This window comes from Hakea prostrata, chromosome 5, assembly GCF_041222555.1.
Source record: "Hakea prostrata isolate BN-2017 chromosome 5, UWA_Hpros_2, whole genome shotgun sequence".
Lineage (NCBI taxonomy): Eukaryota > Viridiplantae > Streptophyta > Magnoliopsida > Proteales > Proteaceae > Hakea > Hakea prostrata.
In genome coordinates, this window is record NC_142604.1 from 16,740,351 (window position 1) to 16,812,439 (window position 72,089).

General features: G+C 36.7%; 2 protein-coding genes, 1 long non-coding RNA gene and 1 other non-coding gene across 5 annotated transcripts; 1 reads left to right on the forward strand and 3 right to left on the reverse strand.

Annotated features, from left to right (window-relative positions):
• Positions 1–5,080: 5,080 nt before the first annotated feature.
• On the reverse strand, positions 5,081–18,809 carry LOC149015481 (uncharacterized). 2 transcript variants are annotated; one of them, XM_089155420.1, is made up of 5 exons: positions 16,912–18,809; positions 16,422–16,615; positions 12,068–12,291; positions 6,323–7,681; positions 5,081–6,168 (listed from the first exon to the last, which is right to left on the reverse strand). In XM_089155420.1, exons 1-4 carry the CDS (start codon positions 18,230–18,232, stop codon positions 6,952–6,954), a joined length of 2,469 nt encoding a protein of 822 aa, XP_089011546.1. In that variant the 5' UTR covers positions 18,233–18,809; the 3' UTR covers positions 5,081–6,168; positions 6,323–6,951. The 2 variants fall into 2 exon arrangements, with proteins under 2 accessions (XP_089011546.1, XP_089011545.1); XM_089155419.1 differs by having other exon boundaries at positions 5,081–6,223.
• A 16,811-nt stretch (positions 18,810–35,620) lies between these two features.
• Positions 35,621–35,692, forward strand: TRNAE-UUC (transfer RNA glutamic acid (anticodon UUC)). Its single transcript has one exon. It is a non-coding gene; the product is annotated as a tRNA-Glu (tRNA).
• Positions 35,693–49,173: 13,481 nt separating this feature from the next.
• Positions 49,174–53,859, reverse strand: LOC149015483 (uncharacterized). Its single transcript, XR_016173324.1, has 5 exons — positions 53,327–53,859; positions 53,147–53,220; positions 49,982–50,707; positions 49,726–49,881; positions 49,174–49,628 (listed from the first exon to the last, which is right to left on the reverse strand). It is a non-coding gene; the product is annotated as an uncharacterized LOC149015483 (long non-coding RNA).
• An 11,193-nt stretch (positions 53,860–65,052) lies between these two features.
• On the reverse strand, positions 65,053–66,545 carry LOC149015484 (uncharacterized). Its single transcript, XM_089157091.1, has one exon. The coding sequence runs from the start codon at positions 66,535–66,537 to the stop codon at positions 65,635–65,637; it is 903 nt and encodes a 300-aa protein (XP_089013217.1). The 5' UTR covers positions 66,538–66,545; the 3' UTR covers positions 65,053–65,634.
• Positions 66,546–72,089: the final 5,544 nt, after the last annotated feature.

The following is a 72,089-nucleotide window of genomic DNA, read 5'->3' on the forward strand; positions in this document are numbered from 1 at the left end:
AATAAAGAAATGAAAGTCTCTCCTCAAGAATTTTGTTTTACATAATATGAACGATTTGAATTTTCCAATTAGATGAAAGGTCACGTCACAATGCCGAATTGAATGACTGTGAAAACCTACCATAGCTTGACAGTTATACACATTTGACAAAAACTAAAAGAGCCATAATCGCCTTTTTTTAGAAGAAAAAAACAATAAAATCCTTGCACCAATGTGGGGTTAATGAAAATGGGTGAGGTGGCGTCTAGTTGTATGGTTTTTTTTTTTTATTAGATATGGTTGGACAACAAAATTTAATGGATTTATTTTCTTAATGAATGACTTTTATTGTTCATTAGAAAACAACTAAACTCATTAAGGTTGTCATCAATCAACTGAAAATATTAATTTTTATTTGACTTAATTAATTTATGAAGTCTCATTATTTTCAACCTCGGCTTAGGTTTTTTTTTTTTTTTTTTTCCTCTGTTGTTTTGGTAAAATCTTGGCTTAGTTAGGACCATGGTACATTATGTCAACAATATATTGTCATTATCGATGGAGAGTGACGTGAAAAGTATAACCAACATGAGATTCCATCAAGTTGACGATATATCGCTAATGTTGAAATTTTTGGCAACTTTTCACTTTATTTTTTGTCATTTTCTCTATCTTCTCTAAACCCAGAGTTTCTCTCTCCACCTAGGCATGTGAAGCATGAGCCATGCTAAACAGAATGACTCTATATCCTTGCTTACAATGTTCTTTTGCAGTAGCATTGTATCTTGTAATTGTATAATGAATTATAGAATTTAATACTTCTTTTCACTAGTTTTTTTTTCTATAAACTTCTTTTCATTAATTGTATATTTGTGTTCTCTTTGCATGTTTACATTGATTTATATGAAATTTTCAGACTTTCAGTTTCGCCTGCATACAACCAGGCATGTGCCAATCAAAAACAATAGTTTAGGTAATGTTTTAGGCTAAAATAACATTCTTAGTATGTTTGTTAGCCTCAAATTAGGCTACTCAACAAAATTCAAACAAAAATGACCTTAAATACCCCCGAAACCAAGAATCGATTTTTCACTGACCAAAAATCGGCAAAATGTCTGCCATGTCAATGGTATTGACAGCCACCGATACATTGAAATTAGGTGACATTTTGAACATTAGTTTGGACCAAGGAACGATATCTCGCCGGGATTCGCCGGTTCGCCGGGTCGCCGATGTCGTAGCTGCTGTTGCTACTCTTTCTCTCTTTCTTTGTTCTTCTTCTTCTCCTTCAACGATCTGATCGCCGTTGGCCTGCTACTACTCTTTCTCTCTTTCTTTCTTCTTCTTCTTCTCCTTCAACGATCCGGTCGCCGCTGCTACTACGGTTACACACACAGAGATTCTAACAGATCGTTTTGAATGAACTTTTTTTTTTTTTCCTCTCTCTCTCTCTTTCTTTCTCTCTTTCTTTCTTCTTCTCCTTCAACGATCTGATGATGTCGCCAAGCTGCTGCTACTAGTGTCTTCTATCTCTTTCACGATCAAAAAAAAAAAAAAGATTTGAAGTTTCGCCTCCAGCGAAGTTTTAGAATTTTGCCAGAAAATTGTAGTTTTGCCGAAAAATCGCCAATTTTCCGGTGAAAATTTGAAATATCGATATCGTTGGCTTTTATATTTCGTTAGTGGGCGAATTTTGGCGATATTTCGCCGAAAAATAGTTCCTTGGTTTGGACTGCTCTTAGAGTAGGCTTTTCAAAATTTTTACTTGCTTTGAGCAATTCACCCAATCAAAATCAGATTCCATATCTATTATATGCATGTAAAAGGAAAGAGTTAAGATGAATAATTTTGTAATTCTGAAGTTACTTGAAATCGACTAGTAGAAGTGATCCATTCTGATTACCCAAAAAAAAAAAAAAGAAGTGATCCATTCTGGAGAAAAGTTCTTGAGTGCAACCCTTCTTCCAAATACGCTAGACAGTGGGGAGGCCTCCTTTGACTGAAACTTCCAATAAGTTCTTCAGTGCATTGGGCTATTGAAGTGGTTCTCTCCCACATCAACCCCTTGATACTTTATTTTCTTTTTCTCAATTCAGATATGTTAACTATGAGCCAAATTTTCTTTCGAATGATTTTTTGCTTTGGGTGAATGAGACTCAAAATGTTGACACATAATGTTCCATAAGCAAATGAATACTAAAAAAGGTAACTGTACATGACAACAAACTACTTAAACAATTACATATTAGTGATGAAACATATTTGTATTTATGCATCCAAATAAAAGATTGGTATTCTAACAAAAATTAATAAAAATGAAGATCTTTTGTCAACTCTGTAGAAAATTTAAACATTCAAAAAATGATAAAATCATGTTGTACAAGTGGACAATTAACATGAATTGTTTAATCATGTCCTCAGTTTCTCATTATTATTATTCATCACAAACTTGGTATAATATATTATTGAACTTTTTAAATATTATTATACAAAATAATAATATTTTGGATAAATATCACTTATCTCCCCTCTTAGTTAGACAAATAGCACTTACACCCCTTCTTACTTGGATAATATCACTTACCTCCCCTCTTAATTAGCAAATATATCAAATACCTCATTTCTGTTAACTTTCTCGATTAGTTTTTACTTTTACCGTTGACTAAAATCCCAAACTACCCTTGACTAAAAATTATTTTTTAGTTTAAATCCTAAATTATCGTAATCACCCTAGCAGTTAAAATACTAAATTCCTACAATTAAAATAATTATTAAAAAACCAATTAACCATAGTTAGAATTCAAATTATCTTTAATTATTAAAAACCCTAACATACCTTTTTAATAATTTAGTATTGAAATTGCATTTTGACATCAAGCAGTTTCTTGTTTTTTTAGTTATTTGATAAAATAAAAAAATAAAAAAAAAAGATAGGGTATGTTGGGATTTTAATAATTAAAGATAATTTGGATTTTAAGTATGGTATTTTGATTTTTAATAATTATTTTAATTGAGGATAATTTAATATTTTAGCTGCTAGGGTAATTAAGGTAATTTAGGGTTTAAATTAAAAAAATATTTTTAGTCAAAGGTATTTTTTGGGTTTTAGAAAAAACATTTAACGGTAAAAATTAAATGTAACTAAGAAAGTTAACAGAGGGGAGGTGTTTGATATATTTGTTAGATAAGAGGGGAGGTAAGTGATACTATTCAAGTAAGAAGGGGTTTAAGTGCTATTTGTCCAGCTAAAAGAAATGATAAGTGATATTTATCCTAATATTTTCACACATATGATGTGAGACTGAAATTCACTATTGTACAAAGAAATATGATAAAAATTATAATATTATATGGGTGTAAAATATGGAACATTTTGGGAACACATGTATTTCAGATTAATCAACCCTAAATTGAATGTCGACACTCTTTAAAAGTGATATTAAAGTACTAATCATTTATCACATGTACAATGTATTGTAACACTTGAACCCTCTTTATAATCCTGTTCTAGCTTACATTGTGTTATCATTAAATATTTTTAATCTATTCCAAGAGGTTGACTTAATTGGAAATGACAGAAACTTCGTGATTAAGATTTCTTGTGTTTTGAGTCTCCATAGAGTTTAATCACATAACTAATCGAGGCATCTTGATTATTAAAAAGATATTATAAAAAAATTCATTAATTATTATTACAAGAAATTAGTAATGAATGTACACACTTATCCATACCTACTACATAGGACAATGGCTCATGTGAGAATCTATTCCTTCCTGATCTCTTCATCAGCCAATTATAACACAATTAAAAAACAAATAAAATAAAACCAGTCATGACAACTGGCCATAGAAGAGCCCTTCATTCAATTTTAGAATTTTTAATCATTTGATCCATTATATGTTTGACATATTCATTATAATCTAAGACAATTTCAGGCAAAAAAAATTTCTTCCATGTTATTTCTAGGATAAGGGGAGGATGTGCACGAGTGATGACAACCTCCTAAGTCCAAGAAGATCATGGATTTGAACCTCCGCCCCTACCTCATCTTTTCTTTTCTCCCACCACTACACCTCAGGCTTGTGGACCCTAAATCACTATGACTGGTTGATAATGGCTCAAAAAACAAATTTATAAGTTAAGATAGGAAGATTGAGTTTATCACGACTCCTCTTACATTCCTTCGTATACATTTAAGAAGGAGGTCTACCTAGCCTATCATGACAATACGTAGAGGTAGATTATTCTCCTAAAAGTGTGATAAAAAAGTGTAAAGAAAGTAGAATCCTCTACCCCTGACTCAGGGAGAACCTCACTCCTATCTGCCCATATCTCATCAACCAATGTCACACCATACTACACCCAATATACTAGTGTGAGATGAGTTGCGGTGGTTATCTGTATATGTAGTTCTGCTTTTGAATGAGGTTATATTTACCTGAGTTTGGATCCTCTATCTACATAGAGAGGAAAATTTTCAGCCCACATGATTGATTCTTAACTCATGTCCAATCTCAAAATAAAATCTTTTATTTAATTATTTTTTGAGGAAAAAAAAGTTATTGGATTGAAATTCAACATGTATCAAGAATCCAAACATAGGTTGGAAATTTTCCTCTCAATGTGAGTTGGAAGATCCGGACTCATATTACCTCCTAGTTCCACTATCATATAATTAACAGAGAACCCACCTTATCGATTCTTATTGCGTATGTTTGCTGGAATAAAGGTGGGGTGGGAAAATTCTTGAAAAGAGTGTAGATTTCTTACTTTTCCTTTAAATCTCAAAATGGTAGATTGTTTGGTTGCTTGGGTTGTGAAAGTGAGAGATTTGTTTGCTGATGTGGCAGCCCAATTTTCCCATCCCAAACCATTTTAAAACCCCACATATTTGGTATGATTTTGTGGGAAAGTTGGGAAAAGTAAAAAGTAGAACCCACCAATATCACTTTTCCACAAAACCCTTTTCTTTCCTTTCCTTTCTTTCCTTCTCCCTCACCCCACTCACATGGGGCCCACATGTTTTTTTTCCCATCCTTTTTTCTCACCCCACATTTACAAACAAACGTAGCCTCAAAGGTTTCAACAGATTGTATGGCAGAAAAGATGGGAAAATACTGTTATACAGTATCATCGGAGAAGAAACGATCACAATGATGGAAGCTGGGGGAGCGGATGCTTTCAATGAGATTGGGCAACAGATTTGAGGCGATGGGGTTCTCATTTTATGTTATTTTTTCTCACAAGGTAGTGATTGAAGTGTAAGCATAAAGCTGTGACCCAGTTGCTCATCGCATAATTGAATCAAATTCCATAGGGACGTTCTGTCAACTGGGGAAGGTTTTTGGCCACATCAATAACTTTCAATTGAGAAAAGAACACCATCCGGTTCTATGAGCAGAGTCTGTTACACAAAATATTACCAAATTTATGATAAAATCAACACTTTGGACAAGATTGTTCATTTTTTCTTTTTATCTTCTTTGTGGACAAGACTGTTCATTAAAATCCTAGGAAAAATATCATCAAAAGAATTATTAAAAGTTGGTCCCGAGGACAAGATATTTTCACCGCATGAAAAATGTGCTAAAACAATCATTTGGTGGGAATTTATTAATTTTTGCATGGATGAGAAGGATAAGTTTCCAGATGTGTGATTCACATGGATTTACCTCAGTTGAAAAGGTAGAAAGCTATATGGACAATCAAGAAAGGGATTCAGATTCAAACGCCATAGCAGAGATAGAAGACAAGCTCAATATAAGACCTTCATTTTTGCATACATGGCTTTTAAACTGAGAAATTTTCTCCAAAAAGTTAGTGATAGCCTCATCATAAACATCTCTAGTTCGACAATATTTACTGTACAGTTTTAAACAAAGGGAGCAGCGCCCAAAACCAAGATGCAACCATGAGACAAGATTTGCCAGCAGGGCACACATACTTGGGTCAGACCAACTGTCCCAGAAGCATGAAATCCTAGGGCTAGTTTAAAGACAATAGAAGATTTACAAAAATCCTATACATAATGTTGAGAGTAATAATACCAGATTACAGGATTTGATGTCCGCGATATCAGCTTCATTGCTTGCGATCAATGTGTCTCTTTTCGCGTTTGTCACTGGCACATCAAGCATCAATTATGGCAACTGCAGAAGCCACAAGTTATTCTGTCATTCCGCCAAGAGCTGAAATGCAAAGCCATTGATATGTTCCAATTAGCAAGTCAAAATTGTGTTCATCCTGCATCCAATCGATGGGGTTCATTTATGAAATCCAATACAGCAAGGAGATTATAATAATGAACAGGTAAATTAGTTTCTTCTAAACTCTCAAAAATACCTGTTAACTGAATTGCGTTGTAAACTTCCGCGCAAAAGTAAGCATTGGCATCAAAACCGCACGTATGCATAGTGACACTCCCACTCCCGTTACCTAAACAAGTCAGTGAGCAGCAAACACCATATAGTGCAAAGCCCCTTAAATTTTCTGATCATCTCCATAACCTTCACTGCTGTAAGATCTTCCAGTGGCCATCTTATAATACAAAGCTAACTCGTTTCTGATCTTTCCTGTATCCTTCCCGGCTGTAAGAGCTTCAGGCAACCACCATATAGATCACAGTTGATACATTTCTGACTTTTTACATAACCTCATGGCTGCAAGATCTTTTTCCCCAAAAATCAATATGTATTTCCTCCCAGAAAATTCCTTGAAGAATCTTTTGAAGTTCAGCAAATGACAACTCTGTCTCCTTACCAGAAACACAGAACCACCTGGCACTAAACAGGCGATGCCTCAGATTTGATGGAAATGATCCAAGGATGAAGTGTGAAAGGACACCCATCAATAGTAATGGTACATCAGAAGCCTACTCCAGCCTTTTCAAAAAGTGTAACATATTTCCGACGTACTTCACGAAGGATTACTTGAGGAACCAGGAAATCTAATATCATTGTAGAGGGTGATTTCTACGGAACCTTAGCATTTTCTCGTGCAAGCCTATCTTCTTCAATGCGTACATGAAGCTCTTCATAGGTTTGCACACAACTGGCTGTGAACCTCTCCAGAGCATCAAAGATCTGCTTCAGACCAGACTGCAAACTACCAATATTATTCAGGTCTCTCTGATGCAAAAGCTGCTCAGGCACGAGCGCACCACTGCCCTGCCCAGAAACCATAACAATTTTCTTATCTAGTGCCTGAATTGCCTTCTGCAAATTCAGTTCATCCCTTTCCAAGCCCTTCGATTTTTTTTCCACATCACCAGCAGTCACAGGCTGAAATATACCTAATTTATGTCGCAACCCCACTGCAAAAGCCACCATTGCATCAACCACCTCCTTCTCTGAGATTCTCTCCATGGCCTGTGACCATTGGTTACAAATCACAAAGACAGGGGGTGCACCAATCCTACCAGGAGAAAAGGGAGGTCTCCCGTCTGGTGTTTCTTCTGGTTCTTCATAAATACATTTCAGAAGCCAAGTATTTAAGGCTGTAATATAGCCCTTTTGGGTGCCAATCCAATTGCAGAAATTAGAAATCCAATCAAGGACTTCATGTTGAAGCTGCATTGCAGTTTCAAGATGATCAGCACCAAACAGTCTGCTAGATATAATGGCATCTAAGTTTTTCACTTCTGTAATAGCTTGGCATTGATTCCGGTGGCATTCAAGCATAAGTTTCCACATCTCAAATAACCTGAAACAAATAAAGGATTATGGATTAATTACTTTCCAAACACTAAATGAATAAAAATCAACTGAGAAGGAAATCAGAGAAACATAGATGGATGCAATCATAACCATCATTGAAGCCCCTTCCTAAAACAGTGACTGCTCTTGCCATACACATATGTATAGTCTTTATCACGAATAAAAAAGACATGGTACTGAGAGTTCTTATTCTTCTTCCTTTTTTTTTTTTTTTTTTTTGGGGGGGGGGGGGGGTTGGTGTGGGCCCGCCTTTGCAAGGCAACATGCCGCGGCCAACGGGAAAGGGGGGAAAAAGGGGGGGGGGGGCTATTTTAATAAACTTCCACAAGGTTATGGCTGTAAGAATAAACCAAAAAAAAAATCTATCTATAAATCAAAAGGAACATTACACAGATATCCCTATATGCGTATTTAGAGCTTCAAACCTTTTAATTGCCCCATTACTCTTGTAAGTTAAAGTCAAAGGTCCAAAATGAAGGCATTACAATTATCATCAATTTCACTATCACAAATTGCCATTGTCTAGCACATTTTCAAAAACACATGTGAAAGGAACAGTCTGGTGTCATAAAAAGGGGAAAAAGAGCACCTCTTTCTCCTTCCTCATGTTAGTACTAGGTCCCTGGTTTTCTACATTACTTCATGGCATCATACCTCTTCTGATCAGTCCCATTCTTCATTCTCTGTTTTGGCAGTTCCTTAATGCTTTCCCTTGTGATCCGTAGCAAACTATGCTGCTGTCTCAATTCTATAGAACCTTAGTGACTTACGAAAATAAACTAGGATTTCTTTCATGACTCTGCAGATTTGTTTCAGTATCTACATAACCATGGAAAAGGAATCTACATAAAAGTTATCAGGCAGATGAAGGATATCACATGCAGCACTAATTCTGTCCATATACCTAAGTGGCACCTGGTAACTGCTTAGAGTGCTATCTTTCTCAAGGGTTTTGGACAGATCAAGAATCCCTAGAACTGCAAATCTGTCAGATAAAATTTAGCAATTTTTATGGCTGGAGGGACTTTCACCCAGAGTTTGGTGTCCATCAGAAACCTGTCGACTGAAATCTCCCAAATTCTGGGGTTCTGATTTCAAAGTCTAACTAACTTGGCTGATGGTTGCTATTCTGTGGTTAGATTATTAAGATACTGGGAGGGCTTGTATCCATTTTTGCTGCTATATCTGACTTGACTCAAGATCCATTGAAAAAGCACGCTTTGAATTCTGTTGAACTATTGTTTCTGGCTAGAGTGGTCCACTATTGGTGCAATTGTCACCGGTTAGTACCATATATTTATAACCACTATTGCACTGCTGTGTTTGCACTCCATTTTGGTGTCTTATTGGTGATTTCTTGATTGTTATCTTTTCATTTATAAAGCATGTTGTTCAAAACTTCAGGTGGACTCTCAACATCTATATCATCTACCAAGCTCAGTGGTGTCTCAAACTATCAGATTTGGGCGCAGCAATAAATATACTTCAATGCCAATCATAAGATGGACCATTTAATTCATGAAGCTCAACCTCAGACTTCAAGGACTACAACATAATATAAAATTTCACCAAATTATTTTTTTCAAAACGCGGTGGGGTAAACATAATGTGAGACTAATATACCTGAAAATGGCCATTCCAATAACATATAAACCAATACATGTATTCATAGTTTTAAACTTCCAATACCTTGCTTCTTCAGTTTTGCAGTCCTCTAGTTTTATGCTTGATCTTTGATGACTTGATCTGGCTTAGTGTTGTTTTTTGATGACTCGATATGACTTAGTGTTGATTCTTTATGTATTGACATGGCTTAATGTTAACTTTTTATAAGATAAGCTATAGAACTGATGTATTTTAAAAGTACCAGAATGCAACTAAGACCCCTAGGTGTGCTGTATTGCGCTCAGGAAGAACCTCAAATGTCTTAAATCACCTAGTGCTTTGACAACTGCGCTGTCTGCTAATAAATAATACTGCAAATAAAGTTACTTCTAAAAAAGTTCTACAAGGTGTCATCTTACACTACCAATCTTGCATCTGCATCTAGAGGTAGTTTATCCCTCCATAATGTATTCTATAAATTCAGTACGTCTATTTCCACCTCTACAGTTGCTCACTTAGGCATGGGTGCATTTCTTGATTCCTCTTCTTCTACTCCATAGGTCATTAACTTGGTGACACCTCCAATATAACATGGTAATTCACATGCATTCTTCTATATTTCCTCACCCTTCCAGAGACATACTTGCTGATGGCTCCAGCACTCAAGAGCCTGCATCCGATGTACTTATTTTAGGTGGGGGGGGGGGAAAGGCATTTCTTAATCTCCTTTTCCCTTCTCTTCAACCCTGACAGCCCATCGAGTACCCAAACCCAGGTTTTCCAAGAGCCACAGTTTATCCTATTCAGCCATCAGTTATGGATCAAACTTCATATACATACTACCCTCCCATACCCTGACCGTCAATCCCAACCCCTACTGATTGCCCTCATTCTAAACCCTATAACCAGCAAGTTCATCTAAAAACTTGAGTTCTCTAAGCCCCAAAAATTAAAAAGCTGAATATTGCCTACAACACTCATTTTAAGATTCCAGGCCCTACCAAACTCTAGGGACAACACCTAAACCTACCAGCTAAGTTCAATACTAATTACAGCCCCATCCCATTAGTAAAAGTCACCCTTCCGCATCTCAAGAATTATGCACCATTTTGTCCCATCTCAGCTCATTGATAAAAGAAACCCTTTTGTGTCTTATCTTTAGTGGTGCTGTAGTTAAACCCGTTACCCCCCATTAACCCAACCCATCTAAATACTAACCTATCTATCTAAGAAACAACAGAGATCATATCATTTGCACCCCATACACCCTACCCAAAATCCCAGGAAATCCTAATTTTCACTATATTTGACCTTCACCTCCAGTAGGGCTACATCAGGACAAGTTGGACACACTGGAATAAGATTGAATTGCGCTGCACATTGGATTTGTGAGGAACGGTTGGGTTGATAGGACTACAGCCTGAGGAAGGTTGTATGCCTTTTCTTCTTCCTGTTTATGTTCTGTCGTTCTTGATTTTTGTTTCTGATTTGATTATCTATCGATCTATTATCTGTCTCTCAGTTGTTTGACCTGAGTTTTTGGTACTATACCAGTGTCAAATCATACCTGAGAATTGTCAACTAAACCTGCCAGATACTTTCTTTATCTGTCGGTTTCAGAACATACCCTTTAGTTTGATAAGAGAATAGTCTGAGCCATGTTTCAGGTTTGTTTCATTGGTTTGATCTGAACAATTTGAGTTTCTCTATTTCATGGATCTCAGATTCAGAATCATAGTTTCCCAACTCACTTTAAATCTAACTGTTGTGTCAATCACATATAATGAAGGATTCTTACTCCACCTAGTTGTGAGTTGTGATTAATACCTAGAACCTAACCCCTATCTGAGATGTAGAGATTTCTGTTAATTATTGAATAACTATTTGAAAAGGGCAGGCCTTGGGGCAGTGGTTGGTGGACCACTGTTGTGGCCTTAGTCAAGGCATTGAAACAGCCCCTTCGCAAAAATTCTCAGGATAATGCTGTGTAGGAAACAACACACCCCCCCCCCCCCAAAAAAAAAAAAAAAAAAAAAAGGCCTTTGGCACCGGGTTCACCTTCTATTGAATTAACTGTCTGAGGTGGGTTTGCCAGGGATCCTACCTTGGAGGCTTTTATAGTTCATCCTACTTAGACTCCATCCAACTCACAAATCAGTGGTTCTCCAGTCTGCAAACCAATCCCGCCTAGTCTTTTACCCTAACTGACCCAAAATCTTCAAGAAAGGAATCTCACCATGGTGCAAATTCTATGTCAAGCAGCAACTCAACTGTCATTCAAGATCAGTGGGCATATTGCCAAGTTCACACCTCTGACACAAATACCCCTACTTTTAGCCCAATCAAACATCAAATTCATGTGAAGCTTAGAAAATTGGCAAGTTCATTGAAGAAAGAAAGAGTAGCTGGGGATGGTTCAAAATAGTGTTTTCATAAAGTTGAGTTATTAGTTCCAAATAGTGTTGTCATATAGTTGATTTAGGCATCCAATGATGAATCTCCTGCTAGTGTGCAACAGAGGATACTCCAAAAGGAACCAATGTTATTTATGCCATGTTCACCTAATCCCAATGATTAAGATTTCTATCACAGAAACTATCACACAAATTCCCCGAATGCCTAATTAACTGATCAACAAAAAATAGGGCCAATAGGACTAATAAAGGATCTTTACCATAACGTTACCTGGAAGTTAAAAAAATAAAGAAATAAGTAAAAGATATGAAAATATAAGTGTGGCTAGTTATGGCACCACGAATTCACATACCCATGAATTAATTCATTAAGTTGAGGCCACAACTCTTCATCCCTCAACGTAGCTATCTTAATTGATGTCCTATCAACAAATTGGATTGCCATCCTTATTTTGGTAGATAAGTTCCTGACCAGAGTTTGAACGGCGACAACTTTGTGAGCCTCAGCGCCTTTCTCGTCCAATCTCAGCAATCGCTTCCGCTTTCTGTCATGCTCTACCCGCATCTTTTCCTCAGCCTGTAAAAGCCAAAACAATAAAAAAATAAAAAGTGCATTAAATCATTTGACACTCCTTAGAAAATGCAATCTGGTACAGCAGGGAGATGAAAGTTGCATTCCTCCCCCCACCTCCCCCTCTCTCTTTGTTTTTATGAAAAAGAAAAATTACACATAATACGTGTGTGTGTGTGGGTGTTGATGTTGTAAGATCACTATTACTGAGGGCCATTATATAAAATATCATTTCAGAAGGCTAGACTGAATCCTAACCGACCAAATAATGCAGTATCAGACTGGTTCAAACCCTAAAAGAACTGGTCCAATGGGTTTTGTATTCTATTTCAGCTTTGACTCAGTCTTTTACTTGTTCTATTAGTCCTACATTAGATTAGAGTGAGTTAGACTGCAGTTAGGATTTTGTTTTGTAATTTGATTTTCAACTAGGGTTTGTATTCTATTTCCTTTAATTAGAATGTATTAGGATACAATTTTTATATAGAATAGATTGAAGAGTTTTGCTTGCTTTTGAGAAAATTCCTTTCCCCGTTACACTTCCCCTCCCTATTCCTCTAATTCTCCCTCCATTACACCCCACAATTGCAGCCCTATACCAGGCCTGCATCATCAGGATTCTGCAAAAATGGTGTATTTTTTTTTATGAGTTTTGCTTTGCCATCTTGGGGTGTAAAATGCCAAAAGTACAACAATTTTTTTAGTCCAAAAATTCGACATAGCATCTCATTCCAAGAATCTTGGCAAGATTTTTAAGTATGCTGAGGGCATGAAGATGGGTGAAAACACTACTGTTACTTGAAGATACTCAACAATGAAATACTCCATATACATTTAATATCCTCTTCAGTTTCTAGATTTTGGCAAGATTCTAATAGTCTCTGACTACTCCGGAAGGAATAAAATATCTATAGGATTCATAGTACAGTCCAACTGTTCCTATTACGTGGTCTTTAACAATGTTCAAACGGTTTATGAAATAGATTAAACAATGGTGGAGGATCCCCACACCCCCCTTTATCACGCTAGAGAAACCCTTGTCCCAACCAATATAATGAGCATTGGACATGATTGACATAATTCTTCTATTATATGACTCAAATAAAATGATACATGACATAAGAATATGTAGCACAGAGGTGTACAGAATAATTACAATTTTCTACACCCACTTGGAACTAATAATCATGGGAGAAAAGGGTATCATATTCATCATAAAAGTGAATTATTTCATAAGAAACTATTTAAGGTAATCTAATGTAACCGACTTTGCAAGTCAGTTTGACTTTCAACGCTCCCCCTCAAACCCAACTTGTCATACCAAGTTCTGCTATCAATTTCTTGAATACATTAGACTTAAGTGGCTCTATGAAAACATCTAGCACTTGATCTCCAGTTTTGCAATAGACAGGCTTCACATTTTGTCCTTCATATGTTATCAAATAAAGTCATACTTCATATCAATGTGTTTGCTTCTACTATAGGCTACTAGATTCTTTGCAAGAGAGAGAGTGGCTTGTAGTCAATGCATATGGCAGCTGGACCTTCACAAGGATGATGCATTTCTTGCATTATATTCCTCAACCATATTACTTGACACGTGCATGATGCAGTTGCAATGTACTCAGCTTCGCATGTTAAGAGAGCCACTATTGACTACTTCTTTGAAGACCATGATGTTGCTGCAGAGCCAATGTGTAATAGGTACCCAGAAGTACTTTACTTGTATCCAAGTCTCCCCCATAATCACTCTCTATGTAGCCAACTAGTCTTGACTTGGATTCTTTGCTGCCATAAAGTGAAACTGCTTTGGTTGTTCCATATATCTGCTAATGACACCAATTGTTTATAATGTCTAATCTTGTGAAAGTTAAGTACCTTTAAACTTCCAACAAGGCTTCTGTAATAGATTGGATTGACGGGCTCTTCCTCCAAATCACGCCTTAGCTTCACACTTGCATCTGCCGGTTTTTGTATTGGCTTGCAATGATCCATCTTGAACTTACTTAAGCATTTAATCTACACACATCTTTTGTGAGATGAAACTCCCTTCTTCTGCTTGAGTAACCTCCATTCCAAGAAAATATGACATTCACCAATATTTGTCATTTCAAATTCTCGAGTCATGGCTTTTTTAAAGACTTTGAACATATTTGGATAATTTCCCATGAAAATCATATGGTCCACAAAGAGACAAATTCACATGAAACCTTCATCTCAATTTATCTTCGTATAAAAGGTATGCTCATATGGATTCTCTATAAACAAGACTCGTTGACTACATAGACAGTGATTATAGGGGAGACTTGGATACAAGGAAAAGTAAATCTGGCTACGTATTTCATATTGGCTTTGCAGCAATAACATGGTCTTCAAAGAAGCAGCCAACAATGGATCTCTCTATAAGCTGAGAACATTGCAACTACATCATGCACGTGTCAGATTATATTATTGAGGAATACAACGCAAAAAATGCATCATCTCCAAGAAGATCCAACAACAAAATACATTGAAAAGAAATCTGATATCTCTCTTGCAAGAATTCAGTAGCCCACAACAGAAGCAAACACATGGATACAACTATCACTTCATTCAACAACATGTGAAGGACAGGAATGTAAAGCTTGTCTACTGCCAAATTGAAGAACAAGTAGCAAATATATTTACAAGCCGCTAAAGTCTAAAGTATTCAATAAATTAAGAGCAGAACTCAGCATAACAAGTTGAGTTCGAGGGGGAGTGTTGAAAGTCAAACCAACTTGCAAAGTCGGTTACATTAATCGATTTCTAAAAATGAGGTGGTAGAGTTGAGAAATTTTACAGAAAAAAAACTCTTTAGGCGGTCATTATTAGTCCGTAATCTAGAAATTAAAAAAGAAAATAACAAAAAGAGAGAAGAAGATGGTTATATTAACCGACTGTTTCTTCAAAAGAGGCGGTAGAAATCCCTTATATACAGGTATGGGCGTTGCTGTTTTAAAGAGAAGAAGTGAGCGGAAAAAAAAGGAAAGAGAAGTGAGAGAAAAATGGAGGATGAGAGAAAAAGAGCAAGAGGAAGAGAATCATTTGGTTGAGGTGTTTTATAGCTTTGTTTGTAAAAGCTCTTTTTTTTTTTTTATTTGAAGATTACATTGGATTCTTATTGATGCTTTACTCACCACCCTGGTGTGCCAATAGGAGGGGGGTGTACAATGATACCTCTCAGAGGAGCAGAGAGGCTGAGTCTCCTAAAGAGGACAAAAGCAGGGACCACCCTATAGGAACCGCAAAGAGGATGATACAGGCAAAGAAAATACTCAGAAAATAGGCATGCCTAGATCAACATAAAGGAAACATAAAAAATAAAGATAAAACTATCAACTTTACAAGTGCAGAAGCTAAGAATCAATCTGTAATTTGTATCACAACACTTTTTATAAATAGAATACAACAACCCAAGAGCTACAAAAAAGAATAAATAGCTAAAGAAAAGCTAGGATCTCCCTATTGTACCATAATACTCAGAATAACTCACATGAACGGATGACTCATAGTTTGCTAATATCATTTATATTAAGCCACATAAACTAACAGCAGACCTATTATAAATCAAGAACAGAGGAGATTCTCAGAAAACAGAATTAAAGTAGCATTTTATATTGTCCCATACAGGTAACACAAGAAATACATGCATACAAGAGCAAAATATAGACTGTTCCTTCATTTATTTGAGCACAAAAATAACCAAATATCACTACCAAAATAGAAGAAAGTAACTGTAAGCCCATCACTTGAGAACCTCCTCAAAGGCCACAATCACACTGACGGTAATTATACATGAACCCAAAAGTTGCTTAGCAAAGATCACTCTTATATTTCTTAACAGATACTGGGTATTTCTAAGTTATTCAGGCCCTGAGGTCTTCTCATACAGCTTGTAAATAAAATAATCATTTTTGACCCAAAAAGAGAGTAAATAAGATAACCACAGAAAAGGAAGAAATAGGTCAACAAACAGAACTAGGCGTAATTTACTGATGTTTGTCCAAACTGTAAACCTTCCCAACCAATTCAAAAGAACTGGCATAAATCCAATTACAAAATAACAGGATGTTAACAAATTCAATAGTACTGATCAAGGAATAGCAAAATCATACCTTGACCTCATCGTAGAGTTTCTTTTCCCACATATACAGCTTCTGCAAAGTGGCCGACAGACTTGCCGACCGACCCTCGAGGTCCGCGTAAGCAGAACTACTCTTCTCGGTGGACGACGATGCCTCAGAACGTTTAGAAGTGGAAAGCTGCGACGATAGAGAAGGCGTAACCGCGTGCAACATCTTGGAGGAAACTGTGTAAAAAAGAGAACGATATCAATAGATGCAGCAGATTTACCAGAATCCGACTGCTATTAAAAACAAGAAGGTCAAAACAGAAAACTATTGGTAGCCATCACAAAGAATGTTCTTGATGATCCACATACCAGAGTGTGAAACCTAAAACTAGGAACCAAAGTATAAAAATTCCAACACGCAGATTAGGTGATCCATGAAACATGCCCGATAATTCGTGATAAAAGAAAGAAAGAGGAAATCTAAAATTTTTTGATGAGAACAAGAATTAGGAAACAGAAATAAGATCTCTTACCTTGATAAACCCCTTTTTTCTTTCGATAAGGTAGTCTTCCGGCCTCGAGCATCCTGGACACCTCACTGCCGGCATCTGCAGCTCTCTCAAACTGAATCTTAATTTCAAGCACAACCTCTGACGCTCCCCCAAGGAGAACCCGAGCCTTAAAAGCAGCCATATTTACCTGATCATCAGCGCCTTCTTCCTTAGAAATCACATTCTTTTCTACCGGAGCAACATCAAATTCCACCCCCTCCACAGAGACACTGGGTTTCGTTTGGTAAAGCGATGCTTGCTCATCATCATTTCCGTGCTCAACCTCATCATCTTCAACCTTCTTATAGTAATTCCCACTTTCATCATCATCGGCAAACTTCTCGACGCTATGGACTTCCTTGACAACTTCGTGCTTTAAGTCCTCCTCCTCCAAATCAGGGATCCCTTCTTCTTCCCTCACATCTATGGAGTTGCGGCTGGGAGTGTATAGAGGTTTATAACTCTCCAAAGTTTCGAAAGGGTTCAAGAAATCCCAAGGCGAGTTACTCGGCGGTGAAGGCGGTGGCGGAGGGGGTTTGGAAGACGTTGACGATGACGGTCGTGCAGCCATGTGCGGCGGAGTAGAAGAAGAACCACCGTAAGACATAGGCTGAGAACCGAAGAAACTGCCATAGCTAGGGTAAGGTTGGTAAGGGTAGGAAGGGTAAGAAGCGGAGTCTTGGCCAGGGTAGGAGTGAGAATAGTAAGAAGAAGAGGCATCAACACGTACGACGTCTGGACTCATGGGTCGCTGTTCGTAAGACACGGAGGGAGTGGGACGATTCCTCATATAGTTCATGTTCATGAACCCACCAGGGAACGAATCCATCGGAACCTGATTAAACTGATAACTTGGTTGGAACTCATGAGGTTGATGTAGAGGAGAAGAATGACCAGAATGGTGATGGAGAGATCCAGAATCATCATCATCGTCATCGTCACCATGTTCTATATCTTCAGAATCAGAATGAAATTGAATATGACCTGAATTAGAGTTTGAATCCCGAGTTACAACAGCTGCTGGAGGGGGGAAGCTAGTAGACTCTGCCGCAAAGGTGATATTTTCACCTTTTCTCTGAGTGGGTAGAGGAAGAACAGGGGAAGGGGGAAAACCAGACTTGTCAAGACCTTCATCGAAGATTCGCTGAAAGGTGATACCAATCACTTTCAGAGAGTGGATGTAAGCGACATGGGAATCGGCGAAGGCGTAACGCCGCCGGATTGCCAGCTCCAGATAATCACACCGTTCACGGCAAAGCTTTACGGCCTCCAAGTCATCAATCTTCGAGCTAGCGCAACCCATCTCCGAAGAAATTGAAAAATCACAGCCAAAACAAATAAATAACCCAAGAAGGAAGAGTTAGGTGAGGAAGCTTTAATTACAGTGAAAGGAACCTAGGAGGAATCAAAGATGTGATAGAGGAACAGAAGAGAGAGATTAAACAAGCAAAGAGAAAGATAAATCTTTGCCAGCGCTGAGTATGTCGTCTGGTTATAGAGATGTAGCAGAGAAAAGAGAAAGACGGAGTAAGATGAACTCGCAACGGCGGTGGCAGCGGAGGTTGCTCCGTCGTTTTTAACATTTCTGGTCTGAGCTTAGAGAATGAGAAAATGATTTAGATTGGATTAATAACTCCATTACCATTGCTATTACAGTTGCTACCTGCTATTGCTCTGCTAGGTTGGAGATTCGAAAGATTCGAAAGCATGCGAATTTGATTCCAAAAGGGAAAAAGAGTTAGGAGTTTCGGTAAGCTTTTAGTTGAGAACTGCGAGATGAGAAGAAGAGAAAGAGAAGTAAAGCAGTTCAGTTTCTATTCGGGGAAGCGAAGTTACTTTGGTAACGGAAGTTCCGTTTTTGGTTTTCATTTTTATTTTTTATTTGTTTCAGTTTTTGACGGCTATTCTCATTTTCGCCGCTTCTTGGATTTTGCCCCTATGGTTCTGACTTCTGAGACAGAACACCATCGGCGATAGCGATACGATGATAACGATAACGATAACGTGAGGTTCCAAGATCCTTCTCCAAGTCTCTTCTCCCATGCAGTCAGGTAGGTACAAAGACAAAGGGGTTTCTCCGTTGCGTGTCAATGTCAATTAGTGCATGCTCGTGAATGCCAGCTAGGGTTCGACAGTTTTCAACGTAGAGGTAGTAAGACCAAGAAAGTCATGAATTCGAACAGTCATACATTTTTTTATTTGGTATTTTGTGTCCATGGGTCTTAGTCTTTGTGACTGGTTATCAGTTCTATTTCTCGATGGGGGCAGGGAAGGGGTATAACTCAGCGGTAGAGTGTCACCTTGACGTGGTGGAAGTCATCAGTTTGAACCTGATTATCCCTAAACCCAATGTAAGTTTTTCTATTTTGACTTGCTCCCCCGCCGTGATCGAATGAGGATGGATAAGAGGCTCGTGGGATTGACGTGGGGGGGCAGGGATGGCTATATTTCTGGGAGCGAACTCCAAGCGAATATGAAGCGCATGGATACAAGTTATGCCTTGGAATGAAAGACAATTCCGAATCCGCTTTGTCTACGAACAAGGAAGCTCCTCCACTTGCATAAATGGGGTCGCTGAGAATAAACACGTAGATAAAAAGAAAAACTACTCCAATGAAGAGTCTATGGAATTCGTTTGAAGAATCTTTTCTCCCACTTTGAATGAAGACCCGGCGAGAATACCAGAAACTCCGTGGAATTCCTACCCTTGCCTTACATGGGGTGTCCATTGGTCAAGCTTGATGAATCATAATCAAGTCTAACTAGAGTTAACAAGGTCATGTTAGATCAAGTTTTTCCAAATCTTAATTTTCACCTTGAAAGTTTGTCTTAGGCCTAGTTTTGACCATAAATATGACTAACTTAAAAACCTTGATCCAGATCTTAACCCTACAAGGCCAAGCTTAACCATGACCTTCCTTGATAAGCCTTGATTAGGTCAGGCTAAGCCAAATTGGCCTTGACTGACCTTGGCTTTGCTACACTCTAAAGGCAAGGCCTTGGACCTGGCCTAGCCCTAATCATCTTTTTGGTAACCAAACATATAATGCAATTCCAGTTACTCAAATCATGATTAGGATGCCATATTAGGCCTAGTTTTTTAGTGGTGGTGCAACATGAAACACCAAATATGGCCTGACCTTGACCTTGACCTTGACCTTCTTTGGGTTAGAGTATTTTGGCATGATTTGCCTTTAGGGTCAACATTAGAGCCCAAACTTGTATTTGAACTCAGGGTGGATTCACACCATCAAGGCCAAATTTGTACCCATAAATCTGACAGTAGTTAAAGTTGGTGTTGTGATCGTTCATTCTATGTAATTAAGTGACACTTTGTTCGACTCAAGCTGTAAATAAATAATATAATTCTATCTTGAGTGAAGAGAAACTTGATTTTAACTAAGCTTAAATCCTATATAGCTTTTAGGGAAAATTATCCAATTCATTTCCTTGTAAATATATGACATGTGTCCCCACATCACATCAAATGGTTGATATCCATCTATAAGTTACATCAAAGAGTTGTGATTAAATTTAAAAAAAAATGATATGACTTTTAAATGACTTTTAAATGGACATTAACCTTTTAATGTAATGTTATGATCCATGTCACATATTTACAAGGAAATAGACCATCCATTTCCTTGCCAGAAATGGACCATTCATTTTCTTATTAGAAATGGACATGATATTAGTCCTTGTTTTTAGTGGTATCATTTCTAATTTTCAAAATCATGAAGAGTGGCTACCATTTGGTAACTTTGTTCACATCTAGATTCTATATTCCTTTCTAATACTTTAAATTATAATTTTCTTTTTGTACCCCAAAAAAAATTGTAATGTCTTTTTTTATTTATCTCGAGTGCTATTGTATATGCTATTGGAGTTGGTGAGAAATCCACTATTTATCTAGTGCAATATTTCATATAATCTTTTCTTAACTTTCATTCGAAATTAAATATTGATAAAACTACATAGGCAAGATGAAATGTGCTAGATTAGGCACATGATGGGTTAGGACCGACCATAGGGGTGAGACTTTTACTCTTCTTCAGAGTGAGGCATTCACATGCTGCTCTTCTATATTTGTACATAAGCGACATTATCTTTTTGTCTACTAGAAAAGGGGGGGGACATTATCTTTTTGAATGTCATTTCTTTTTAATTTAATTCCTATCTAGGGGTGGAAGGAGAGTCTGAATCCTTTATCCAGAATAGTAGCCGATTGTCCCTTCAGAAGAATATTCACCTATGAACACTAACATTGTGAATCAGAGATGAGTCTTCTTCTTAAATATATGGCCAAGAGGTGTGAAAAAAAAAAACACAATGAAGATTGAAGCTACTAACTCAGATTGTCACATCCCTCCAGCCAGTACTCTATCTGGAATACGCGAATGTGTGATCCACAACCTCAAAGATCAAGTTTAGGAACGATCATATCCATTTAGGATAATAACATATTCAAAAGCAATAACAAATCATTGTATTCAAATAATTTAATAATAAAATAAAAAAAGGATCCCAGAAGGATCACAAAAGAATATCAAAGTACGGATTACAAGAAACCAATCAAAAGATAATTGTAGAGTATAGCGGAAATATACCCTACAAACAAATGCGGAAGGTAGATCGAAATCTAGGCAAAGTCTAAAGCTATTACAATCAAAATAAAAGTCTAGAAGAATAAGAGTAAACTAGTCAAAATCTTTTGTCGGCTCTCCTTCTTCTTCGATCCTCGCCTTTTTCACCTTAGGGTTGTGCTCTTGTAACTTTGTTTCAACTTCAAACTCACGATCCCATCGGCGAATAAGACGATGCCGGCTATCATCAATAAGAGCCATCAATGTAATCCAAACCTGTGTACTGGTCACACCACTGGTTATGACCTTCTCCAATGAATTCCGTAGTTGAACCATGTAAGGAAGGGTCTTCCGTACCGAAGCACGGGTTCTCTTCCGTTCCTGCAAAAGTATCTAAAAACAAGTCTCCCGAAGGGTAAAGCTCAAAAAACTTAGCAAGTAGTTCAATCACAACAAGCATCTTCACACAATCCATAGCAATCATAAATGCAATGATATGAGACAACGAATGTAAGCATGCTTCTAACTATATATACATGTTTGGTCTCTATTGGCATACACATTTTAAGTCATAGCACCATACTCCTCTAGGTAGGTCTCAAATCACTCTCCCTCAACCTTCCCGGTATCTTGGGTTCTCCGTTGGTAATTGGGTCAAGCATCCTTCCTGGACATTCCATAGCTGGAGTTTAGATCACCACTCTCTCATATCACCATTGGTCTAAGTATTGGCGTGTGTTCAGGGTGAATCTTAGCCCAATACAAGTCATTTATTGAGTCATATCTACTTAGGGTTAGATACATCAATTCCTCGCTTCCCGCGATCCTTTCCGGTATCCTTCCCCCTAGAGTCACCGTCTCCTTCCCGGTTACGTAAACTCTTAACCCTATTGGTCATCCACAAATAGTAAACGGGAAGCTCTCATATCCTCTCACGGGTTGGTTACTGGTCCTGAGCGCCCATGAGCCCCAAGTCTACTACTGCAACCCTCCCAATAAATGGCTCCTATAATGTGATTCATGTCCTATCATGGGTTGGTTACCGGTCTTGAGCGCCCACAAGTCCCCATTGCTGCCATGGGTCACTCAATCTCAATTCCCCTTCCGATAGGGTCAAATATGATAGGGGTTTTCCTAGCCAAACACTTCTAGACATGCCCTAGGTATGTCAACCAGTAGTCAAGGAAAGCACCAAAGGGCACCATAGGAAAGCATCTCATTCCACCTCTATTGATATCCAAAGACATAAACGCCAAAAGGGCATTCCCCATTCCACAACTACAACCTAGGCATTTCCATCATAGCATGATTCCACACATATCACATCATAGTCCAAATCACATTCACATCATTCAATAATCAATTTTAATATACGTAAATCACAATATGAACATTCTATTGTAATTACAGAAGTAATACAATATAAAGAAAGTAAAACAACGGTAGCTAAAATCATGCATTCAAATCATATCACAACAAGGCATCTAAGTATGCATATTGTGAGTGAACATACTCACTTTGAATTCCGAATCTATAACATTCAAGTGAGAGATCAGAGAATAAATTCAAAATCACCTAAAGAAGCTTAAACAAACATGTATAGACCATAAGAAGCAAATCCAAAAGATCGGAGTCGAAACGGAGACAAAACAGGGAATTTTGCTGTTAGGAACTTGCTTGGTCGATGGTCCTTGGTCTATGGTATAGACCAAGAGGATAGACCAAGTAGACAATGTACGGACATAATCTCCAATTTTTCATCAAAAACTCGCCAAAACACATCGGAACACTCCGAAATTAACAGAAAAAATCTAAAACAATATACGAAGACTATCTATGAAGGTCTAAACATCTAACAAGGTCAGTGGAAAAATCGGTGATATGTTTTACCTTGACTATAAGGGACTTTTTCTTTCTCTTTTTTGTTGTGGGTTTAATCACTTGTAGTTTTAGGGGCCTTCTACATTAAATGTTTACAGTTTATACAACAGCTTTGGAACGTAATTGGTTGATGTGTATAGACCTCTTGTCTGTAATCAACAATCAATTATATCTACTAATCCTTTTAAAAAAAATCAATCATAGATGCTCTTTTATTTTAAGAATTGAAAACTATAAATGGACAACTCTGAGAAGTAAAAGGCATCTATAATTGATTTTTCTTTCTTCTTTTCAAGTAGTAGATGCAATTAATTGCAAATACAGGGATCTATATGTACTTTGCCCTAAATTCATGGAAAACATCTAGAGAGTGTTCAGGAAAAGATAGTCCAATAGAGACACAATAATACAAGTATAATACTCGTCCCCATTTCAACTTTGGACTTTACAAAAATTCTATACAACATTGGTCCTAAATCTTAATATTTTAGTTTGATCTTGATCTTAGTTATGACCCTATAGGGTTAGGTCAAGCAAGGTCATATTAGAAAGTTAGTCTTGATTGATCATGACTCTTACATTAGAGTAACCCTAATCATAAAACAATAGAATGATGCATAATTTCATATTATTCTACAAAAAAAAATACCCCTACAAAATGGAAGGATTAGGTCGGACCAGTTCAAATCAAACACTTGACCCTAACCTGACTTTGACTCTAATCTAAGAATTCCATGACCTAATCCTAACCCATCATGTTGTAAATGTTTATTTACATGCATTAAAAATTTATCGATGTTCTAAGTATTTGGTTCCCATGTTCATATATAGGTGGTCTTAGTCTTAGATTTCATCACTATAACAAATATGGCATATAATCGTGGAGAGAATATTCTTGCAGTTAGAGGGAATATGTCATTGGTGTTCTATTAATTACACTTTTGCAATCACATCTATAAAAGTATTTGTTCATACGATTTTTACATATTGCAGCCATAAATGTTTTATATTACTTCACATGGAAAAACTATAGTTGGAAGGACTTTTAGCTACGTTTAAAATAATGATAATTAGTTATCTATAACTATAAGAGACTTTATTTTTTTTTTGGTAGTGGGTTTAATCACTAGTAGTTTTAGGGACTTCTACATTAAATTGATTGATGTGTGACCCCCCTTGGTGGCTTTTAATATTTTTGATGCATGTGGATTAGGAAAATTAAAATATATTAATACTTTGAAATATTCTTTAATAAGGTAGGTTAGGGCAAACATCTCATCAAACCACAATTTAATTAACATGAACCAAACATTTGGTTAGACTAATTTAGAGTCTGCATAGTAGAGTCACATGCTTTTATTTTTTGGGGTAAATATGTAAGGGTTCTAGGCTCTAAGTTGAGTCTTTGTCAATGCACACTTGAGGTTGTAGACCCATGTGAAACTATTTATCTGAGGCTTGGTCTAAGCCTAAACAAGGTTCACATACTTCTTAATTTTTTTCTATCACTAGAAAAACCTACCACTTGAAACCCTGAGCTGAATGTCTATGCATTCATATATCATTCTATATTAAAAATCTCTCCTCCTTGGGGATAGTTGTTACTTGTTAGCATTATAGAGCCTAGCCCTAAAAAAAATTTGCATTTGTATATCATTCTCAATGTTGGTTTTCATAATTTCATTTTTGGACAGAGAAAGAAGGCAAAAGATTGTTGTTTAATTGTGCAGTGCTTGCACTAATGTGGAGCTAGGAAGGGCATATCATATATGCGTGACTATCAACATAAATGTAATTTTTTTTAATGCATGTGCAATGGTACTCTTGCATATTATAGTGTTTGATGACAGAAATCACCTCATTGGGTAGTGTTTTGCCTCCCAACATTTGTGTGAAATCCCACCTAACCCTAACATTGACACCCTGTTTGTTTTGAATAAAGAAGTGAAGTGATTGGTGTTTGACCTTGAAGTTAGACGTTGAGTTCAGTGTTGATAGCTTTGGAGGTCCTAAGAAGTCATGTTAGACCTTTTCCTAAGTTGGTTGAAGGTCCAAGTGTTGGTTTTGACCTTGGAGATCCAAAATTCAGCAAGCTGGAAAGGGGGACCCTTTGGTCGATCCTCCCTTGATCGATACCATCGATCAAACACCATCTACCAAAGCAACTCCAGAAAACAGAATTGTCTTGGAAATTTTGGATTTTGGATTTTGGCCCCTATATATTACAATCTCGATCTAAACTTGATTATTTTGCCTCTCAACTGTTGGAGAATGTGGGAAGAACCCTAGAGACTCCTCCTCAAGCAAGGAAGATTCCTAAGCATTCAACCAAGGATTCCCTCTTTGATTACTCTTCTTCAAGGTTAGTGTTCAATCTCTTTCTTCTCTAATCTCATCTCTCTATTGTTTTTTTTTGTTGTTTTGATTATGAGGAATATATTACACTATTGTAATGACCCAACCTCTAATCTCCTTTGTTTTAGAGTGAATCCCCATGCACTCTATGTTTTCCCTTGAAACCATATGGTGATTCTCTATGTATTTGATTTAGTTTTGTTAACATGATCTACTCTTACTGTAGTTTTCTATTCTAATATGTGTTAGACCTCTCCCTTACTTGTATTCTATGCATGATCTACTGTTTTCTATCATTTTGAATGAGTCCCCTTTCCATCTAGCTTTCCGTGATGATCCGCGGTTTTAACCTAATAAGGGTTTTATTAGAATTCTATTTATAGTACCGTTGACCAACGATATGAAAAATGGATTGAGAACGAAAATTTTTAAATGTCGTGGGAAATCGCCGGATTTTCAGGCTAATTAGCAAAAATTCGTTGAAATCTCGCTGGATATCTGTCTTTTCCTTCAAATTTCTGAGTTGAATCAAATGTTTAGTTGAAGGAGAAGAAGAAGAAGAAGAAGAAGAAGAAGAAAGAAAGAAAGAAAGAGAAAGAAACAAAAGAGAACCAGTAGAAGTGGCAGTGCTAAAACAGCACCACCAACTACACTACCAGTCTACCACCACATATACCACCACCACACATGCATGCAACGCACGTAGAGACACAGAGAGAGAAAGAGAGTTGGATCAGATCAGGTTCGAACTTCGAATCTTCGAATTTGTCAATGATTTCCGGCGAACTTTCGGCGAGATTTTGCCATTTCGCCTGGTTAGCCAGGTAGCGAACGGGCGAACTCTGCTGAAAGTTCGCACCTTGCTTATAGTACTGATAAAATTATATATTTTTAAAAGAAGCTAAAAGTCCCTTGGAACTATAATTTTTCCATGTGGAGTAATAGAAAACATTTATGGCTACAATATGTAAGAATCGTATGAACAAATACTTTTGTAGATGTGGTTGCAAACGTGCAATTAATAGAACCCCAATAACATATTCCCTCTAACTGCAAGAATATTCCCTCCACGATTATGTGTCGTATTTGTTATAGTGACGTAACCTAAGTCTAAGACCACTTGTATATGAACATGGGAATCAAATAGAACATGTAGAATTTTGAATGCATATTAATAAACATATACAACATGATGGGTTAGGATTAAGTCATGGTATTCTATATTAGATTCAAAGTCAGGCCAGGGTTAATTGTTTGACTTGAGCTGGTAAGACCTAATCCTTCCATTTTGTAGGGGTATTTTTTGTAAAATAATATGAACTTATGCATCATTTTATTGTTTTATGATTAGGGTTACTCTAATGTTAAGAGTCATGATCAGTCAAGACTAACTTTTTAATATGACCTTGCTTGACCTAACCCTATAGGGTCATAACTAAGATCAAGATCATACTAGAATATTAAGATTTAGGACCAAGGTTGTATAGAATTTTTGTGAAGTCCAAAGTAGAAATGGTGATGAGTATTATACTTGTATTATTGTGTCTCTATTGACTATTCTTTTCATTGAACACTCTCTAAGGGCTTGTTTGATTACTTGAGTCTGGAAATTTCAAAAATCTAGAGATTTCAAATTTATGGAATTATAGTTCATAAAATTAACTATTTGGTTAGCCTAAATCTTTAGAATGAAATATGTAGATTCATCTTAAAAATACATATATTGAGCCATAGTTCAAATGTTTAGTGTTTTTATAGTAGGAGTGAAATCTCTGGATTTCACTTCATACTCATAAATCTACAGATTCACGTTTTTAGTGTAAAAATGTGAATCACTAAAAACGTGAATCCCTAGATTTCACAAATTCAGGATTCACACAACCAAACAGTTATAAATCTCCCATTTGTGAATCCAGAAATTTCTTTGAAATCACTAGATTTATATAATCAAACAGGCCCTAAATGTTTTCCATGAATTTATGATAAATTACAAATAGGCCTCTTGTGTTTGCAATCAATTGCACCTACTACTTAAAAAAAAATCAATTACAAATTCCCTTTATTATTTCTTAGAACTATCTATTTATAACTTTCAATTCTTAAAAATAAAAGGGCATCTGTGATTGATTTGTTTAAAGTAGTAACATATATAATTGATTGCAAACAAGAGCTCTATATATAATTTATCCATGAATTTAAATAAAATTTTCATCTTTTACAAGTCTTCTTGTGTCCATACATAGTAGCATTGCAGATTTAGAAAGGAGAGCTTGTCTTTTTTTTCTAATAAAGAAACCAAGTCGATCAAAGTCAGGTTGAGCTGCACTAAATCAGGAGAGCTTGTCACGGCATGATTCAGAGATTGTCATTTTGAAAACCTGAGAAGAACAAGTCTCAAATATTTTAAGGGTCACAATCACTCCAGTGCAGACAGTCATGTCACTGCCATATAACGTTAAGCTACAATTGCTTCAGTGAAGTTGTCTTGCTTCTTCTTCTTCTCCTCCTCCTCCTTGTCTGCATTGAAATATATTCTTCCTTGGTCTACACGATACTTCCTTCACTGTAATCAATAATGGAGTTGCTGATCTTGACTTAAACTAGTTTCTTTGTCACAGTGAAGGGTTTCTTTTGTTTTATATCTTACGAAATGAAGAAATTATGTCATCATGGAAATGAAAGATGTTGACCTTTGTATGAGAATTATATTACATTCGATTAATCTTAGAATAATTAATTAACTTGAATGACGTAATGTAACATGTTCTTACTCTTACTCTTGTCTTCAAGATTGGGTCCTCTCTTCTCAAATGGGCCCTTCGAATAAGTATTCAATAAATCATATAATTCAAGCATGTAGAATATTTTAATTTAAAGAGTTAATTCAATTAGGATTCTTGAAGGAGAATATTAAACGTGATTAAATTCTATAACTTATTGAATACTTATTGGGAGATTCCCTCTAAAAAGATGAGCCAAATATCTAAATTGCTAGTGTATGTTCTTAGATTTTTTTTAGGAGATTTTTAGTGATAAATTTCTCGAGATATGTTAGGGCCTGTTTGATTATAATGCTAGATTTATACCCATTTGTTTGTCAAAATTCCTAGATTCATGAAATCTCAGAGTTCACGTTTTTAGTCTAAAAAGGTGAATCTGTAGATTTATGGGTAAGGGGTGAAATCAGAGATTTCAAAAAGCTATACAATGACATCACAAAAATCACGCGATCAAATAGTTTTTAGGATGAATCCATAGATTTCATCCACAACCAAACACTAATTTTATAAATTATGATTCCATAGATTTGAAGTCATAGATTTGAAATCTCTAGATATTTGAAATCTCCAGACTCATGTAACCAAACAGGCCCTAAAGTCATGAAATCTAGAGATTCATCTTTTTATACTAAAAACTTGAATATGTAGATTTATGGGTATTTACTATAAAAGCATTAAACATTTACGTATTCACAAAAATCACGTTGACCAAATAGTTTTTTATGATGAATCCATAGATTTCATTTCACAACCAAACAATTAATTTTATGAATTTTTACTTCGTATATTTGAAATATATAGATTTGAAATCTCTAGATATTCGAAATTTCCAGATTCATGTAACCAAACAGACCCTTAAATGTTGTGGGTGTAAATTAGTCTAGGACTCGAATATATCTTGTGGGAACATGTTATAAGCTTAAAATTTTAACCAAGTTAAAGTGGCCCTAAATTAGTTTGGGTTGGATCAAACTAGATTGAGTATTTGTCCTGGTTTATCCTAATCAGACCCTACAACCTTGTATGATATTTTTGGTAAACTTTACTGATAATACAAAGTTATAGATTACTTTATTATTTTTATGATTAAAATCAAGGTCAAGATTTAAGACCAAGCTTTGGTATTTAATTTGTGAGACCTATCTTAACTTTTCATATAGGATCTAACTTCAACTTTTTCATATGGTATCAAAATCGAGGTCAAACTAAGATATTTAAATTTTTTTTATTTGAGGTTCATTCGACCAGCTTGCGCGCACCACGATTACATCATCAGTGGAGCTTTATAGCCCTGAGGGGATTCGAACTTTGACCTCCTCTGTAGAGGTATTGGTCTTCTGCCAACTGAACCACCCCTCGGGGTTGAAGCCTTGTCCATTTATTTCAACTCTAGTAGATTATACAAGATCGTTCCATTGATTACATGATTTTCTCCTCAGCTACATTTTTCTTTTCTTCAGTGAAACATCATATGTAATTGATATTTAGAGAGCCAAAGCACCATATCATGGATTTTTTTTTCTTCCTATTATTATCAAACCAATCACGAAGATTAGGGGTTCATAAACCCAGAAGATAGAAAGATAGAAAGAGGCTATGGAAAATGTAATGTGATAAAAATTCGAATCCAAAATTAACCCCATTAGATTTTACTGTCTTTACACCATACGAAGTATAGTGAAACTGTAAAAAAAAATAACCTCCAACACCAAAGTCAAAAGAGAGATCAAAGCTGGCAAGAAAGTAAAATGAAAGATCAAATCAAATTTCCCATCAAGGCTGCTAATTAAGAAAGTTAAGATCAACTGTCTAATCGCCTAAAATAATTGCTTTGGCCACAAATAACAATAATGTATGGGTACCTCTCAAAGAGACTAATTACAGATGAGACAATCATCTCCGGATTGGCTCATGTACCACTCACTACCCCTATCTCTTATCTAACACTTATATAATTTTACTTGTCTATCAGATATAATTATTCTCTCAATTTATATATATATATTTTTCTATTGAAAGAGATGAGCATGAATCATGAATCTCGATCATCTCTCAAAAAATGCTTTCTGGGTAATGGTGAGGGTGACCAAAATGACTTTTCTGGGATGCTGAGTGCAATTCCAACTCAACCAATCTTGTCCTATCATCCTTCTTTTAAGAAACACATTTGTTTAATTAGCCTTTATGGGTTCAAAGCTTTTTCCCACTTTTCTTTCTCACCTTTATTTCTGGTTTGAAATTCTGGTGTTTCCATTAACTAAGACTATAGATCTCCATTGTCAGAACTGAGTTGAAGAACATGGCAGTTGCAGGAGATGAGCATCCACTGATGTTCCCTGTTAGCGTTTTGTGATATTTGTTATGGCACAATGGGTTCCACGCACTTGGAATAAGATCTGATCATTCCTTTCTGATGAAAGCATAAATCATGTTCAATGTCATTATGTCAACTCACTTGATTCGACCCTTCAGCGAAATTAAAAACAAAAGAAAATCTGCTGAGATTCAGTGAGTTCCATTTTAACACATTAGGGGCTGCGTCAGGGACGGATTGAGTCAACTTTTTAAAACTCAATTTCAAATCCTAAATATTCTTAGTTTACTTAATTTCACTTTGACTCTGATCTAAGGCTTAAAATTCTTATGTTTGATCCTTAATCATAAACGAACAACCTAATCCAGATCTACTCTAATTGTGTAAGATTTATTTGAGAATAATTTAGATCTAGATTAGAAACAGAATCTTGATTAGGGTAAAACTTGGATTAAGGTTAAGGTTAAACTTAAACCCAAAATCATGATAGACATTAGGGCAAAAAATTAGAGATCACTCGTTGAGGGTGGGATCAAATATTAGTTCTAACCCGTCCTCGATTTTGATTCAAAGCTATAATATTTTAGTCTCGACACACCCTTAGGATCAAAATCATGAGCTGGTGCATTCTTCAGGCTTAGGATTGCTCGAGATCACTAAGGCAAAATTTGTGAGTCCAAATCTTCTACCTTGAGATTGTGTTTCTTTACACATCTTCATCATAAATTTAAAGTCTGTTTGGTTGCATGAGTCTAGAGATTTAATATCTAGATATTTCAAATCTATGTAATCATAGTTTATGAAATTAACTGATGGTTAACCTGAATCTGTGGAATAAAATCTGTTTGGTCAACATGATTTTTGCACAAATATTTAGCACTTTTATAGTAAGGGTGAAATCCAGACTCCATACAATTGTTATGGCCATTATGGTTCAGACCAATGAACCATAGCAAACCGTTTGGACCAAGTATAGGGTTCGAATCTAGCTTAAGTTGATTCACCTGGTACTTCTCATATTTGGAACTTTCGGAAGAGATACTAGCTGAAAAGCTATTGAGATGACCATGTAGTGACACACAATTGTCCTCAAGCGGCTTCCCGACAAAAGTAGCGTAGATAAAAGATTCGGCGTATCCTTATTCAAACATCAATCACAACATTTAATTTAGTATTGAATGCAGTAAGGATCATTAAATGCTCATGGGTGGTGAGGAAGCTTCACATTCATCCAACGTCTACCTTGAGTATTTCATCTACATTTTTTGTCCCCCCAACTGTGGATTGGTGTCACATCATGATTAACCTGATGCTTACCTCTTGACTCACTCACAAGATCTCTAGCTATTGTGAAGATCACATGGTTTAGCTTGCTATGCAAGTCTCTCCAAGAAGTCACCTCCACCCTTCATCTCATCAGATGACCATCATAGAGCTATGGAGCGTATACTATCAGTTTAGGTATGGACCAGCTATATAAACCATCAGTATGCATGAACAACGAAATTACTTGAATACTCCAATCATTACTCTCCTGAAGAATATTTTCTTCTTCACCTCCTTGAGCATTTATTCCTCAAGGGGAGTTTCTGATCATTTTACCTAAACAGATTTAATCATTGGAGGTGGCTTCCCATCCTCAGAAGCGGCACACTCTCACCATTGTTTTGTTCTCATGAACTAGACCTGGATTAGGAGCAAACCAGGAGGTTTCAAGCATATTTCCATTCACAACACTCATTAATCTATAGATTCACGTTTTTAGTGTAAAAAGATGAATCTCTTAATTTCTTGAACCCAAAATTTTTTACAACCAAACGAATATAAATTTCTTATTCATGAAAACCAAACATGCCTATAAAAAAAGACCTATCTATAGTTATTAATTTATAATTTATTTTATTACTATTTAAGGGATAAATTTCTCTCCAATGTGTGAAAAGAACAAAAATAACACAATCCTCTTTTCATATGGGTGGAGGCTCCCAAGTCATATTTTGGATCCCATAAGAAGAGTAAAAATGATATTACCCAAGATGATAAAAATGGATGAGTAAATTGATGACTCTATGATCTAGACCTAACCCAATGCATGAAAGAGCTAGATCCGCACATCTCTGTCTCACTTTTTCAATGGTTGCTTTCTTTTTCCTAGAAAATGAATAGTAGTTTTCCTGTTGGTTTGACCTGATTCGATGAAACCTACAAAGGTATGTAAAACCTAACCCTAGAAAGAGAGCATGCATGCATCATAGCCTCCTTGATCAAATAATATACGGGTTTGGAAAAGCAAAACCTGATCTGCAAAGGTGGCACATATATACGACCGTTGATAATATGACAAGCTGCATGAAATATGTATGGATCACACGTACAGTTTCCAATAGAATTACATTTGTCATTTCGAAGCAGACAAACCCTAAAAATACAAACCTCTTTAATGAGAATCATATCATCCAAAGAGATATTATTGTTTTGTCCACCGCCTCTGATACCAATAATATATATATGCTGGCACTGGCACGCAAAATAATCCTTTCATTCTGGTGGGTAGGTTTGCATGGATGTGAGAACTCTCTGGTGTAGCTGCTACGGATTCCAGAGACTGTGAATGCTCACATGATACCTTAACTACATAGCGATCGATCCATCCAGAACAAACTTAACTTTGATTGATGTTGCAGGAATTTTGTTGGCTTCTTTCTATTCCACCTTCTTTGTCTCATCCCTTCATTTAATCTTTGTTTTGTCCATTTCTAAGGAAACTATACCTATGGTAATACTAGAGCTACGTGTTTCTTGACTTCTGTTCCGTGGAAGCAGAGAATTCTGCAATCTTTATCACTTTATCGTGGTGGAAGTGTTTGTGTTGGTCAGTCTTTGTTCTCATCAATCTTTTCAATTTTAGTGTTGCCCATTAAATGTGCAGTAATAATATTGTCAACAGTCGAGATTGAAATTTCAATCGAGATTTTGATTACGACTGTTCGTCTCGCTTTTAACTACTTACGAGACAGACAATTGATATCAAAAGTGGGTCAAAATGTTTATCTCAACTGTTGTAGGAGTTGCACATTTAATATGTAATATTTAAGTTTGCTCCATTAATCTTTGAATTCCTTAAACATGTCTTTGAAAATGATTTATACCACCGGGGGTGGTGGTCTAGTGGTCTCAAGTTCACTTCTAAGTGGTTTGGTAAACTTCGTGTCCTAGGTTTGAATCCCCTCTGCTCCTCTGTTTCTTGCATTGGATAGTTGTGTGCTCTTTGGCCTGGACTGAGTCATACCGGCTTCTGTGGACTATACTAGGCCTCTGGTGGGGCTCCGCTGACAGGGCTAGTGCTTGCGCTGGTAGTACATAGGGCTAATACTTGTATAGGTCACACTCGATATTGCGTAGCGGGGGGCGTTAGGTCACCGCTGCTGCATTCACTCTTTTGATTACCAAAAAAAAAAAGAGAGAAAAGGATTTATTGCAAGACCCGTCTCTTTATAGTGCAATTAAAGTAGTCCAAATCTATGTTGAGTTTGAATAGGGTTATGTGATTGAGAAATCTTAATCTTGAGATTAGGTTTGGATAGAGAGTTTCCAACCATATTGGTTGGGTCAAGGTTTGAGATCTCACACGATTTCTTGATACTTCTCGAGGGGTTGTATGATAATGTTTATGTTCCGTTTTTTTTTTTTGCAAAATTTTTGCAATTTTTTTTTTATTGTTTTTTAAGTACTGAAATCATATATAATTAGATAGGAAAAGAACATTCATGCAAACCCAAAAATTATAGGTATATGATTTGAACTGTTTTCATATAAAAAAAATACACACAAAAAAAGAAGAAAAAAAAACAATGAGATTATCATTCAACCCCTAAATCAAAGTAAAATCAATGAAAAGTGTGAAATTCCATTTCTAACACAATCATGATTTGTGAAAAGGGCCCATCATCATTGATTCATTGTTGTTGGATTTTCTTTCTAATTCTCTCTCTCTCTTAAAAGTGAGTAATGGAATCATCAATTCCCAGAAGTCACTATTGGTACAGTTTTTTGCTTTTTATTGGTGGTAGCAGTGTTCTTTGGTGGATTCCATCAATGAAACTCTTCTCACGAGAGAATGTTAGGTAAAATCACATGGTTAAGGTTACTATAAAAAGAAGGAAAATATCATAAGAGAATGTTAATTTGTCTTGGAAGTCAAACCGGTGGCTTCTCAAAGAGGAATCTTTATAGTTTATTTTAACATTTACGCGTATGTGTATAGTGTTTGTGGATGTGGTTCTAACATATTAAGTCTAAAGAGATTATCGGTTTAAACTTAATTTTCTACCAATACCTTTCTCTTTTCTTCTAGGGCCTATGAATTTTGCATCACTATGACCAATTGATGATTATAAAAAAAAAAAAATGTGATATATATATATTTTTTGGTTGCCAACTCTGTTTTCCACGGCTTTGCCTTGACTAATCCGGTGTTCGACCTGAGTCACACACCTGGCTATGGTGGGTGAGTCTCCCAGCGGAGATTTTTTGCATCCACATATAGAAACCTTGCTTAAGCGGACCAAGCTACTTACCACTTGAACTAACCCCGTTGGTAAAAAATGTGATATTTACTTTGACTATAATAGAGAATGTATTTGTTATCACCAAGCTTTATGAGTTTTATACTATTTATTTTTGAATGCATCTGTGAAAAGAATATTTATTATCATATTATTGTTGGAAAGTGTAATTATAGATAAAATGCAAAAACTAAGAGTATTTATTCATCCAATTCCATTGTCGTCCAGTGGTTAGGATATCTGGCTTTCACCCAGGAGACCCGGGTTCAATTCCCGGCAATGGAAATTTTTTTAGAGCAAACACTACGATGAGATCTCTCACTCAAAATCGTAATCGAAAATCCCAAATTAAGAAGAAGAGTTTTTCCAATATGATGAACATAAAAAGATGGAGATCTCTCATTCAAAATCCTAATAAAAAATTTCAATCTCTCAATGATGTGGCACCTTATCTAAACCTTCATCTCCACCTTTCAGTTGATGCTTGGATTAGATGCAATGACATGGTCTTATCTTGGTTACTTAATGTTATTTCTCTTCAGTGGCTTTTATTGATACGGCCTATGATCTTTGGAATGATTTGGCAGATCGTTTTACTGAAAGGAATGCCACCCGCATATATCACTTGAAACGGACCATTCGTAACCACATTCAAGGTCAGTCTTCCGTTTCCGTTTACTTTAATAAATTGAAAGCTCTTGGGGATGAGTTGGCTTCACTTTCTATTATCCTGCAGTGCTCTTGTGGGGCCTTAAAGGAATTGACAACATTACAGCAAGCAGAGAAGGTATTTCAATTCTTAATGGGCCTTAATGATAGCTATTCGATTATTAGCGGTCAGATTTTGGCCATAGAACCTCTTCCAAATATCAATAAAGTGTTTTCTACGGTTCTTCAAGAAGAGCGACAACGCGAATTGCGGATTATTCATTCTGTTCCTACTCATCCTGATGCCGCTGCCCTTGCCGCTACTCGCAATAATTCTAGCCGTGCGAGTCGTTCTTCTGGCACTCATTGATCAAGACCTAAGTGTGATCATTGTGGACGTGAAGGGCACTTGAAGGCTCGTTGTTATAAACTTCACGGTTTTCCTCCTAAAGTGCCAGATTCAGGTTCCTCTTCATCCAGTGTTGCAACTTCTACAGTGGCTCCTAGCTCTAGCCCATCTCTCACAGCTGAGCAGTACCAATAGTTTATGCAATTTGTCAATTCTGGAAGCCCTCAACTTTCTGCTAATCTATCTGGTGATTCTATTTGTTGTTCTTCAATTTCTTCATCTCATTGGATCATTGATATAGGTGCCACCAATCATATAACCAACTCTTTGCATCTTTTAAATAATGTTTTACCTTATGCTCATTCTAGACCTATTCGTCTACCCAATGGTACATCTGTCCCAGTGACTCACAAAGGGACTACTCACTTATCTTCTTCTCTTCACATTCATGATGTGCTTTATGTTCCTGATTTTCATTATAATTTATTGTCTATCAGTCAACTCACCAAATCTCTGCATTGTACTGTTATTTTCTTTCCTGATTTTTGTGTTTTTCAGGACCTCACCACGAAACGGGTGATTGGGATTGGTGAAAAGCATGATGGTCTCTACTTTTATCGTGCTCATGGTCATTTTGCTTCCTTTGTTTCCCACACTTCACATAGTTTTGACATGTGGCATCCGTCTCATTTTCCTCACAATTTTTTTATCTCAAAGTGTTTCTGATGTTACCATTTCACCTCGACATTGTGATATTTGTCCTCTTGCTAAACAGTCACGTTTACCTTTTCCAGTTCATGTTGAACGGAGCAATTGTCCTTTTTCTCTTTTACATTGTGACATATGGGGTGATTTTTCTATTGCTTCATTTTCTGGTGCTCATTACTTTCTTACCATTGTTGATGATTATTCTCGATGTACTTGGGTTTTTCTTATGCGTCACAAGTCTGAAACTCAATATCTTCTTAAAAATTTCAATGCCATGGTAAAAACACAATTTAATTGCATTGTCAAGAAATTTCGTAGTGATAATGGTCTTGAGTTTCTCTCTCTCTCTTCTTACTTTAATGAGTTGGGCATAATTCATGAACGTAGTTGTGTTGCTACTCTTCAACAAAATGGAGTTGCTGAACGTAAACATCGACATATCCTTGAGGTTGCTCGAGCTTTACGTTTTCAAGCACATCTACCTTTAACTTTTTGGGGGGAATGTGTTCAAACTGCAGTTTATCTCATTAATAGTCTCCCTACCCCCCTGTTAAAGGGGAAAACCCCAAATGAGCTGGTGACTGGTGTTTCACCTAAGTATTCTCATCTTCGTGTTTTTGGTTGTTTATGTTATGCCAAGAATTTAACTCCTCATCAATCTAAGTTTTCTCCATGTGCTATTCCAGGCATTTTTGTTGGGTATCCATATGGGCAAAAGGCATATCGTATTTATAACCCTGTCACTCATAAGATATTCACTAGTAGGGATGTTATATTTCATGAGACGATATTTCCATACCAGCATGCTTCCTTTCCTCAATCCATTCCTTCTCCCCACACCTCTTCTCCACCTGTCCTTCCTTGTCTTGCAATTGATGATCCAGTATCCCCTCCTCCTCCTACCCCACCCCCCTCTTTACTAGAATCACACTCTGATGATCCTAGCGTCCCTCTTCGTCGTAGTACTCGTCCTACTCGCCCTCCTCCTCACCTCCATGACTATCAATGCAATGTTGCTTCTCTTCCTTCTTGCCCTTATCCTCTCAATAATTACCTTTCATATTCGGCTTTTTCCCCTACTCACCGTGCTTTCCTTTCTAGTATTTCTAATGATTCTGAACCTCGTTCCTTTGTTGAGGCTTCCCACAATCCCAAATGGTGTGCTGCAATGGCTGATGAGATTAAGGCTCTTGAGCTAAACCATACTTGGAGCTTGCAACCTCTTCCCCCTGGCAAGGTCGCTATCCAGTGTAAATGGGTATACAAAATTAAATATCGAGCTGATGGTTGTATTGAACGCTACAAAGCTCGCTTGGTTGCCAAAGGCTTTACTCAAATTGAAGGTGTTGACTACCAAGAAACATTTTCCCCTGTTGCGAAATTAGTCACTATGCGATGCCTCCTTGCTATTGCTTCAATTAAAGGTTGGCCTCTTTATCAAATGGATGTTAACAATGCTTTTCTTCAGGGTGATCTAGATGAGGAAGTTTACATGTCTTTGCCACCTGGTTTTTCCCGAAAGGGGGAGAATAATCTGGTTTGTCGTCTTCACAAGTCCATATATGGTTTAAAACAAGCTTCTCGCAATTGGTTCTCCAAGTTCACTTCTGCTCTACAACTTGCTAGATTCAAACAATCATTAGCTGATTATTCTTTGTTTGTATCTTCCAGTGGGTCTAGCATCACTATTGTTTTGGTTTATGTGGATGATATAATTATTACTGGCAATGATCAAGTTGCCATCAATGCTTTGAAATTGTTTCTTCATAGTCGCTTTCATATCAAAGACTTGGGCAGTCTCAAATTCTTTCTTGGCATTGAGGTTGCTCGGTCAACTAAAGGTATCTTCCTTTCTCAAAGGAAATATACATTGGAGATGCTTAATGATGCAGGTCTACTTGGATCCAAACCCATCAATTGTCCTATGGAGCTAAACTTAAAATTGAACAGTGAAGATGGCGAACTTCTTGCTACTCCAACAGAATATAGAAGACTTGTTGGAAGATTGATTGATCTCACAGTCACTAGACCTGATATTGTCTATGCTGTGCAAGTTCTCAGTCAATTTATGGAGAAACCTAGAAAACCTCACTTGGATGCTGCATTTCGGATTTTACACTATTTAAAATCTTGTTCAAGGAAAGGCATTTTGTTATCTTCTGCTAGCGACCTACACATCAATGCCTATTGTGACTCCGATTGGGCAAGTTGTGCCACTTCTCGTCGTTCTACTACTGGCTATTGTGTTTTCATTGGATCAAGTCCTATCTCTTGGAAGAGTAAAAAGCAGTCAACTGTTTCTCGATTTTCTGCTGAAGCGGAATACAGATCTATGGCCACGACAACTTGTGAACTGACTTGGCTGCGCTATTTACTTAAGGATTTAGGAATTTTGCATCCAGAACCTATGGATCTATTTTGTGACAATAAAGAGGCTATACACATTGCTGCAAATCCAGTCTTCCATGAGCGAACAAAGCATATTGAGATCGATTGTCATGTGATTCGTGAAAAACTTCAAGCTCGGCAAATTCAAACAATTTATGTTTCTTCTAAGCATCAAGTGGCAGATATTTTTACTAAAGCTTTGAGTCAAGAACAATATCATTTTCTTCTTAGCAAGTTGGGCATTCATGATGTCCATGCTCCAACTTGAGGGGGAGTGTTAAATTGTATTGGGTCGGGTCATAACCCGTACCCAAGTAGAGAGGGTAAGGCGGTGGAAATAAACCTATAAATTGTGAATCATTGTAAAACCCTAGCATTAATGAAAACTAAAGTAGCCTCATTTCTCCCTTTTTCTTTTTTAAAAAAGGACAAGGAGGGGGGGGAAACTCCCCCCCAAAAATTTTTTTATAATTTTATTTTTTCTTTGGGGGGGGGGGGAAAAAAAAAAAAAAAAAAAAAAAATAAATCCATTGGGGAAAAGAAGAGGGGGGGGGGGGCTCATTTCTCCCTTTCCTAAAAGGAAGAAAAGGAGGGGAGGGAAACCCCCCCCCAAAATCCTAATCGGAAATTTCAATCTCTCAATGATGTGGTAGGCAAACATAAGATACATATATATAGACTCCAATCGGATAAACGGGAAAGATGTGGAGATTTCTCATTCAAAATCCTAATAAAAAATCTCAATCTCTCAATGATGTAGCATGAATCATTATTTTTTGGTACCAAGCTGAAATACTTAATTCATGAACTTTAAAGGAAATACAGACACATCAAAAGAAATACGGAACTACAAAAGATAAATGCATGAAAACACAAGGTTCGATCCGAACCAAAGAATGGAAATTGATCAAATGTCATACATGCAATAGACAAGGTCATCCTAACTAAGGAATGAGTCTAGCCCAAGTCCTTAGAATAATGGTTGTAACAACCACAATAACAATTAAGCACAATGAATACGACATACGTATCTTCCATCAAAAACACCTACAAAGACGACACGCCACAATGGTGAACAAATATACGCCACAAGGGCGGAGAGATAACACGCCACAAGGGCGGAGAGATAACAAGTCACATGAGTGGAAACAACAGTCATGGTGAAAACAAACCGACCGCGACCAACAACACGAGACTCTCACAATTGAAGTTGGTGACGAGCAAGAATCATGATTGTCATGTGGAGGGTTGAAGAACGTACGAAATGCTTTTTGGGTCATGGTGTCCAAATGACTTTTTAGTTGTTTAGGTTTTTGAATGATCTAAGTGCAAATCCAACTCAACCATTCTTGTCGTATCAACCTTCTCTTCTCTTCTAAGTGAGAGAGTCCACAGAAATGCATATACGTGACCAAGTTGTTTAAAACTTTTCTACTTTCTCCATTCCCAACTTTATTCTGGTTTTTTTACCCAAAAAAACTTTACTGGTATAATAAGTTTCTTCCCTTTGATTCTTTGGTTGAAATTCTGGTTCAGTTTCTTGATTTCTCATTAGTTTATAAATCAAAACTAAGGTCAGAATTTAGAATTCCTCTTTCAGAGATGGAGAAGATGGACTTTGAAAGAGATCTCTATGATGTTGAAAATCTAAAGATAATTAGGCTCCTTTTATTTTTCAATATCTATCAACTTTTATTTTCCTTTTCATACCATTATATATTTTGAGAGGCATGAATCACACAAGCACATGCACACATGGGTATCCAAACCATCCATCAAAGTTAAATCAATCAGAAAATGATGTTCTTAAAAAAGTAATATTCAATAAGAAAAAAAAATTCAAATAAAATTAAACAAATATTGTCTTCTTTGGACTCATTAGCTCAACATGACGGAGGGGGGATCTCCCAGAGATTGTGTCCCCACTTGTAAATATTTAAGAAGGAATTAAGTTATGGTCTATCTTGTCAACAGTTTCTTCTTCAAGCGTGATAAACAAGGAGATCTCTTGAATAAAAGATCTAACCGAACTCTTAAGGGCCATCAATCACTTCACATTGGGATTATGTGTTGGATTTCATTTAATTAAAAAAATAAATATTAAAACTTGTAACTTCTCTTAATTATGATGTGGCTGGCCCAAACATTATTTAGAATTGCAACTTAAGTCAAGGTAACCGCATTGGCGGTTACCTGAAGGTGTTTGATGGGAACACCAATTCTATAGGGCTCATTATGAAACCTATATTCTGAGAAGAAAACGCCGAGGGTTTTCTGAAAAAAAAAAAAAAAAAAAAAAAAACAAATATTGTGTCATTTGGAATAAAATGTGAAATGAAGATTGACTTCACAAATCTTCTACTACGGCACGAAGTGTGGGGAAGGTTAAAAAATAAAAGATCTAAACGTACTCTTTAAGCAGAAGGGCATTTCCTCCGATCAATCACCTTACTGTTTGTGTATTATGTGTTAAAAAAAAATAAGAAATTACTATTGTCCCCTATACGAAACATGTCCAATAAAAGAAATTATAAAAAAAAAAAATGGATTTCATTTAATTAAAATAAATAACCATAGTCTAAATTATTTAATTAACTTATATTAACATTATTATAAGTAAAGGGAAAACAAACTTAATCATTCTTTTAGCAAAAGAAAAGGAAAATCAAGGGATAACTCATCAAATTTCGAATGACTTACTTGGAGGTGTTTAAAAAAAATGGTAATTCAATTTTTGTGTATTTTAATTTGTTATTTACTCAGTTTAATGTTACCGTTAAGAAATTTCTACCCAATAGATTATTATTTATTTATTGCTAATTTGATGTTAGCTATTTTGTACTGTGAAATGGTGCGGTCTTTTTTGGTTTTATTAGCAAGATGATAAAATAACATGAAAATATTTCATAGATTTTCCTAATGAGGATAATATTTTATTGGACATTATTAATTGTAAAAGAAAATAGAGATTAAACATTCAACCATAGCAAACGACGTTATATTCTTGGAGAGGAACTTGCTAAAAACGACTTTTAGAAAAAAGTTTTCGGTGGGCAATAGTAATTATCCCTAATAAATATCAAACTCCCACGGGGGTTATCCTGTCTTCCACATGATTGAATTAAGAGCATAATTGGTTAGGTTCTTGAATTTCAATATTAAGTAAAGTTTGATTACTGTGTTTGTTAGTAGAACTTACATTATGATGTGGGCCTTACGATATTCTGTGGTGCCCCACTTTCTTGCCCCTTGTAATCCTTCCCAGTGAAAAGGTAAAGCCATCAAGTGAAAGAATCTAATATGCATGTGGTTCAACAAAATAAATGAATGAATAGGTAACAAAGTATGTGTATGAAAATATTATGATCTATTTTGTTTCTGCAAATATTTTAAAATTTTAGGATCATATATATGAAATGGATAATATTATGTCATTTTTGGGTCAAACTTGTAAAATTTCAAAAATCTTGGATGTTTTTGAGTTTTCATCTCTTCCAAATTATTGATGACAATCATACAATGGGAAAAACATTCAATAGAGACACATCATAGTTAATCAATAAAGAGAAAAGAAAATGAATGATTATGATAGTACAATCAGGTCCACTAAATTAGTAACACTTTATTATAAAAGTTAAGATTTCAAAATCCAATAATTGAGGGAATTTTTTTTTTGGGGGGTCTTCTTGCTTGTTTGCATCACCTTTCATTTGATCAGTTGTCCCCCATTGCAAAAGATGAATGATGAAGCTATGTAATGCATCTAAGCTACAAAATTCCTTCCTTTTTTGCTTACATTGTCGAAACTCAGAAGCATTCGAGGTCTCAACTGGAGAACTTCTTTACATTGAAAGATAAGTTCATTTCTATTATCTTTTGGTGAAAAAAGACCAATTGAAGTGGAGGGTTTCTTCAAACAAGAAGGAACTGAGTCAACTATTCAATCAAATGATATTGAGCATGTTTCCCATCTCTTCTCGAGAAAGAAGTGGGGTATTTCTTTGCAAAATTGTGCTCAATTTCATATGTGGCAATTCCATCAAGATCTCTTCGTTAGTTGGGGGAAGAATCTGCACGAATCGGATTTTTTGAGGAATGTATCCAGAGAGAATTGGATTTGGTTAGACAATGTGTGGTTGGTAAGCAAGGATCGGTTTTTTAGCAAGGTATTGAATGTATCGTCAAATATTAAATATGATTCCACAAGATCTATAAAGATTCCAACAAAGGAGTGTTGCCAACCTTGCTTTTATGTTTACTACTTTCACCTTCACATTCTATTGAGTATGGCTCGTGCTTCACATTGTGTTGCCGACGGACACGGAGGTCCCGCTCCCCGGTGAGCAGGCGGGGGTCTGAGGAGGCCGCCCTGGTGTGGGTGTGAGGGCAACAACCCCATAGCCTGTAGATAGTCCATGTTTTTGTGGGACTTGAATTTTCTTTATAGTTTGGAGCTTGGGCCAATGAATAGTTGTGGCTTAGGGTTTCTAAGCGCTTATATATATTCTCTTGTAATCGAATATTGAATATAGTGAAAAATCTAATGCTGAACGTAGCCTCACATTGAGGTGAAACAAGGTAAAATCCATGTCTCATTTTCTTTCTTTGTTTCCTATTCGATTGTGTGTGTGATTGATCGCTCAATTCCTAACACCTTCTAGCTAATTAATTTTGACCTATCTTCAATAAATAAAAATATCTTCACCTTCACCTCCATTAACTCTTCCAATGAACAAAATGTTAGGTGTAGGTGAGATCATCACATTCTTAGTCTACTATTATAGTATTAAAAAAAAGAAAAAGAAAAGGAAAACACTGACTAACAATGTAAATATCGAAATATAGTCAATATGGTGGCTGCACTAGGAAGAATGTTTGATTTATTTCAAAATTCAAATACATGTGAGAAGAAAGCAAAACCCTAGTCATTGATCTGAAAAATCTGCAGTTCAGTAGTTTATAATAAAAGAACCAAGAATGTTTCCTGGCGGCTAACCCTTGAAAAAGCAAGTGCATGCATTAGCATCTATATATGGAATCTTGACCTCAAAAGGCAGTTTCTTTGTTTTGGCAGTGCTGGAATTGGGTGATTTGTTGGTCAGAGCAGGAGACAAAATAGCTAAAGTTCTTCTCTTCAACCTCTGAATGTTTCTACATTCATTATAATATTAAAGCTAGAGCTTTCTCCAATGCATGAGGTCCTTTATTTCATGGCCTCAACTAGTCAATCTAGCCTGCTCTCCTTTTTAAAAACCAAGTTTTGCTGGCAATGGATTCATCACTTTTGCTTGCTTTCTCTATTTCTTAAGCCAAGTTCTGGCTTTGTTTCATTGGTTTTCAATCATACTTGGTTTGAGTATGTTTTATATTTTACAAATCCATGTAATTTTTGAGTAAAATTGTAATTATACGAAAGATTAAAGTCTGGGTTTTTCTATAAATAGTCTTTGCGAAATAACCTAACAAACACAGGGTAGCATTTTGTAAGGTGTGAAAGTAGTGAAGTTCCAGGAAATAGTAGAATCTCTTCTTCTCTATAGTAGATGGAGGCAATTTTATCGAATCAGAGTAAATTTTTTGTGTATATTCTGCTTTTGTTGTTTGTAATTGTGCGTTCCATCCCAACAAATCAAGGGGCTGATCTCTGAACAACATGAGTATGAAAAAAAATACAGATTCTTAGAAGGCAAATATGAAATTTAAGATGGCATTACAACATCAAACATAATGAGGTTGTGTTTTTAGTGTGGTAAAGAGGATGTCTCAGAGTTTGTGTTGCAAAGATGGTGGCTTTTGGAATTGTATTTACAAGAGATTATTGTTGTAATTGAATCATTAGAATATTAGATACAAATCTATCTAAGTTTACTTTTGCAGAAAAGTTTGAAATCTGACTTACTTTATATCCCTAAAATAAGAAGAACAGATTTTTAAAAAGCTAAACTTATTATGTGGGATCTTCTTTTGATGCAGATTCGAGTTTCTTTGCATGTGCTGAAATGCAAACAATCATGAAGTAGTTGCTTTATCAAATTACATGAAAACTGGGAAAGTTGAGCTTTGAATTGAACAGAACCCTTTTTTCTTTTCTTTTTTCTGTTTTTGGGGGTGGGGTGGGGGGGGGGGGGGGGGGGGGTAAATAACAGATTGAAGAGAACTGAGGTCTTCTGCAAGCATCAAAGATGGCTTTCAGGGGCTCCATCTAAAGGCTTCCTTTGAAACTCCACTTTTCTGGAAAGAAAATTCCACACAAACACATAGTGGAGGTTTGGGCTGTGTTTTTGAGATGTCTTATGTAGTCTTTTGCTATGACCTTGGGCTGGAGCTGGGCCTGGGCCTGGGCCGAATGAAAGATCCCCAAACTAATATAATTGGCAATGAGTTATGTTTTTTTCATACTACCCCTTTTTTTTTTATTTTTTATTGTCACGGTTAAGTTGGGCCAAAACAGTTGTCTAGTCACTAAAGTGGCAAAAATAACATGGGAAAATTAGGAGATTAGCCATTATTGGCTTTACGTTTACAAAAATAGCTTCAGTTTAACGAAATTGACTAATAACGGGTTTCATATTACCAAAATGGCCAAAACAATGTTATACCCTTAGTGTTTAAAGCACAGAGACCCAAATTGGATTTCATTAGTATATTTGTTCATTGTTATCGACAACAAAAAGACCTATTTCATCTTTGAAGTTGCAGGGACACAAATTTTTTTCTTTCTTTCTGACATTGTGGATTGAGTTGCAAGTTCCAATCGACCAATATTCTACCAAAATTGCTGGAGAAATGGCGGGAGAAGACGTTGGTGTTTTAACTTTGTTTGCCATAACGAGAACCAATCTGGTCGATATTCAAGTGTGGTGGATTGAGGTAAGCATTCTAGGTTTTTTGTTTCCTGGTTAATCGTGTTCTAATATATCCCCCCTTTTCATCTTTTGTCCTTGCTGCTTGCTCTCACTGATTCTGACCATGGAAAACGGATCATAGTTCGCATATCAAGTATCTACCTATTCCTTCGTACCCCTTACACATTATTGTTGTTGACTCTTCTTCTTCCTAATTTTACGCTTTCTTTTTCCCATTTAAATTTAGTGTATTGAACGTTACTTTTACATACATTGTTAAATTGCCTTTGTTGTTCATTCTCCTCAAAATCAACTATTTTTGTTGTTGAATAATAATAAAAAAATTAAATAAATACATTTGAATGTGATCTTGTGTTGTTGGTTAGTAGCTTGGAAAAGAGGTGTTCGATGAAATGCCTCAATGGGACAAGGGAACCTAGAAACACTTGACTAAACACTTGAATAAATCGAGTCCCTGGGGAGAATCGTGTCGCCAGCGACATGGCAATATGTTGTTGACACAATGTTCCTTGACAAGGATAGGCCAATTAGGGCCAAGTCTAGGGACCGGGTCCCGAGAGATATGACATCTTTGGACAAGATGGGCCAAGTTGCATGTGGCCAATCAAGGCTAGGGCCAAGGGATAGAGCCAATGCAGAGGAGCTAGGAATGGGCATGGCTATGGCCGATTATTGAATAATCGAATGGTCGGGGAGAGGACCATGGGTTTGGGGTTTTGGATAAGGGTTTGAAGGAATGAGGTTAACACATAGGGATTAGTTGGAGGTTCAAGAGATCCACATGAAGGGGGTGTAAAAGAGTTTGGTGGACAATAATCCTTGGGCCCAAATTAGGATCAGGGTGGGAATGGTTTTAGATTAGAATATATATAGGCTAGGCTTGGGATTGCAAAAACCGGCCTAACTCGGCCTTGTTGTAGCCCTACTGTTAAGAAGGTAACTTGAAATATTGGATTATTCCATGGGGGGCGGCATGATATTTTTTACATATTAGGGGGCAGTCAAGAATTTAACTCCCACTTAAGCAAGCACCTTGAAAAAAAACTCTAGGATTAATGAATTATTCATTTAGTTGACTAAAATGCCCTTTATTTATTGCTCAAAATTTTCATATTGCGGTTGCAACTACCCTTGGTTATGCTAATTGACACTCTTATCTAAGGAATACCGAGAAGCCAAAACCTACTCAATAAAATTAAATGTGGCAAGTGACTCAGTGTTTGCAATTTAAGACGTGTAAGACATGTATCATGAGAGGATTAAAGGAGTTTCATTTGAAAGTTTTCTGAAGAGAATATGAATCCAGAAAGTGAAAAACTACAACACCAAAAAAATATTTGGGAGACTCAAGTGGTCGGTTATAGGGGTCGGCGTCTTTTGGTCATAGAAGAAGATAGGAATATTTAGTTATAAAAGATGATAACAATAACACTTTTGGAACTAAAGAAAAAATTTAACTAATTGAGTTTGAGTTCCAATTTTTCTGTTTTTAAGAACAAGGATGAAATGTATAAATAATAAAACTAATTGGCAAAATCTTGCTATAAGTTGCAATTTCCTTGTTATTGATGTCTGATGTAACATAAATAGATTTTACAAAATTAAGTAATTTTTCTTTTCAATTTGAAGATTTTGATTGAGATTATCGATCTGTTACCATAATATAGTAACATTTTCCTTGTTTTTTTGTCGTCTGCAAGCTATGGGCATGGCTACAGCTCATAGGCACAAGAGATGAGAGGAACCTGGAAAAAATGGGAAAAGTGTGAAAGGACAGAGGTTCGAACCTTTGAAGATCTCCTTTCCACAATAACATTTTCGTTGTTGAAGTAGTCAAAACCTTTCATCACATATTTTTATCTATTGCCAAATTTTACAAGTCAATACTCAAAAGAGAAACAATTCATTTTTTTTTCACAGATTTTACTCGAAATTTATACATTAGCTTATGAGCATTTTGTTTGCTTTCCCCTCAACAACCTTCATGACAGAAGCCCATTTGTTTCAGAGGTGTTTAAACTCCACTTCTCTTAAGCAGTCCTTGTAAGTAGAAGGAGAAATATTTTGCTATTAGTTCCAGATTTCACTAGAAAACTCAGAAGATCCCACAGCATACAATACCATTTTTCATGGAGTAGGGTGTAGTGAATCTTCAACATGGAAGATCTTCTAATACAAGATAGTTCCAGTAAGAACTATTTGAAATTACAAAAACCCACCCTCAATGAAACTCAAACACAGAAAAACAGCATTGAATTCTTTCTACCATTGAAACAGAAATACTATAACAAACTCCTAACCCACAATTCAATCCAATTCTTGGGCCCCCTTGATTTGAAGTAGCACCATTAAAGATGAGCAAGGATTGTTGCATACACCACTAATCCACAATTTAAAACCTTACATACATACAGAGAAATAATCAATTAATATACAAAGAGCTCCCAAACAATTACACATCTCAACAACATCTCAGCTCAATCCTGGTCTGTTACATTTTTATAAATTACAAGTCACTACTAAACCAGATTTGAGCAACCCCAATGAAAGATCAATTCCATATAGCATCTGGAATAGAAACCTCATGGAATCTCTCTGATCTGTACTTGCTTTCATGTCGATCGACAATTCTGGAAAGCAGCATAGACTGTGGACTAACAAATTGGAGAGCAGCATGGTCTACCCTTTCAATTTATGACTTCAGAAATCACCTATTATCAGGGACTCAAAATACATCCTTATTTAGAACTTCATAAATCACCTACTGGGAATCACTAAACTAACTGGAGACCAATAAAATGGGTAGAAGAACATCATGGGATTACTTTCTTGTTCAGCAAACTGTAAGCGACACTCAGCTCCTCCAGCAGCCTCCTTCCGTGCTATATCACTGGTTTCTTTGCCTCAAAATTAGATTTTGTCAGCCCAGCTTGATTTGGGTTATGACTAACCCTAAACAGGGCACCGAGCCATGGTCCTCATCAACCTAATACTTCTTATAAAACATGTCCATTGCGTTGCTGTCTTTTCTTGATTTTGGTGCCACCTGAGACATTCTTACCAGAAGAGTGTGAAAGAAAGGATTCTAGCTCTCACCTTAACTTGGTGACAATTCAGTTGACCCCTCTCTTGGTGATAATTCACTGACCAACTCAAATATCTGTGCCATGGACATCAAAGAGATGTACAACCCTGAGTCTATTGGTTGAAGCTCTAACTGATATCTTGCTTCTTGCAGACTTAGGAAAGGTAAAACTCTTACCTGCTATCACCCCAGAGCTGGAAATTAAATAAGTTAATGAGAACAAAGAACAATGGAAAAACACATAGGAAGAAGGATGGAGCTATATATGAGTTACCTAGATACTAACATACTGCAAATTAGGGGAGCCAGTAAGTAAATGTTTAGCAACTGAAATCTGTTTCACATCCTCAGCATTTAACATGAAAGAGATGCTCCTCAAGTGAGCATAAGTAGATTGAAGCCTGCTCGCCACATCACTAACAGTTAAGGCCTACAATAGAAAGGAAGCAGAAGTTAAAGAAAAAAAAAAAAAAAAAAATTCTACAAATTAGCACCTACTAAATATGAAAACCACAAGTTCCATATATTACCTGGATATAATAGCCTCCCAAGTAAAGCTCTTGAACACCAAGTAAAGAGCCCAGAAAGTTACTAAATTGTTGGTTTTCAGTTGGTCAGGTTGAGGCTTAATTGATGATGCACGGAAACTCGCATGAACTAAATGTCTTAAATCATTGAGGTATATATAGCAATGAATCTTCCAGATATATGCAAGTACCTGAGGTTTGGATTGCTAATCTCAATACAAGTAAGACCAAAACCCATTTAAATAGTCCATGCCACACTATGGGCCATGGGTAGGACAATACAGTAAGCGTCAATCAGGCTGTACAAGGCTACCTTGATAGGACGAATTCGCCTCACTGGGCAGACATTACAAGAATGACAGCCACTTCCCCCACTGTTTTTAGGTTAGCTATGACCCTGCTTGCTGGACTCTACCAATTCCTTTAAATCTTTCGCCTCTGTTTTTAGGTTGGCTATGACCCTGCTCGCTGGACTCAGCCAATTCCTTTAAATCTTTCCCCACTGTTTCTAGGTTGGCTATCACCCTGCTTCCTGGACTCTGCCAACTCCTTCAAATCGATCTAATCATCTCCATCCATCAGTGACTTCTAGCAAAGGCCACCAAGCTACCATGTAACATAGTTGAGTGCCCACTGCTGGTGTTAAGAACCCAAGAAGTGGGAAGTTCAAAATGGCGGGCGTGAGAAGATGTCCAACCATGCAACAGAGACATGTTTAAGGGATTTTTGCTGCAAAAAATTTCATTTTTCAGTCTGCCAACCATTTTCTACCTAATTTGATAATGTGCTGAGAAGAATCAAACACTAAACAATATGCAGCATCAAACCAATAAGAAACAAAGAATTCCAAAACTAAATAAGCCTTGAACAGAATAATAATCAGGTCCCTATATACACCACAGATCGTCAGCCAAAATTGTTGTTTTGCCTTTCCATCAGTAATCAGATCAGCCAGATTTTCCTTAGGCCAACACACTCTAAATTTGAAAACAACCATGGACAGGGTTTTATTTGGAATCACAATAGGCCCAAAAAAGAATGGGAAAAAAACAGAGGAGGGGGGAAGAAAGGAGAATTCAGGTTACCATTACTGTAGAACAGTAATGAGAAAGGAAGTTTGGGAAGAATGAGAGATGCAAACAAAGGATTGAAGGAGACTGTTAGCTCTTATACCAAGTTGGAGGAGGGCCAATTAGGAGAACATGGAAGCCCGGAGGGCCGATTAGGAGGACATGGAAGCCTGAAAGAAATGAAAGGGAAAAAAACACGTTAGGAGAAAGTTGTTTTTCTTTGGGAGGTGGAGGCGACACAAAATCCACAAGCTTCTGAAACCACAATCTATATTTCATCTAATCAATATGAGTTCTAGCTGCATGGCCACATGGAATAAATGAAAGGACCAAACGCTCCTATTCAAACTCAACTAATCAAACTTCAATAACTTGCGACTTTTAGAAGTGAAATCCTCACTCTATCATAATTCCATCAATGACAATACAAGAATCAAACTCTATATGACACTACAAAACAGAGCATAAAGTAACATCCAACTGAAATATAAATCAAACTGGACCAGGTTCCTCCCTGTCTGGACATCCACAGATCCCCCACTGCCCGAAGTACTCATGCATAACCTGGGTATGCTACTTTTTGACATTCAATCCATGGAACTAGAACACACAGGATATCTGGCACAGATCAACCTATGTAGTTAAAAACTGATAAAACATAGATGCACTGAATTTACTAGTTGGTTAACCCATTCCAGGTTCAACAAGGTAGTCTCTCTGGTTTCTCAATGAGGATGGGTACATCATACGGATCAAATGTCCCCACATCAAACAATCAGGTTAAACTGATCACTGCTTGGCCATTGCACAAGTTGTGAAGAAAGATTTCTTAAAAAGCAAAGACTCTTTGAGAAAGCAAGCTGCAATAAATATGCCCCTGATAGATCCACATAGACAGACAAAGGCACTTTGGCAAGCAAGCAAAGGCAGAGAGACCCTAACAAAACCAACAAAGCACAAAAATAGACAAGAGCTAGAGCACAGCACAAAGGTCTAGACCAAGGAGAAAAATAACAATGGAGGAGACAACACTAATTCCCCCATGTTTTTGGAAAATCCCTGCCTAGAAGATGTGATCTCCCTTGTGAAAGACAACTCCAAGAAAGGTAATAAAGTGCCTTTTGATATGCATAAGCAAACAGAGGAGTACCAAAAATAGCTGGCAACTGTGGCAGCACCTAACGGGGGGGAGAAAGGGAAGGATAGAGGAAGGGCTAGACCAAGAGAAAGGGAAGGAGGGGCAGGGGAGATAATGATAGGATCAGGGCTAGAAGAGGGGTGAGCAGGGGGACTCGGCCAAAGGAGGAGAGTTGAGAGAAGAAAGGACCAGAGAGGAGAGAGAGAAGGCATATAAGGAGGAAAAGGAGGGACAAAGTAAATGAGGGGTGGATGAGGCCAAGGCACTTGTATGTTACCACTGCTAAATGTAAACTATCATATTCACTCCTGTTGCAGTTATGATACTACAACTCTTAATTATATGACAAATGAGAGGATACCCAAAACAACAATTGCCAAATAGTGCCAAAAGGAGCCCTTTTCTGGCAATAGTGACAAGTGGAGGCAGTTATAGATTACTACTTTCCATGATTACCAACCCACCCCGGCGGGGTTAACCCTTTTCTCTGCTTTATTCGGTTTATCACCCCCCCCCAAAAAAAAAAAAAAAAATAGTGACAAATGGAGGCAGTAATTATGCTATAAAAGCAGAACAATTATATATAGTAGTTGTAATATTTTTGACTCCTGAGTTTTCACCTATGTATAGTGAGGTTGTTGTCCCACCCTAAAAAAAATACACCACCACCATAGCATCCACCAAAATGCAGCCTCTGCCATAATTTCAACAGCTGTAAAGTTGACGAATCCTAAAAATGTGAGTCAAGGGATTCTTACTAACCAACAGACTGAGGACAACTTTACCCCAGAATTATTAGATGCAAGAGTATCTTGTATTTGGTGTTGGATTGTTCGCATTTGCATTATAAATAAATTAGCATTTTTCTGCTTCATGAGTTGTAGAAAGTAATCTCAAACATACAGAAAGAATATAGTTCTAACTGAAAATACATGGAAAACATGAAAAAGAGAAACAAACCTCATTTTGCCTGGTAAATCATTGATCCGATTTGCAAAAACACATTCTATATCATCGATTGACTGAGATAGAATCTACCCAAAAAGAAATCAGAAAAGATTAACTCAGATGGAAACATCACATGCATGACGAAATTTAAAGACCATATTGAGCAAGGATTAAGGATGAAAAGAGTAATACCCTGAAGTTATAATGACAGAGGTGAGATTGTTCAATCGAAAACCCTGCATCATCGATTACCAGGATGAACCGATTAGCAGAATCGTTTGGCAACATAACTATCAGACTGTAGATAATGGAAGATCAGAAGGGGCACTCAGAGGAGATGCAGATGAAAACCCATCTCATATAAAACCACTTTACATTAGCTAGAGTAGACGGCGACGTCCTTGCATCTGAAAATGACATTTTATAGGTAGCTTAAAGGGATTAGGGCTCGTCTTCGGGAGTTACAGAGATATCTGGGGCGTGACAGTTGGCAACTAACGATCGAACAGTCGTAAAATCAGGGTTATGAATCATTCTTCTGATCCCATGCGTATATCGATCCATTCCGAAAACCACAAGTACTTATTTGATTTTTCTTCCATTTACCACTTTGCCTTCGTCGACAAATGAAAGGTACATTTAGCTGGAATGTGGGTTCATGGAAGAGTTCTGAGAATTAATGGATGGAAAGGATATAGCTGTTCTTCTCAGGGTTTAAGAGCAGTAAATTGGTGGAGCTAGTGAAGAGTGTCGGTTTGACAAAAAAAAAAAAAGAAGAGTGTTGGTTTGCTCAGTTCGTTCAAGGGTTTCTGGCGTACAAGAGCACGCATGATATATCTTTCAAAATCACTTTTTTCTTTTTTTTTTTTAATAATAAAAACACTAATATATATTTAGTTAAAGACAATCACATATATAGTTAGGTAGTTCATTATATAGTCTATATTTCCCATCGTAGCATTAACCGCTAGATACGTCATCCTAGAATGAAGCTACAACATTCATAGTGGCTATCTGCATCAATCTTTCTATTACAAAAAAGGGTCAAGTTAGCTGATAAAGTCTGGATAATAATTTCCTTAGGTCCTGCTGATTACTCCAAACATATTTTACTTCGAGTCTCAAAATCTGCACTGCTTTGAATCCTTCTTACAATCCAACTAGTGTTGCATCCAGCACTGTGTCCAACGCATTATCAATATTAAACATACAAAATTGACAGACTGTATATGTTCGTCTACTGCAATCCCCACGCTTCATTCAGCTGCATTCACCCGTTTGTTATAAATCCCTGCACACATTAATATAACATTAGTATTTAGTGGAATAAGATGGCATATTTTGGTTTGTGATTCATTGTGTTGAATCTCATTACAAAAATCATCAATTTGGCTTTCCTCTGGATCCCGTTTGGATTAGGTTTAGGTTGAATCAGCCCCACCCAATAATGGATTTGATTAACAATCGAAGTTGGATCAAGTTTTTTGTTTGAAAAGACCACTTCATTTCGTTCCTCCCATATGAAATAGCAAGAAATGATAAAGACAACCATAATCCAAGTAGCATTCCCCCCCCCCCCCCCCATTTGAGATAAAATTCGTTGGCACATCCCTAAGACCGATGTATCAGTCCAAAAATCAGTTCTTAAACCTTCAGGACCCGCCGCATGGATTCTTTATGTCCAATCACACGAGATGAAAGCATGCCAAATAGTTTCCCTTTCCCTTCCACAAAAAACACAATCTAATTGAGTGTTTGTCCATTGAGCAATTGTAGCTCGGATAGGTAATCCATGATTTAAAGTACGCCAAAAGAAAACAAGGAATTTAGGATGGATGGGTAATTTCCACATAAACTTCCACCATCTAGATTCCATGTCAGTCAATAGAGGTGATCTTCTTTTTTCAATTTCAGCCATTGCTAATTTGACCATGAAATCTCTCCTAGCATTTAACAGGTAGATGTGGAAGAATTCGATTTGGATTAGAAACATTAATTAGATTACTAATGTTAGAAAATACTTCCCTTTCGGTCAACTGCGCATCACTGACAATGTCTGCCACCTTGCTTTGTCTCGGCCAAAGTGTGAAATCCAAGTCTGAAAGGAGTGTATCCTGTTGGGCTGGTAACCATGGATCAAACCAAAACAAAGTTTGTGTTCCCCTCCCAACCTTTCGCTTAACCATTGATCTTAATTGTGGTAGTATACTGGCAATACAATTCCACGTCCATGATCCTCTCTTTCTTTGGACGTTTGGATAAAAAATGGAGGAGTTCTTGAAATATCTTGCTCTTAAAACTTTGATCCATAGTGCCTGAGGTTGGGTGATCATCCTCCTTCCTTGTTTGAGTCAAAGTGCAGTATTATAATCTTCCATCTTTTTAAAACCTAGTCCACCTTCTTCTTTCCTTCGACAACACTTTGCCCATGAAATCATATTCAAATGCCATTTTTCGCTTGTTTTCCCATTCCAGAATCTCCGGCACATTGCATCAATTTTCGTACAAACACCTTTAGGATATTTAATACATTGCATTTGATACAATACCCTTGATTGCAATGTTGATTGCATAAGAACCCCTCTCCCAGCATAAGATAAATTATTTGTTTTCCATCCAACCATCTTCCTTGCCAATATTCGATCCAAAACTGATTGCAATTTTCGAGTTTTTCCTCTCCCAACCAACAGAGTAGTCCCTAGATAATTGATTTCTTTCTTTGATTTCTGGTACTAGCAGAATGGCCAATGCACTAACTCTATCTTCTTGTGAGACACTCCGACTAAAGAAAACCCCGCTCTTTTCCAAATTAATTTCCTGTCTTGTTAAATCCGAAAAGAGTTCTAAAAACAGCTTTTAAAGCTAGAACTTCCTCCCTCTCTGCCTTACAGAAAAGAAAAGTATCATCCGTCAAAAAAAAAGATGTGTGATTTCTAGTGCCCCTTGTCCAACCTTAATCCCGCTCAAAAGATTCAAATTCCTGTACTCATCAAGTAACCGAGATAAAACTTTCATAATTAAGAGAAATAAGTAAGGACTTAAGGGGCAACCTTGTCTAAGTCCACGGTAACCAGAAAACCACTGATAAGGAGACCCATTTAGTTTAACTAAAAATGTAGGTGAGGAAATTAGAACTTTAATAAGTGAACACCATTTGGCATCAAAACCCAGAAAACGGAAAAGATTCAAAATTATATTTCGATCAGCCTTATCATACGCTTTGGACATGTCCAATTTTAGCGCTAGATACCCGACTTTGGACTGAGATATTTTCATATAATGAAAATTTTCCTGAGCAATGAAAATGTTATCCGAAATCTATCTATTTTCCACAAAAGCTCCTTGATTTGGTGATATAAAACTTGAGAGAAAAGGTTTCAATCTTTTAGCCATAATTTTTGCAATGATTTTATAAGAACATTGCACTTCCTCGAGTTCACTTTTTTTGGGAATAAAGCATAGTAAAGTATGATTTACTCCTGGTGGAAGGAACTCATTGATAAAGAACATTTAGACAAAGTTGACCACCTCCATTTGAATTAAATCCCAAAATTTTTGAAAGAAGAAAGCATTAAATCCATCCACCCTTGGTGCTTTAAAGGGCCTTAGGGAAAACACTCCATTCTTTACCTCTAGAAAATTCGGACATGAAGCTAACTCTCCTAGAGGTCCATCAATTGGAGGAAAATGATAGTTGATAAATTCCGAATCCAAGGGATTAGATGATTGATAAATATCTTTCCTCTGATTGGCAAAGACTTCCGTTATATCCCTTGTATTCGAGAAAGTATAACCATTAGCTTTGATTGTCTCAATCTTCCTATGATGAAGATTAATTTTACTTGCCATATGATAAAATCTCGTGTTTCTGTCCCCATCCGAGATCTTTCAAAATCACTTGACTAATATGATATCAATCCTTTAAATATATTTTTTGGTAAAGCCTTTAAACCTTGATCCTTACCAAAACGAAGCATAAGAAAATTAACATTATGAATTTAATATACAGTTCAAATTAGGCATCATATAATTTATGAGACCGGGTTCCATCGGCTTTAAAATCAATATGATACTACCCAACATCAGAACATATCGATATTACAACAAAAATTGATATTCCAACCGTTTTACCACTCGTAAGTGGATGTTTACAAACAACAACAAAATTACAGAGTCGACAAGCATTAGAAAAAAGACGACAATGAACTGCTAATGAAGTTGAGACCATGATTGAAATACACTCAGATCATAACATTATCCACATTGAAAGATATAATCAATCACATTTCTTTTACAAGAGAGCAGCTCAATCTCTAATCCATTGCAACTCATGATGTTACACTTTTATCAATTGCATATATCTTTACAAAACCAGATGTGACTCAACTCACTTCTGCCCATTTGTACTACCAAAAACAAAACACAATCAGTCTCCTGGATCTTTACTTCCCATCACTTCTGCCCATTTTCTCTGCTGTCCACAAGAAATCAATGTAATGCTATTGCTAACAGGGGCACAGTAGAGATCACCGCTTGGTCTCTTCTCTGTAACAAATCAGCATGAAAACAAATTGGAGCCAATTTACAAAGTTCCTGCACAGGTAGGTATGATATAAAATTCACACAGTAGGAGGGAGAGATAAAAATTTAAAATTAAAATTAAATAAAAAAGATGATATTAATTAACTGGTTTCAGACTCTTTGCATTAAAAGCTGGTTTCTCACTTTCAGCTTCAGTTCCCAAACTAAGCTTCAACCAGGCTGTGCAATGCTACCCTGGTTTGATGAGTTCATCTCAGTAAGCCAACAATGCAAGAATGACAGATTGAGGACAAACCATCCACCCATTGTTTTAGGTTGGCTATTACCTTAAACTGTGCTTCTCGGACTTGGCCAACTCCTGCCATGAACTCGGTGCAGTTTTCCCCCACCATCAGTTACTTCAAGTGAAGACCAAAAAGCTACCATATAACATAGTTGAGTAGTCGAGTACTCTGCCCACTTCTGCTAAAAACCAATAAAGTGGGAAATTCAATCTCAAATGGTGGTAGTAGAATGAATTCCAACCGTGAACCCTCATTAGCTAGCTGAAAAAGATAGCTCCTCAGCTCTCAATTCTGTTGGGTGGGTCTCAGGGAAGATCAAGGATAGAAAGAAAGATTTGTAGGTCTCACCTCAGCTTGGTGACAAATCCCTTGACCCCACTCTTGGAAGCTCCACAAACTAAAAGATCATCCCCAGGAGACGTGCAGTTTCATGACTACACCCTGAAACTGTCTGGTTTGAATGAGGACAGCCTCTGCACCCACAGTTTTAGGTTTTGACTAAGAACTTAATCTGCACTTCCTGAACAACAACAATAAAAGAAATCAAGAAATCAAACTCTTTATGGACCCAATTACAAAACAGACCATTAAAATAAGATATCCAACTGAAATATACATCAAACTGCACCATGTTCATCTCTGTCTGGATACTCAAATGGGTATGTGTCAGTCCAAGCTAGTATACTTGCATCACTTCTAAACCACTAACTGAGATCCAATCTAGTAATAAGAACACACAGAATAATCAAGGTAATTAGAAACCACGCACGAAGAACATATATCTACCCAAAGAACGGGTTTGATCAACTACTGCTTCTTCTCCGGTTTCTCAATGAAAGTGGGTGCCCCCACAGGATCATATGTATAATGACGATGTTTTCTCATGCTAATTAATGATGTATGAAGCAAAGGTAAAAATTTACCACCACCATAGGATCCACCAAACTGCAGCTTTGCTACAATTTTCACATCTGTTAAGTTGACGAATCCCAAAAAAGTAAGTCAATGTATTCTTACTAACCAACAGACTACTAAGTAGGATTTCTCCGTGGAATTATTTGATGCAAGAGATCTTGTATTTGGTGTTGGTTTGTTTGGCCTTTTTGATAATAAATGAATGATAATTTATTGCTTCATCAGTTGTAGAATGCAATCTCAAAGATAAACAAAGAATATAGTTCTAATTGGAAAAACACGGAATATATGAAGAAAAAAAAAAAGAGAGAAACAAACCTCATTGTACCTGGTAAATCATTGATCCGAAATGCAAATACCTTTTCTATATCATCGATTGACTGAGATGGTGTCTACCCAGAAAGAAAAAGAAAATGATTTACTGAGATTGAAAAATTACATACATTTTTATGCTGAAACAAGTTAAAGACAATATTGAGCAAGTATCAAGGGTGAAAATAGTCAATACCTTGTAGTAATGAAACAGGTGTGGTTGTTCTGTCAATTACCATGATGAGCCAATTAGCAGAATGGGGAGTTATAGGGAAAATTGGGGGGCAAACGTGGCAGTGGATGATCATTGGGTCTGTTATGGTCGGACCTGGCCGGTCAGGGTTCTCCTGGTCGGACCTAGAAATCATACTCGAACCTATTGAGCCGGAGCGGAGTGGTCGGATCGGTATCTTACCGAACAATAACGTCTCACCGTGCTTAGTCAATATTAACTCAAGATTGAGTCCATATTGGACTGTATTATTACTCTTTAAGCAAGACTCAACTAACTAGGGAGAGGATGATTCCTGATATGACTCTACAACAGGAAATCCTCTCAGTACTCGAACTGACAAAAACTATATATGGAGGTATGATGACTGATATAGAATAAATAACATGGCCCGAACCAGTTCGGGTGGACCCAGGTTGAACCAGGTCAGATAAACCTTGGTCAAACCTGTTCGGATATATCCAGGTCGAACAAACCAAGTCAAGGTCGGTTACACAAGCAGTAGATTGGTAACCGAAGACAAAGTATTTAACTTAAACTCAATAATTCATATTTGAGGAGGACTTAATCACTGAGGTTAGTATTGCAGTCCAAGGAATGTTTTAGTTCGAGACGAACTCATACTGAGAAAACCTATATAAAGGTAAGGGGCTTACAAGAGAAAGGTACGCTGAATAGAAACATCACTATTCAAATTCTTATTGTTCAATACTTTCTTGTCTTTCTTAGTCGGATCTCAAACTAGATCGTCGGAGGTGAAAACTCGACCTCCACGGTCGAGCTCATTCTTGCAGGTTCATCCGGCTGAAGGGACGAACAAGATTGTGCAGCAACAATTGGCACCGTCTGTGGGAAACGCATCAAAAAGTCATGGTGATTCCAACAAGAAAAATGCAAACAAGATCGATGCTGGGAGAAGGCAAGGAGAACGGAGGAGAAGAGAGGTCAACAAACAAAATCCTCTTCCAAAAACCATGGAGATCCCACAACAGAAGGATCAGCTCGAGCAACCTGATGAGCAATTGGTCACCAAAAATCAGATCGATGAACAACGAAATTGACCGAAAATCAAATTGATGGACTCCAAAAGTAGATCTCGTCTTTGGACGAATTGGTTAGGGTGGTGATGCGTCATCTAATTGCACCAGGAGCAGATAATCGGGAGAGCCCAGCCATTCTGGGGGAACCAGAAAAGACCGACCACTAATGCCCGACCAAATTCCTCGACCATCAAAAGATTTGAACAAGGTCAAAGACAAAGTGGGAGATAAAATTCGAGCACCCGGAGAAGGAACGTCAAAAGACCCTATTTCGGAGTTCGAGTAGGAAGATCAACATAGCAACACTAATCATGTGGATAAAGTTCGACGTGAAGAAGGAGAAAAAAGAGCTCAAGCTGAAAGTACGAAGAACGTCAACAAGCAGATTGACGAATTAAAGGAAGAGCTAAAGAAAATGAAAGATTCAGGTAAAAATACTTTGTACTTAGTTCTCAAAAGAAATCCTTTTGTTAAAGCTATTGTTGAGGCAGAGATGCCTAAGAGCTTCAAATGTCCAACCTTCACCATGTTCGATGGAACGTGTCCCCGGCATCACATTATGCATTACAAATCAGTAATGTCTTCTTATAAGCACAGAGAAGTTGCTATGTGCAAAATCTTTCCAGCATCTAAGTGGTTCCTGGGGCTCCAAAACGGTTTAATCGAGGATTTCGACCACTTGGGACGACAATTCTTGTCACGTTTTCTGAACGGAATCAGTGCTAGAAGAAGAGAAGATACTTTGTTCTCCATCAAGCAGGGTCAAACTGAATCGGTTAGAAGTTATATACGAAGATTCAGCAATTCGACCATTCGAATCGAGAACCTGGATGAGAAGATAGCTTTTCATGCTCTATATCAAGGGCTGACTCATGAAGGACTGCTCGAGGGCTTACTGCTGAACATTCCCGCAACGTACGCCGAGTTACTTGAACAATGTACTAGGCATGCGGAAATCTCAGAACTTTGGAGTCGAGGAAGAAAGAGTCGACCAACAGTTTTTTTCTCTGAAGTTCAAAATCAAGACACTTAAAGTTTACTAACCATCACCAGTAGAAGCTGAAGAACTAGGTTGTGCCCTCTTTGATCAAGGTACATTAGGAAGCATTGCAACAGCTTCAACATTCCATGGAAATATTCTATTTGGACAGGCTGCTGCAGTGGACTGATCTTCCCACTGTACCTACATAAAGACCAAAGTAAACAGATCAAAGAGTTACTTCTCAGCCCTTGATCAAAAAAATCCCTGCTCAGCAATTTGTACAAAGAGGAATCCCTGCTCAACAATTTGTAGAAAGGGGAAAATCCTTGCTCAGCAATTTGTAGAAAGCATGGTTGTCAAGGCAATAAAGCAAAGCAAGCTGATAGAAGGCAACACCAAATCGCCTTGTCTCACAAATAGGCCAAGGCAACAAGGTGGTCGCTTGGGCGCACCTAGGTAGACACTTTGACAACCTTGGTAGAAAGAGATACAATAACACATAGGAAAGTAATAAATTGCCTTTGGTAAATACATAAGCAAATTATGGCACTTAAATGTTTCTACTACTGAATGCAGAATATCATATTCACTCCTACTACAATTATATTATAACAACTCTTACTTATATGAAAAATGAGAGGATACCCAAAACTACTACCAAATATTCCAAAAAAGAAGCCCTTTTTTTGGCAAGAAATGGAGGTGGTCATACATTACTACTTTCTATTTGTGCATACTTGAATTAAGAATGGCGGCAATACAATATAAACCATCACATATAAAAGAAAAGATAATTCATTCTAGTTGTGATTAATACTATACCCTTAATTAGGCCCAACTAGATGTGGCAATTTATTGCCACTGCTAGCTCCTTACAAATAGCTACAATAAACAATTACCACCATTAAATAAAAATCACCATACCCACTTACGTCATGGTTAACACTTTTCCACTTTTAATTCGCTCAATCATATGCACTCTTAATAACTTAAGCCAAATAGTGACAAATGAGCAGGTAATGCATTACAAAAGCATAACAATTATATCCAATTCGTGAATTTTCACCTACGTATGGTGATGTTGTTTTCTCATGCCTATTTAGTAACGTATCCAGCAAAGGTAAAAATTTACAACCACTACAAAATCCACCGAAATGCAGCATCTGCCACAATTTCAACAATTGTTCACTGTTAAGTTGATGAATCCTAAAAATATGAGTTAAGGGGTTCTTACCAACCAACAGAGTAAGCTCTAGAACTATTACATGCAAGAGATCTTGTTTGGTGTTGAATTGTTTGCCCGTTTGCACCATACATACATAAATTGTAATTTTCTGCTTCATGAGTGGTAGAAAGTAATCTCAAAGAAAATAGTTCTAACTGATAATTCATGGAATACATGAAAAAGAGAGAAATAAACCTCATTCCCCTTGGTAAATCGTTGATCCGATTTGTAATCACATGCTCTAGATCATCGATTAACTGAGACGAAATCTACCCAAAGAGAAAAAGAAAAAGAAAAAAAGATTAACTCTAATGGAAATATCAATACATTTATGCATGACAAAATTTAGACCCAATATTGAACAAGGATTGAGGATGAAAACAGTAATACCCTGTAGTTGTTATGAAAGAGGTGAGATTGTTCACTCAAAAACTCTGCATAGTCGACAAGCCGATTAGCAAAATGGTTTGGCAACATAGCTATCAGGCCGTAGAAAATGGAAGGTCAGTAGGGGCTCTCAGAGAAGATGCAGATGGAGACCCATCTCATATCAAACCACCTTACATTACCTAGGTAGGTAGACGGGGACGTTCTTGCATCCCAAAATGACAATTTATAGGTAGGTTTCGTCTCTGGGAGTTACAGAGATAATTGGGGCGTGAAACTTGGCAACAACAGTCGTAAAATCAGGGTTGTGAACCATTCTCTGTTCTGATGCTTATATCAATCAGTTCCAAAAACCACACCATTCTTGAATTCAACTTATTTGATTATTCTTCCACTTCCCACTTCGTTTCGTCGAAAGATGAAAGGCACATTTAGATGGAATATGGGTTCATGGAAGAGTTGTGAGGATTAATGGATGGGAAGGCCATTGCTGACGTTGTTCCTCCCAGGATTTAAGGGCAGGTATACTAGTAGAGCCAGTGAAGCTTTGAGGATAAACAAAGAGTGTTGTTTTGCTTAGCTCCCTCAAGGGTTTTCCAGGGTGGCCATAGTCAGGGATCTGTTAGTCATGTGGTGACTTGCCTCTCGCAGCTATGTTCAAATCACGACCTCATCACTAATAAGGGAACTAAGGTTCATGTTGGCTAACTTATGCTCAGCTCGACTACATTCTCATAGGAAAATTAATAGTAAATTTAGCAATGGCTCGTCTAGTGCCAAAGAAATTCGAACTCTGACATTTTATGTGGGAAGCGTTGGAATTTAATTAAGCCACCCCTCAAAGTTTGTTGGGAGCCTTTTATATACTAGTGAATTTCCACATGTATATGCACAATTAACTATATACGAGAATATAGAAAAATATCAAACAAAAGAAAAGAATAGCATAGAGCAAATTGCACCCCCAAAATGGATGCCTTAAAGCACTGACACCCCCACTTTATGTTTAAAAAGCACAGAGACTCCAAAATTGAATTTTTATTGGATATATTTGTCAAATTTATCATTGGAAACAGTTAAATTACTGTTTATTTTAAAAAATATCCCAATAATAAATAGTGTCGGAAAGGTTTTCAAAAATACATCCAATTACCTACATCCATTCGAAAAGAAAAATAGATTCCATTATACCCTAAAACCTCACCACTTCCACACCAAACCGAGAAAAAAAAATTCGAATCACGACTAATGGGGTTGGTCAATTCTCAGTTAGAGCAGGGGTTTCATTTTGTGAATTTCCAAAATATTAAATACTAGAATTTCTCCGGAAAAAGTTATATTTACATATGCTTCCTTTTAAGTTTATTCTAAATTGTTAGATTATTTTTCAGATATATAGCATAATCGCCACCATTAGCTGCAGGCAACAGCGACTAATGCAAATAAAAATCCTTCATTACCCCTCAAATGGAGAAAATTGTATGTCAACATCTCTCAAGAGAAAGGAAGACACAGGGGACTCAAATCAAGGATTAACTAGAAGGCTTAAACTCCAAACAAATAAATTTAGAAAATTTTTGCATGATTACCACTAAAAGCAATTTTACTCTTCTACAGTTGAAGTATTTGGTGATGATGGTTGGGGTATGTCGTTATAATTAAAGAACAAACTAGATAAGAAATCAACAGAAGACAAAACTACATGACAAAAAGTATTACCAAAAAAAGAAAACTACATGACAAAAAGATGGACATTAAGGAACCCTAAATATCAGGGTTTGGACCCTAAGATACTCAGTCGATCTCTTTGAAAAGAATATCAATGAAATCATTTATATGTGTTAACTCCAACAACTACAAATGGAAGAAGAAAACCATAAGAAGAGAGAAACAGAAGGATTCTTTCCATCCAAGTCTCTTGTTGGTCTAGTTTGTTTGACCATCAGATGGATGACTTGTAGACGGAGTGAATGATAATTGTTGGATACAAATGCTGAAATTGAATTAATATGTTTTCAAAAGGTGTGATTCCTCTCCATCCATGGTTATCATTCTCTCTGTCCATGTATTTTCCATCCAACAATGAATAAGATGGACAAGAGGATTGGATGGAGAAGATTGAAACATAAAGAGGTGCAAATATCATCGCAGGATTATTCGATTGGTAATGCTCAATAGCTCTTAATGAAGAGGTCGTGAATTCGACTTTGCATCATAGTATATATAATGTCCCCTCCCCTTATATATATAAACCAAAAAATAATTAGTCAAATGAATATTTTATGATATTTTGTGATCATGTTTGGGATTGTGACAACCAATCAGATAAGAAATCTGCAAAATCCCAACTATTAATATATGATCAGTTGGGGCTCTAAGATGCTCATATCTTTCAAAAGAATATCAATGAAATCAATTACGTAACCCTAACATCCACAAATGGAATTCAAGAAGGAAGAGAAAAAAAGAAGGGAAAAAAAAAAAGAAAAAGTAAAAAACATAATGCTGATATGATAATTTCAACTACACTGCAAAACAACATGCAACTGTACATCTGTAAAAATCTTCTCTTTGGGGTTTCCTATTGAGTGAGAATATTGAGAAATGAGACCCTGGTGTTGATCAAACTCCTAAACACGCTCTCATTCCCACTCTCGATCCTTCCAATACAATCCTCCAAAGCCTGCAATTTTTTTAATGCAATTCTCATCGTCTCCTCATCTCTTTTCTTTCTCAAAAACCTCAAACTTTCCAGTCCAGCTTCTTCCAACTCCTTGATTCCCTTCCCTTCACTCATTTTCTGCTTTCTCCATCCCATCTTCCATGACTTGGTCGACGAAGAAGACGATGATGACATCCCATTGAAGAGAGCAACCGAAACCGCCATTGTTATCTCGCTAACGTCCCTAAGAACCGATACCAACTCAGCATCGGTATCTGCCGGAGAAGAGCATTTGGCATCGATGCATCGAACGACGGCGGCGAGTTTCCTCATCTCCTTACCCATCTTCTTAAGAGCCTTAACGAAAGAACCCATCTTGGATTCGTCTCTTCTTCTAATGGCGACCTGTTCGGCCAACTGTTCTTCCTTGAAAGCCGCAAGTGCAGCTTGGAAGATACTGAAGACGTCGACGAAACTGAGAAAGTCTTCTAGAAGCTTCTCGACCCATTGAGGTCTTTGACGGAGGATGTCTTGTGTGTTGGGAAGCTCTAGGAGATCGTTGAGACAATCATGGACGTTCTTAAGGTGGGTCAAGGCGGCGCAGAGTGAGGTGGACGAGAGTTCGGTGGTGGTGGTGGCTCCAGCCTCTGATTCCCAGCTTCGCAGTACATTGATCTTGTCTTTGAGCTGAGAAATCAGAGGGTGGGAATTGCATGGAAGACTGAAGGATCTAGTGTGATGAGGTTTCTGATCTGTGGGTATTGGAGGTTTGGAAGTCGAGGTGGCGAAGGAGAGTGAACGGCGGAAACCGGCGACCACCATCTCTTTTCTTTTGCTTCCTGGGTTGAAGGAAGAAAATGAGGACATCGGTTTATAAGTAGACAGCAATTACGAGAGAGGAGAAGTGAGTTGGCAAACGCGTAACAGTGGATCACACTTGCTTCAGTTAAAAGGACTTCTTTGTCCTTTGTATGAAGAGTTGGGGAACCACTTTAATGTCCTTGGTGATGAGGCCTTAGATTTGTCCCATATGAGCTTATCCCAAGTTTAAAGTATCAATATTGAATATTACGCAACTAGGGTCCTCCAACCATGGAATGGTAATGGGCCAACTTGTCTCTTCTGGTATAGACAAGGCTACCTTTATTAGACTATCAACCATTGTATTGGCCTCTCTAGGAACAAAAGAGAAAAAATACAAAGAAAAATTAGCTACTAGGAGTTGAATTTCTGAAACCACCGGTTAGGAAGTCAAAGGGATTGGCTTGAAGGTGATTTGAGAACTGATACCAACTCCAAATTATCAGATTCTATCGTCACCACCTGATTTAGGCCCAATTCAAATGTATTATACCTCCTCTTATAGCCAAGGCTTCACCATAAAAAATTTCTGCAAATTATAGATGAACTGATCTAACTAGTAGGAGGGTGCCTTTCTCATCTCTTATAGTAGTCTCTGTCAGGTGATTTTAAGAACCGTATTATCTTTCATCAAGTGTTATATGATATTGGTCCATATTAGTTCAATCTAATAGACAGACATATCTATATATCGTGTTGGTTGTTCCAAATATGGATACATGTCATAATGTGGAATACTTCAAACTAAGGGCGTCAATCAGTATGGTTTCAGTACGATACCAACTTTGAATACCGAAAACCTAAACCGTACCGTATCAAATTTACACCCTACGGTATGGTCTCAGTATTAAATCGGTGTGAAAAACAGTTTAAATACAGTATCTAGTGCAATACAGTTTTAGTACAAATAAACCTATGCCCCTTTTGTTATTAGTTCATTAAGATCCTAATGAAATTACGATCAAACAATCGATAGAATATGCTATTAACAGAAACAAAATAAGTAAATCTAAGAAGAGGAGTGAAGGATAAAACAAAAAACTAAAACAGGGAATTAGGGACAGGGTAAAGTTTTTTAATTGCAAAATTACATGTATGTTCCTTAATTTGGTATGGTTTCAGTACATACCGACGGTATGAATACCTAAAATCGGAATCGTACCGAAGAAATTCGATTTCAATACATACCGTACCAAATTTTGAATGGTGTAGTTCAGTTCGGTTAAACAAATTTTGGTATACAATTGACACCTTTACTTCAAACCTGGTTTGTAGCACACCACCTCCCTTTCTTGAGAATTGGGAATTCAAAGGGGGTATAAATGTAATTAGACAATATTTAAATGTAAATTTTATATTAATTAATAAATATTAAAAAAAGTTCACACGAGGGGCTCGAGCGTGGGGGGACCAGCGGACCAGACACCGCGAATAAATCCAGATCCAGATGGCTAAAATGTAAGCAATTAATTTATTTAGGGTTTCAATTAATGTGGGCGTGTTTTGGAGTTTGAGAAGCCGTTGTTTCCTCTTTCTTTGTTTTCGTTTCATGTCTTGCTGGAGAAGGAGACAATCCACATGCATTTCAATCTGATACCCTGGCTTTTAACAAAAATATGACTTGGATCAGATCGTCAAGATTCTTTTTTTCTCTTCTTCTAATTGGAACTGGAACGGAGAGAAGATTTTCTAATGGTGGATCTACTGCTGGTTCAAAATGTTTCTAACGACAAAACATGACAAGAAGAGCAGGTAGAGCAAAATGGGTGAGTAGAGTCAACTTTAGGATTGAGATTGGTTCAGTTTTGAGACTCTGAAACAGCTAGTCCAGTTGGAATCTGGTTGGAGACTTCAAATGTTGACATGTAGTAATCAACTAACCAATACATTGCCATGCCAGCTGAGAAATCAGAAGATTTTTTTTCCCTTGGTAGAATAGTCTTTTATTCAGACAAAGCCGAAGCATATATTAGAATGGAAAACTTAAAGTCAGAGAGTAGAAATAGGCCATACAGTCAAGTTCACCAACAACTTATCCTCCTCTTTCTTTATAAGTAAGAGATCCCTAGCTGGTTGTGGGATGTAAAGAGCTCCTTCGCACAATCGCACACAACCAGGTGTCCCAGTTAATCTCTAGAACATCACTTATTAATTTGCTATTCACTACTTTCACCTTTTAATTTTTTTGATACGTAATTAAATTCAAGAGAATATCAGAGATAACTTAAATAGTTAAATGCAAGTGAGACAAAATACAAAGAAAGAATATTGAAGCTTAACTCAATGAGCTCATATGCTTACATTTATCAATACTCACTGCATACCATGATTACGATGTTCACACCTTGAGAAATCGTAGGAACACATAAAACTTTACGGAATATTTCCTATTTCAATATAATCAATGAAAAGGTCTTTACTGATAGGACCAAAAAATATCAATAAATAAAACACATTATCATATTTACCTATTTAAGGCTATATATATATATAGTCATTTTGTTTTTTCTATTAGTGCTTTAAACTCTTTAAATTTGTCTAAAACGTATGATTTTTCTTTAACAAAATATACTTAAATACTACAACTAAAATCATCAATAAAAGTAATAAAGTACCTATGACTTCCAAGTGATAATGCAACCTCAAGAGGTCTAACTATATCGATGTGAATCAGCATGCAATGGCGTTGTTGCTCATCTTGACTTTCCAACTTCAAAGCCTTTTCTGTGTGACTTTTCTTGAATGCATCATTCACAAATTTGATCTGGATGATCAATCTTTGGTAAACCATTTACCATCTTTGACTTCCACATTAGTTATAAGCCGCTGAAGTCAAGATGTCCAAACTACAAATGCCATAACCATGAGTCATTCTTGATGATGGAGTTTAGGCACTTTACATTTTCTTCTTCGGTCCAGTGTAAATAGTCTATTCTTAGACATTTGTACTCTTACAACCAAATCTCCAACCTTGTTCATAATATTGAGTATGAAATTCTAGAGATGGATATCATGCCCCTTTTCTAGGAGTTTTCAAGACTTATTATAATGTTTTGTAGTCCTAAACATAATAGACATCTATGATAAACTTGTGATCTCCATTCTTCGCCTGGATCATTATCTTGCCTTTTCCTTTGACTGTAATCTTATATGAATCACCAAACATGACTTCTCCTGGACTTTCTCGTTCAATTCTATAAAATACTCATTGATGCCGCACATGTGATTACTAGCGTCAGTGCCAAGGAATCAAGTATGCTCTTGTTCTTTTCCATCTCCTCTATAGGTCACACTATGGATTGATCGTTCACCTCTTCTTTTGCATTAAGGTGAGTCTTTTCTTCGATCTTTGGCTCTAGTTTTTCCTGGCACTCATAGCCAAGATGCCCATACCTCTTACAATTCTAGCATTGATATTGGAATCTTTCATTTACTTGAGAGTAAGAACCACGTCCTCTTGATCTCCAACCTCGATCTCTTATATTGGATCGTTCTAGATCGTACTTATTTTGTTTTCTCCATCCTCTACGTTCACCACAATTGCTATAGTTGCTATCTCTGAATGTTTCTCATCCACGACTGCTTCATCCACGATTACCTCGTCCTGTACTACTTGGACCTTCATCTTTCATGGATAATTTACTCTGTTGAACTTCATCCAACCTTTCACTAGGACTTTGATTTCTTTTTATCCTTTACTCATGTACTTGGAGAGAACCCATAAGCTCATCAATAGGGACTGTGGATAGATCCTTAGATTCCTCAATCGCCACAACAATATGTTCAGATTTATTAGGAACAAGGGATCTAAGGATCTTTTCCATAATTCAGACATCATCTAATATTTCTCCATTTCTCTTCATTTGATTACTAATAGTTTGAACTCGACTAAAGTAATCAGCAATAGACTTAGATGTACTAATTCTAAAGTTTCAAAATCAGCTCTTAAAACTTGAAGGCGTACCTTTTTTGCTTTATCAACGCCTTGATAGGATTTCTGCAGAATATCTCATGCCTTCTTTGTTGATTTGGCACTTGAAATCTTCTCGAACACTGATTCGTCAACACCTTGATAAATGAGAAAGAGAACTTTCTTATCTTTCTTTCTTAAATCCTTCAACGCACTTTTCTGTGCATCGGACAAGGCTACTTCTGCAGCTGGTTCTGTATAACCTTCATCGACAATCTCCCATAGGTCTTGAGATATGAGTGTGGAGGTATAACACACTCACAAGAAATAGATTTAAATACAATACAATATAAAACACTTTTACCAAAAGATAAAATAAAAAACTTACAAATAAGAAGTGTTACAACACTTCTCTCCTTCAATCTCCTTCTTCTCTCGCTCTTATCTCTTCAATCACATGCACGTTTTGCTCACATGCATCACTCAACAACGAAGGTTCTCTCTTTCTTCCTCTCCTTTCCTTCCACCAACTCTCTTTCTTTTATATATGACAATCACATTACATAAAGGCAGAACCTATCTTAATATATAGTGATTCACAACCACGTAATCTAGAGGAAACAGTCACTTACTAGAATCTCACAGTACTATTCACAACCACGTAACCACTCAAAACATGTACTAGCTGAAGAATTTCATCAGATTGCTACACATCCAATCCAAAGATCAATTGGACAACCTTAATTTTAAGTTTTAAGGGTAAGCACAGCAGAATTACAATCTGTGAAAGTCTACACCCTCGCCACCTGTATGTTGCATGCAAGTTTCACGCATATTAAGGTAATAAAGGTAATATTGATCATAAAGAACATCTAAACAATAATATATAATAGGAAGAAGATGGGTGAAGGAGGAATCTTTTCACTCACCGGTTGGATATTGGTTGAAATACAAGTGTAGTTTAGTAAATTGATGTTAGGAAGGTATTTTGGTCATTTCGTTTTGAAAATTACCTGAAACTAACTTAAAAGAGTCTGTGCCACATGTAATATTGGATTGAGTTAATTACATATAATTTAACTCACTTAAGAGAGACAAGAAAAGTTTCACCCCCCCCCCCAACTTAAATGAATTACACTTAAAAGCTCTTATTTAAACTTTATGCCACATGAGAAATTACAACCTAAATTTCTTCTCTATTCACACCTTCCATTATTATAGTCCACTTTATAAATGTTTAGAAGTGATCATTCTAATATATGTACTAGAAAAATGGGCGAAAATACAATCGTACATAGGATGCAATCCAAGCAAATCCTAATTAAAGACCAAAAGTATCCATGTGAACGAGGAACTTTAAAAAATATATATATAAACAAGAATCAAAAGAAGATTTATTGGAAGATTGTTATTGGAAGAGAATTTGGAATGTAATACATTGCCGAAAATTAAGGTTTTCGTGGGGAAATGCTTTACTTTTGGTGTTCCAATTGAAGAAGAATTTGTAAGAAGAAAGATTCCTCTTGATCAATTTCGTAAGAGATGGGGATCAAATGAATCAGTGGAGCATTTGTTTCTTCATTGTTCTTTTTTGAGAGTTGTA

Coding starts and splice junctions, on each gene's coding strand:
- LOC149015481 (XM_089155420.1), bottom strand. CDS start 18,232: ATGGGTTGCGCTAGCTCGAAGATTGATGACTTGGAGGCCGTAAAGCTT. Junction 16,616..16,911: donor GAAAAAAGGGGTTTATCAAG/GTAAGAGATCTT, acceptor TTTTTTACACAG/TTTCCTCCAAGATGTTGCAC. Junction 7,682..12,067: donor CTTAATGAATTAATTCATGG/GTATGTGAATTC, acceptor TATTTGTTTCAG/GTTATTTGAGATGTGGAAAC.
- LOC149015484 (XM_089157091.1), bottom strand. CDS start 66,537: ATGGTGGTCGCCGGTTTCCGCCGTTCACTCTCCTTCGCCACCTCGACT.